We start from the raw sequence: 71,745 nt of genomic DNA, 5'->3' as shown, positions 1-71,745 counted from the left end.
GTGAACGTTCACGCTATTTTGCTTCCTGAGATCTTGGTGGGAGTTCCTGAAGACCAGCAGCTAGAAACCTGTGAAGACCAGGACAGTTGTGTACCCAAGAAGAACAGACCAAGGAGCTTGGAAACAAACCGCTATGGAAGGATGGAACAAAAAAGTGAGGTATGCACATGAGGAAAGGTTTCTAAGGTGGAAACCGTGAAGATTGTGTCCAATGACACACTGAGTCCAGGTGGGTGGATGGGGGAAGAAGGCGGGGAGGTGGATGGACGTGTTGAGTCACTTTATTGTGTACCTGAACATATTATAACACTGTATGGTAACTGGAAATTAAAATTTTTATATGGCGTCTTAAGTTCACGTGGCTGAGGAATGGGCTTGGCCTTGTGTGCCATGTGGAGGTCACTGGTGACCTCGAGAAATGTACGATAGAGATCCAAAGACGTCGTCATCAACCAGGTTTTTTCCAGAGTGTTTTACCCTCAGGAGAGAACAACTGGGGCAGTTCCTGGAAAAGGAAATGGGGACATTCCCAATCTTCCAAGAAGACTGTTTTTTCTGTTTCATTTGGTGAGCGCCAGGTTTGATGGCAGAGTGATCGCCTGCTGTTGGTCGGACGGGTCTAGTCCTGTGCGAGCACCCCATAATGACAGAGAAGGGAGGGAGGGCTGCGGAAGGCTCAGAGACGTCCACGCTGACAGGCCAGTGGAGGGGCGCCGTAGTGGACGGAGCTCATGGAGGGACGGCTGGATTGTGGGCATGACGGTGGGTCGGTGGGTAGACTCGAAGGCAGAGCCAGTGGAATCTCTCTGCTGATGGCTTCATACTTTTCCAGTGAAAGAGGAAGGTCATGAGCCACAAGCAAAGATGGGGAGAAGGTCCCGGACATCGGACGCATGCCGACATTGAGCTGGGAGAAGGTAGGATCCTGTTAGAACCCCGCCGTTGAGAGTGTGGTCTGCGGACCAGTGGCGTCGACATGACTTGGAGTTTATTGGCTTACCACCGACCTCTCCTGTGTTAAACGACTTAGAAGCCACGAGGTCTCTTGTGGGTTTTTTCTTCTTTAAAGATTTTATTTATTTACTTGAGACAGAGAAAGAGAAGGACCATGCATGGCGGGAGGTGGGGAGAGGGAGAGAAAGTCTCAAGTAGGCTTCATGCCCAGCATAGAGCCCAACATGGGGCCAGAGATCGTGCTCTGAGCCGAAATCAAGAATTAGATGCTTCACTCCCCCCCAACCAGGTGCCCCGATGAGTCGTTGATTTCTAAGACACTTGTTTTCACATTTGCACACTGGATGCAACTGGGACGATTTTAAAAATCCGGATGCCTAGGCTGTGCACAAGACGAATTCCGTCAGAATACAAACACAGCATTCTTTGAGACCACCCGGGGTTCTAGTAGGAAGTCCATTTTCCTGAGCGTGTTCTGGGTCTGGAGGTACGTGGATGAACTCAGGAAAGCCCCCTGGAGGTCCGTGGCCGTCCTGTGCTTGAGGAGCCCGTTCTGCTAGGTTGGACGTTTTTCTCCAGCTCTCGTCTGTGGCACAAGTGCAGATGTCGAATGCACCATGAGGTGCGTTTAAGGAGGACTGGGGCTTTGCCAAGCGATGAGAACGAGAGCTGAGTTCCCTGGACTCTCCTGCTTCCCTTCCCTGCGGTCGCCCTCTCGCTAACTACAGCAGCTGCATTCGTAGCTCTCCTGCATTTTCGCTTTCTGCACAGGATTGAAAAGAATGTTTTTGAGAGCGGAATGTGCTGATGTGTCCTATGCTTCCCCGGCCCCGTACTCTTGGCGTATTTGCTTCAGAACCATGAGAGTGTGTGATAATACAGTGCAGTCCCATCCTCTGTGTGTGTGTGTGTGAGCGAACGATATTATTTTGTTGTTTCAACTTGAATAGACTCATCAGTAAATCTATGATACCCCAGAATCTTTTTTTAAGGTTTTATTTATTTATTTGACAGAGAGACAGAGATCATGAGTAGGCAGAGAGGCAGGCAGAGAGAGATGGGGGGAAGCAGGCTCCCCACCAAGCAGAGACCCCGATGCGGGGCTCGATCCTGGGACCCTGAGATCATGACCTGAGATGAAGGCAGAGGCTTAACCCACTGAGCCACCCAGGTGCCCCAGTGACCCCAGAATCTTGACTATCATTTCCTGATTTTTGTTTTTCTTTTTTGCTTTTTCATTTCTTTTATTGATTTACACAGATTTCCATGTTCCTCTCAAGGGCTTGATTTAATTTGGGTAATTTATATTTTCCAAGGATTATTCCCAACTTCTCTGCAATTTTCCGGTGTATCTGCACAGATTCGCACAAGGCATTGCCTTACAAATCCTTAATTTACTTTCTGTGTCTCTTACATATTCTGTTTCTCATGTCCAGGTTTGTTGATTTCCTTCATCTGCCTTTTCCTTTCTTTTCTAACCCATGCTTTTTCACCATCTTTTACAGAGTTTTGTCTCTTTTCCTTATTAAATCAAAGACTAATTTTCTGGGGGTTTATTGGTATTCACTGTTTTCTTTTTATGAAATTATATAAGTGTGTATATACACGCACACATACGTCAGACAAACATACTTCTAGTGGAGAAATTAGACTGCCCGCATAGGAAAGGGGAGGAAGGAACAGCCGTTGGAGAGAAAGCCCCTGGGACATTGGATGGCTGTCTGCAAAGACGAGTCATGCGCTTTTGTGAGCAGACGCCCGCTGCCTACGTGGACTTCCGCTATTCTCGCAGTATCGTCCTAATCCCGTGCTCTGTTTGCGGCTGCTTTCCAGTTTGACAGTCACAAAGTTGGAGATGCAGTCATGGAGCCCGGAATTCAAATGTTCTCAGCTTTTCACTTTGTACCTACAAGCACATTTCTGTGCCGCCATGCGAGCCTTCCTCTTCCAGAACCTTCTGTGGGAGGCAGAGACCGTCACACCTGCCTCAGGCGATTGTGAACGTGAGCGGTTTCCCCCGCATGAAATATACACCAGGTCAGTGCCTGTTGTGTAAGCATCCCTTGTTCCATGTTCGCTGGTTTCAAGGTCTGTTTTATGATTGTAAACCAATTATTTCTGCATCTCCCAATTCGCATCTTTTTTTTTTTTAAACATTTTATTTATTTATTTGAGAGAAGAGAGAGACAGTGAGAGAGAGCATGGCAAGGAGAAGGTCAGAGGGAGAAGCAGACTCCCCATGTTGCTGGGAGCCTGATGTGGGACTCGATCCCGGGACTCCAGGATCATGACCTGAGCCGAAGGCAGTCGCTTAACCAACTGAGCCACCCAGGCGCCCCCCAATTCGCATCTTGTATGGTGATCTGACCGTGTCTACATTTTCCAGAAGCGCGACCGTTAGATAAAAGGACCGGAGAGGTTTGAGGTAAATAATCCTCCGGAAAATGCAATCACTGACAGCGACAAACAATGCTTCTCCATCGTGTCATACGGCATTTTCAGAGATGAAAAATTCGGTTGGTGTAATATGACTTCATTTGACTACAGTGGGGTTAAACACTCTATGCACAAAAAGTGAGTCCCTATAGCCCTTTTCAACCCAGATTCTTTGAGAGAATGAGGCCCTGAGGGTTATGATTTTTTATTTTTTTAAATTTTTTATTTTTAAGTAATCTCTGCACCCAACCTGGGGCTCAAACCAACAACCCCCAAATCAAGAGTCATACGCTCTATAGACTGAGCCAGCTGGGGACCCCAGGAATGACTTTTCTTCTGTGCGTCCGTTTCCGTACTAATTTAAGACAATGGTCACTAAAATCACTGTTTGTATTCTGTGGTTCAGATCAACAACCCTCATTGAGAAGGAATTAACAGGAAAAATGAATTCAAAATTCAAATTTGCATTCAAAAATGAATGCAAATTCATTTACTGTGCTTAAGATGAATTTTCCTTAAAACAGATTTTGGGAAATTTCATAAATTGGGTATGTTCCAAAGTTATCAATTGCCTTCGAAGAATTGGTTTTTAATAACTATGACATTGGATGAATTAAATTGCAAAAAATTGGCTATTTAATAAATAGACCTGGGGCCATATTGTTTGATATGTAGCAGTTAGTTCAGTCTTATTAATTATTCATTTTCCCTGTTTATTTTTTCCTTGTAATCTATCAAAAGCAGAAAAAAAAACAGATTATGTCTTTGACTGTCCTCTTTCTGTTAGTTTGCCCATTATTATTTTCTTTTGTAGAGTCACATTTTTCTGAACTCATTAGTTGCCATTTTCATCTATATTTGGTTTGCTGTGGTGTTTTAAGGGTTGTTCCCTCTCTTTTTCCCTTTTGTAACTAATTAAGTTGAATGACTCATGAATGTGTCGTTGGTTTTGCTCATTAGCTCACTGTGGGAAACTTTTATGAGTACTTGCCTCTAAGTACACCTTTGACCAATGCCTGTACGTTTCAGTATTCTGCTATTTCTGGTCACCAGCACCACCAGTGGCCATTGTCATGCCTCTCCGTCTTGTCCCTGTCATCTTATGCTTCTAAATGAGATGAATGAATGAATGTAGTTGACATTGTCTTCTTTAACCCAACTTGTCCAGTGTATGTATTTCAAAACATTTAATTATTGATGCACTGTTGAGTAAGACAGAAAACTGAGGAAGGAGCCAATATATAAGCCAGTAAGCTTGTGAATAAAAAGGTCGTTTGTCATTAGAACAGTGTGGCATGAGCAGAAGAGACAAACGGGCGAATGGAACAGATCAGGCAACTGAGAAATAGACCCACATAGAGACAAGTCATCTTTGACAAAGGAACAAAGGAAATACAATGGAGAAGAGATGATCTTTTCACCAAACGGCACTGGAACAACCGGCCCTCCACGTGCAAAGAATTAACCCTAGGGATGTTCAGCGGGCTTAGTTGGAGAGCTTAAGATGCTTGATCTCAGGGTTGTGAGTTCGAGCCCCATGTTGGGTGTAGAAATTACTTAAAAACCCCAAAGGAGCGCCAAGGTGACTCATTCTGTTAAGTGTCTGATTCTTGGTTTTGGCTCAGTCATGATCTCATGGGTTATGATATTGAGCCCCAAGTTGGGCTCTGTGCTCAGCTGGGAGTTTGCTTGAGGTTCTCCCTCTCCTTCTGCCCTTAACTGCACTCCCTTTCTAAAATAACTAAGTAATGTTTTAAAAAAAAAAAAAAATCTAGAATAAAGACCTTATACCCTTTATTTTTTTAAGATTTTATTTTTAAGTAATTTCCACACTTAACATGGGGCTCAAACTCACAACCCCTAGATCAAGAGTTGTATGCTCTACCATCTGAGAGAGATGGGCATCCCACTCCTTACACCCTTTAAAAAAATTACTCAACTCCATCATAGATGTAAAATGCAAAACCATAAACATCTAGAGGATAATACAGCAGAAAATCTAGATGATCTGGGGTTTGGCAATGACATTTAATTGCAACAACAATCCATGAAAGAAATAACTGATGGCCAGCATTTCATTAAAATGAAAAAGGTCTGCTCTACGAAAGATACCATCCCAGCAAAGGGATGACAGGCCACAGGCTACAAGAAATATTTGCCGAAGACACATCTGTCAAGGGACTGTTGTTATCCAAATGTAGTCTTAACAGTCAACAGTCTCAAAGAAGTCTTAACACTCAACAGTAAGAAAATAAACAACTCAATTTAAAAATAGGCAAAATAAGCAGACATCTCAGCTTAAAGATAAACAAATGGCAAATTCATGGATAAAGAGAAGCTCCACATCATATGTTACTAGGGAATTGCAAGTTTGAATAACAGTCAACTACACTGATGTTGAAATGATGAAAATGCAAAATGTTTATAACACTAATTGCTGGTGATGATGTGGAAAAACAGTACCTCTCATACACTGCTTATACCCTGATGTCAAGTATAGACTCTTGGGTACTAATGGTGGGTCGATGTTCGTTTGTGGATTTTAACACCTTGTGTGAGATGTTGATCGTGATAGTGCACAAATGGCAGCAGGAGGAGTATGGACGGTCTGATCTCTGCTCAGCTTTACTGTGAACCTAAAATTGTTCTAAAAAATAGAAGCTATTTTACTTATTTATTTGAGAGAGAGAGCGAGCAGGAGGAGGGGGCAGAGGGAGAGGGAGAAGCAGACTCCCCAGTGAGATGGGAGCCCAACGCTGGGCTCGATTTTAGGACCCTGGGATCATGACCTGAGCCAAAAGGCAGATGCTTAACCGACTGAGCCACCCAGATGCCCAGAACCTTTTTTTTTTTTTTAAGATATTTCATATGTTTTGAAGAAAACACCTGAACTTACTATGATAGGGAGATGTGGAGGGCGCAAATTTTGATGGGTTATGGGTGTTCTCTCTGAGAGAGTTTAAATTCTTTTTTCAGGTGAAGAAGGCTGTCTAGTTCCAGGCTTCGCTGCTGCTGTTCAGGTGAGAAGAATATCGTTACTACCATATTGTTGGCAAATTGTGTGTGTTCCAAACAATATTTTCAGAACTGTTTTTCTTCAGGCTAATATAATTTTCTTTATTACCTAACATATGATCCTTCTGGTGAATCAAAACAGAAAGAGCGTTCTCTACTTCTAGGACTCAAGGTTTCATTTATATCTATTAGCCAACATTATTGATCAGACTGTGCATATTCTCTACATTTTCATTAATTTATTTCTATCCACTTCTTCTGTCAAAGACTGGGAAAGTTTGTCAAAGTTTCCCCCAAATGATTTAGTATTTTTGCGTTTTAAAACACATTTTGTAATGTGTAAAACACATTTCAAATATATTTGGAAGCTTTGTCACTCACCTCATAAATATTCATGAGGATAATAGCTCCATTGACATTTTATCTTAATTGATGAGTGCTTTCAAATTTTGTCCTTGACATATTTTACCAAATCAAACTTTGTTCAGTCTTAGAGTTGCCTTTTAAAAAAAAAAACCAAAACTTTTTTTTGTGCAGATGCATTGGTTAAAGACTTGGAACATTAATTTTCTATATACATTTCTAAAAAAAGATGAACAGAATTACTTAAAATCAACTTCAGATTATGAGAAATAGGGAAAAGTACTTCTCAATAACCTTTCCTACGCTGATTAAAACAAGCACAACCACCAAAACACTAAATGAAGTCATCATTCGATATGTGCTGATTTTGAAAGGAAGTGGGTGCGACAATCCAGCCCACATTTTAAAATGAGAAAGAGAGAGAACTAAATAGTGGAACGCATCATTGGACATATTTATGTGGTTGAGACATTGGTAGTTAATTTTTATTCAGTGTGTTTCCGAGTGTCTCATCAAATCATGGTTTTCAGGGAAGCCTGGCTGGCTCCTTGTGAAGAACATGCAACTCTTGATCTTGGGGTCATGAGTTCAAGCCCCACGTTGGGTGTAGAGCTTACTTCAAATTATGGTTTTCATGTTACCACTCATGGGCTTCATCTTAGAGACTTTGTGCCATGACATGCCTTGTCTTGTATTTATGGATTTCACTTGGAAAATTAATAAGTGTTAATAGTTATAGGCTTAGAGGTTTAAAAATAAATGCATGAGATTTCGATGTTTTCACATTTTGGATGTTCCTCCAATAGGCAAAGAAGATTCCATTTAACAACATTATCGTTGGAAATATGTATCAGAATTAGATATACATTTACACAATAAGAGCATAGCTTTAAAATGGAATGATGTGGTTTTCAAAGTATAATCTAACTTTTATGCCTAAAATCTCAGTCTCGTTGGCTCTGTGTGCTTCAGTTTCAGATGTGTGACACAACAGGAAGTAGATGATCACTCTGCCAGGCAGAATAATGCCCCTTCCCACAAAGATGTCTGTCTCGTCCTTCCCAAAAGTGTGACCACATCACCTGGAAAGTCGAAGGAGAATTCAACCTGCAGACACAAATGAAGTCCGCTAATGAGCAGACCTTAAGATAGGAGGATTATCCTGAACTTGGTCCAAGTGGGCGCACATAATCGTAATCAATGTGTAAGTGGGAAGCAGAGTCAGTGTTTGAGGGAGGTGACATCGGAGTGGGGGAACTCAATGGGTCATGGTTGGCTTTGAAGAGGCGAGGTTCCCCAACCCAAAGAATGTGATCAACCTTCCTAAGTTGTAAAAGACAGGAAACCATGTTCTGCCCTGGAGCCTCCAGGTAGGACTACAGCCTTGCTGACATCTGTGAAGCCCGTTGTGGATTTGCGAATTCCAGAGCTCTACAAAGATCTGTGAATTTACAGTGTTTCCATCGTTTATTAATTTGCACTTTCTAGATTCACTCCCTTACAATTCAAGTATTTGCCTAAAAGCAAAAACTCCTCTTGGTTGTCTAGAATGATAAACCTTCTGTCCGCAGAGCAGCACAGTGATGGTTGGTTGGCCAAGTCAAAAATGGTCCACCGGGAGGGGGATCACCATGTGTATAATTCCGCTGTATCGTAACTTCCTTCACACCCGCCGTGCTGAGCTCAGAGAGTCCGTTTTGTAAATGGGGACGCTATTTCAATTTTGCAATCTCAAGGATTTAGAGCTTTGTTGGAAACAGTGTGAGGTCTGCCCATTCTTTATTGTCATGTCATGGTTGGCTCTCATCCATGCCATTGCTAGATTGAAACAGAAGGAGTAGAGCTTAATTAGCTTTTTATTTTATTATTTTATTATTTCCTTTCAGTTAGTTAGTGAGGCACACGCCTGAAGTTAGCAGAAAGCCTTCTTGGCGATGACCTCCTACAGCTATATTGAATTTCGTCATTTAATCAATAATTTCATTATTTTATGGGGAGCTCTGGCAAGCAACCCTTTCTGTGTACATATATACATAACTAGTTTTGTTGTTTCATAACATCCATTCCTATCCAAACTATTTATATAATTTTAAAATACTAAAAATGTCCATGTTTTGTTCCTATCAGCATGCTGTCTTGATTATATCCTGGAATATCGCTGTTGAGTTCTGAAATTTTGACCAGTGACCACCACAAATCTATCGATGTTTTCCATTTTACGTTACAGGAAACGTCTGTGTTGCTGACCGTGCTGCTGAGTTTCCAAAGCATGTTGTGTTTAGCTGATTGGAGTCCTAGTTTTCTCTCTGCTTCTGCTTCAGTGCATGGCTCTGACACACAACAGTGTAGCTGTACGGGCTACACCTGGAAAGTGAAAATCAAGGAGATTCTACAGGTATGTTTTCCTCACCACTTACTGCTAATCCTCACCTCACTGCAATGCAAGGAAACACACAGATAATGTCGTGTCTCCACTTGTGACATGGAAGAATTGTTTTTATTTTTTTTTTTTAAGGGGAAAAAAGTGCTTTTAGGTTCTCTGGCTTTTGTAAGAATCTTTCTACCTAAGTAAGGTTTACTCTCACTTTGAGTCCTAGAAATGTTCTGTATATTTATCCTGAGTGATTCTAACTAGTTTATGGGCAGTTTCTTATTCCTCCCAAAGTGATATTTGAAGATGATTCCTTTTTTACAAGAATGTAAGTGTGCTTTCTCTTTGTGACAATCCCTTGTACCTCCTGCGTACTCATGCATCTCTTTATTCTTATTTATTTTTTTAACTTTTAAAAACAAAGGCTTCAGAGTTTTGCAAGCCCACAAAAACCCCCTCTGTTACAAATCCTCTTGTATTAAAGGAATTTTAAACCACGTTTCCGGTTCCGTTAATCCCCTACCCTTCTTACCTAGAGATAAATATCTGATTTCTGCAGTAGAGGAGAAGCTGGTTAATATTTTGGCCCTCAGATGTCCAGGTGGCATTTTCCGTTGAAAACATCTGCAAAGGATTTTTGGGATCAGGGAGAAAGGAAACCAGGTCTGTTCTGGTCAGTGTTTCTGCTTTGAAAAGGCGGCTGTACACCTTGTTTTTACAGGAGAGGTAACAAGTATGTGTTGAGCTGCCATCGTCCCCCATGTCTATAATCCTCATAACAAGGTCAGAATGAGTCCTGTATTCATTTGTCGGATCCATTCTTGTTTAGGAGATGAAGGGACTTGCAAGACCTAGAGGAGAATTCTGTTTTGTCTGTGCACCAAGTCCAGGCTCCCGTGCCTGTCTTTCCCTGCATTTTCTGCCACAGAACAGGTATGGTTCTCCAGGCAACTCATGTCCCCAGGCTGTGCGGGAGTGCGCGTACATACCGCTGAAAGATTGCTCTCTGTCTGGGAAAGCCAGAGAGGATGGGGTTAAGCAGATAGAGAAAGAACAGTCATTTTAGGAATCTAGGTTTAAAAGAGGAAAAGAAGCAAAGCTAGATGATATTTGATTGTGATACATAATGGATTCCTCAAGTGCTTAAATGTCATCAAAGATAGCAAAAGTGTAGAGGGAAACGTAAAAATCTTATGAATACACAGCACTGTATTTAGTTGCTTTCTTAAGACGTACACTAGTTGAGACTCCTGTCTGTAAAAAACAAACAAACAAACAAACAAAAACACAAATCAACAACAACAAGAAACCCAAGAGACAAGGCCATTTGGGAAGACAAAGATGATGTAATGGAGCTGCTGCAGGTGGTCAGACTGGGGAAGGTGGGGCAAGGGACGGAGAATAGGGAGGTTCATCATAGTCAGGCTGGCCTTCAAGAAGAGCCTCTGAAGGATGGTGACGTTGTCCACGGTGCTGATTCCATCGGCAATGGAATAAAATTGGATTCAATTCCATTGCCATCAGATCCTTGAGATTTCGTACTTTTAATTCTATATTGCAGAGAGTAACGAAATCTGGAATTCATGTTCGACAGGACTGTCAAGGAAGTAACATTTCTCTTGATCTGCCTGCTCTGATTCTTGTCTCATGATGAGCCTGGAATCTTCCAAAACGTCCTCCTCCTTTCAAAGGCACAAACAATCATTAGATTTCTCCCTCAGATTCATATTTTTCCTAAAAAATGCAGTGTCTTAGCATGGGTCGATCTCCGCCAGGTGACGGTGCTGGTCAGTGCTGCGAGGTTGTGAAAGTTCCATTCCTTCCTTAAGAAGACATTTTGAGAAACGAAATTGCATTATTGTATATACTTAAGAAAAAAGTGCTGGAAGGTATATGCCTTTTCTTCCTAGAAACAAATAGTAATTTTTAATCTTAAAAAAACTATTGGAATTCCAAGGCACGTATGTGTATCCATGAGAGCACTGTGTCTGGACCTCGGGCCTGCCGACATTTGTGTCTGGATCCTTCCCTGTGGTGGTGTCCTCTGCTTCGAAGGACATATTTTTTATCATCGGAGGTCTTCCTACCCTCACATCGCCGAAAATGTAAGCTCTGTGAGAACAGGATTCTTGTCCATTTTTCCTTAGCATACTCAGAGCCCCGCGTTTTAATAAATACTTCTTGAATAAATGAAATATAATAAAAATAAATCTGCTCATGCTTTATTGAGTGGATAAAAGAAGATGTGATTTCATTAATAATATATTTTACTCTATTTGAGTTCTTAAGCTTTGTGTTAAATGGAATTTTACTGACCTTGGATTAGGGAGTTTTATAAGTAATATAAATCTTCTGCTCTTTCCCATGCTCCTCTCTGTTAATTGGGTTAGAAACTCAACGGATAGGCATTGTGTGCAAGGTTGTAGAGAGATAAATAAAAAATATATTAGATGCTCTGATTGCTTTGTCATTGATAAGTGGAAAAACCACAAACGGTGAGGACACCTTGTTGACTAAAACGGAAAAGGGCGTTCATATCATTTAACTGGTTGCTTGGCTTTGATTCGTTTCCAGCGGGATGTTCTGGGGTCAGGCAGCGTGTTCAGACTTTGAGGAAGGAACTGATGGCAGCCAAGCTCATCGACTTCAAGAGGAATTGAAGCCACCAGAGCAGCTTCACGACAGACAGGTTACCCAGCAACGCTGGAGAGTTGGGAAAGGAAGCAGATGAAGGACGTGCTGTCATTCCAGGGGCCGCACAGGCTGTGCGGAGGTGAGTGCTAGGCTCTGTCTGCAGCTCCACAGACACAAGACTCAAAGGCCAGAAGCCAGAATGTCAGCAGTATCCAAAATCTATTGTTTATTCACGGAACTGTGGGTGACAGGCCTGGCCAATCTGGAAACAGCAAGCAACCTGGGGAAGCCATAAAAAGTAGCAGCCGTTGTTGGGGTTTCCGAAGAGCAGATCAGGGGAAGTTGCCCATCACTGGGGTAGGTATTCAGCCCTGTCGGGGGCCAGATATAAACCTGCCGGTAGACCAGGGGGCTGACGGTCCTGTTGCCTTGAAGGGTTGTCAGGGCTGATAACTGTGTGTTTCCAGACTCACGGGTCTCTGGAGATGGCGGGGCATGCTTATTTCCTCTGAGGACTTCACCAACTGAGCTCGTAGTGGGGCCATCGAGTCAGAAATGCATGGATCTCCGGTGGCCACTAGGCACCCCCTCCAACCCCCACACGCGAGGCCACTGTCTCCCTTCCATCTCCCAGTGGGCGTCAGAGACTTGTGTCTTCTGCTGACACTGGGGACTCAAGGGTACCAGGGTTGTGCTACACTGGAAGGGGGGGAGGGAGTGAAGGGAAGGAGAGAGACAAGGGAAGGAGGGAGCGGGAGGAAGCATGGAGGAAGAATGCAAAGAAGGGAAAGATGGAAGGAGAAGGAGGAAAGAGTCAGAATGAACACAAAGTAGAAGGAAGGAGAAAGGGAAGGAGAGGGAGGAAGAGGGAAAGAACATATGCGGTGTTTTGGAAACATCTTAGATCTTTCATGGGTCTCGTGCTCCAATTACAAGGCTAGATTACACACTTGAATACCCAACCTAACTCGTGTCTTGTAATCTTCTGTGGGTTCAGTAATGCTGTGAGGGTAGACAGCCCTTCCCGGAATTCTTCAGACAGAATCCCCTGGAACGGGCCAGGCTTCCCCTGCCGGTGGCCTTCAGTGCGCGGTTCCCAGAACAGACCATGCACGGCGAGCTCCCGCTCTCACAGAATGCCGCTTCGTAAGAGTGATTTCCAGTCGGAGTGCGCGGTTAGGGAAGCTTTCCACAAATGTGACTTATTGTCCTTCTTTGACTATTAAGATATTCAGGTGCATTTTGTTAACGGCTCTTCCCAACATATCTCCTCAGGACAAACTTGCTGCCTCCATATTTTGCTGTTCAACAGCCCAACTGAGAGCTTCCCCTTGCTGTTCTCAATTTAACTCTGCCTCTTCCCTGCAGCCCCCACTTTTAAACCTCCCTCATTCCCCTGATCTCCTTGGGTGCTGGAGCCCGTGGCCCAGCTGCTGCTGGCTCCATTGAGAGATCCCCCCACCCCAGTACTTAACAGGAGGTACCGGTCCCTTTCCTTCCTGGTTTCCCTCCCTCCCAGAATGCTTTGTCCCAGGACACTACCATTCCCTTGCCTGTGAGTTGTGGGCCTGAGACTGGATATGGGAAAATTGGATATACCCTGCTCCTTTCCCTCCATCTCTAGCACGGCTTTGGGTCTTGTCTTCTCTTCCCGAGCTCCTTCCACCAGGCCTTTGGAATCTCCCCACCCCCAAAGCTCTACAACCACCAGGGCAGCAAACCCAGATACCGACCTGGGTCCCACAGCTCCCAGCCGGGCTATTTTGAAACACCATGTCTCCAGTTCCCGCACTGAGTTTGTGCCAGAGCAGACCCCTCTGGTCTAGACCATACTTCTGCAAGGTCATGTTGTTCACCATTTTCTTCCTCTTGTCCTCTCCTTGGGGCCAAGGCCACGTTCTCTGTGGCGCTAAGGCTGGGGTGGTTTCGTTCTGGTTTGCACTGAAGGGAGGCTCTTGCTTAAAGAGCGGCACTCGAGCCCGTGGACGGCTGCCCCCTGTGCAGAGCAAGGGCTCCACCCAAGTCCATGCCCAAGTGTGAGCCATGAGCCACTCCTCTTGGAGCCAGAGAGGCTGGAAAAGTCCAGCGTCCCCCTGATCTCTCTGGCTTTTGGCTCCTCCTAGAGACCAGAGGTCTGCAATTCTGTAGTCTTTGCAGCTCTTCAGCTCTTGGAACAAGTCTTTGAAAGCTTGATCCTCATTAATTCATAATTAGGGCCACTAATATTTACGATAAATTTCTAAGGAGTATATAATAACTCACTTGAGCAGAAAGAGTATTCCTAAAATATCCATTCCCAAAAATGTATGAAATAATAATGACAAATTTGTGGATGCTTAAAAAAAGAGAGAGAGAGAGTCATTAAAAGGTCATTTCATCCAGGTTTTGAAGAATTATTTTCAGTCAGAGTGGAGACATCCGAGGGACCCGAGTAGCATTAATGGAAGAGGAAACACCATGATTGCTCTTTTCTCTGCCATTCCTTTAATCCCGACCCCTGTCCTGCCTTCCTGGAATTGTAATTCTCTCTCATTCTGCTTACTTCAGTCTTTCCTGGTTCTCACTTAGGGACGTGTGGTTTCTGTTCATGAACTGAGGTGAGGCTGCCTTCCTGCTTTCACAGAGATCCTCCATGTCTCGGACCGCTGAAGCACTATGCACATGGTTCATGTGGGCCAGCACAGCTCTCCCTCCAGAATGGCTGCACTGTCATCTCCCACCACTTGCCGTCCTGCGTCTGGAGACGCTTCTGATGGACGAAGGTCACGTGAGCATGGCCCCTGCTTCCAGATATCTGTGTACACGCTCTTTGTCCTCCCAAAGCGATCTTCGGCATCTTCCCCAGCCGTGCTACTCCACGAAGGCTTCCGATAACCACCCCTCCCAATGCACGGACACCTTCCCCAGTCTCATTTCCTGGGCCTTAACACAAAACCTTCCAGTTGTTCCTGGCTGGCTCGGTTGGAGGAGCCTGGAACTCTTGATCTTGTGGTTTGAGCTCCAAGTTGTGTGTAGAGATTACTTCAATAAAAACTTTAAAAAAAAATCTTTCAGGGGTGCTCATGTAGCTCAGTTGGGTAAGCATCTGACCCTTGGTTTTGGCTGAGCTCATCATCTCAGGGTTGTGGGACTGAGCCCTGCATCGGCTCCTCACTTAGCCGGGAGTGTGCTTGAAAGAGTCTCTCCTCTGCCCCTCCACCGCCCTCCCCACTCCCAGGCTCCCACTCTCTCTCTCAAAATAAATCAATCTTTAAAAAGAAGTCTTCCTGTCTACTCTACATGTCAACACATGAGGACTCCTGTCAATGTCGTAGTCATCTTGGGTCCTGGAGCTGTGTGTCACCATTTGCGTTCCCCGTCCTCCTCCCACCATATGGTGCACACTGCATATATGACATAGAGTAATCCATCCTTAATCTTAGTTTTTTTTTCTTTTTAATCATTCTAGTATATAGGATTAATGCACGTATGTCTTTGTAGCAATGAGAATTGTGATCCAAATGAATGTCACCGTTACCAGGGTGAACTAGTCATTGACCTCATTAAGAGGCCACCAAACCAGATGCTGAGGAATCACAGAAAGGGCCATTAGGGATAAAAGAGAAGCCTGAGCAGAGGTAGGCTTTTACAGTAGGCCTCGGGTGAGGGACCCTAAGCTTAAAGAAAGTAAATCCAAGTGTTAGAACAGTCTTCCTCTCTGTTGGAAAGAAGGATTCTCAGACCCAAATAAGAGGAACCCAGAACGTGTGTTTCAGCGCAGAATCAGCACGGGCAGAGCTTAGCAAATTGGGACTGCTGGCCAAAACTTAAAAAAAAAAAAAAAGTCTACATTTGGTTGCTATCCTCTTAAAGCACCCACAGAACTCTGTTCTTCTGGGGTGGTCATGGGAACTCACACACAATGCTTAACATTTGCAAGTCATAAACTCTGAGACACAAGGAACATCTGGTTCCAGAAAAAAAAAAAAAAAAAATTATATCCCTCCCATCAAGCTTCATTCACCAAAAATGATGCTCACTTTTGAGCATTAACTTAAAGCTACGGGGAAGGAAAATCTTGAAACAGATTTCATGAGCACGAGACAGCAGCCAGTAACCCATTGTAGAATTCCCCTAACTTCGACGTTAGTGTCATTAACACGCTCCGAAGACAAGACGCGGGTTTGTTTTAATGAAAAATTGTACTTATCTGGAACTTCCATGATATTTACTTGTCACTGCCGTCCCTCTAGCCATTTTCACAGAAGGTCTTCAATCTTGCCTCTGAAAAGCACGTAGTTGGTTCGATGTTGTTCTTGGGGATGCGTTGCTGTGTTGTCTTTCCGCAGTGAACGGTGAATGAGCGAGTGCTTAACGGAATGCCACATGCACGTCTCTTGTTGGTGTTTCTTCCTCTTCAGATCCTACCTACCTTTACAGTGAGATTTAAATGAAAAGAGAAGGGCATTTACTGTCTTCCTGGCTGTAGCATTGCTTCCTAATTTCGTTCATCATATTTTCTGGGAATGGTTAATTTTAGAAGGACCCTAAGCAAATATCAAATTGTGAGGTTGACTGTAATGTTGATTAACACTTAAGCATGTATCGATTGTGTTTATGTGTGTTAATCTGTCATACAGAACTTGCGCTCATTCGGAATTATGTTTTAGGACTGGGCAGAAGGCACAGCAAACATTTTGTGAGGTGCTCCGTAAGAAACATCCGCTTACGTGAAAATTTAATGCACTTACCAAATGTTTATCTTCAAATTTTATAAAAACTTGGGAAATTTCAGATGATCCCTTTTTCCTTGTCATATAAAAATTATTCCTTACTCTCCGTTTTAGAAATCACAACTCAATTAGAAATATTAATTCAAACGTCACATTGGTCTTAGAATTTTAGTTTATTTAGACACAATCTGTGAAGGAATGTGCAAACTTCCCTCCAGCTGGACACCATTTGGTATGAGCAAAGAAATTCAATAAAGTAGAATTTCACAAATCCCATTAATCATGTACAAGCACGGGGCGCCTGGGTGGCTCATTGGGTTGAGGCCTCTGCCTTCGGCTCGGGTCGTGGTCCCGGGGTCCTGGGATCGAGCCCCGCGTCGGGCTCTCTGCTCGGCGGGGAGCCTGCTTCCCCCTCTCTCTGCCTGCCTCTCTGCCTACTTGTGATCTCTGTCTGTCAAGTAAATAAATAAAATCTTAAAAAGAAAGAAAGAAAGAAATACAAGAACGATAGTTGCTGTCTTGTAGGGCACGGACTGGTACCTTTGGCTGTACAATCCAGGGTATATAAGGCACATTGCTGTGTAGTTGCTCAAATCACATCTCCAGGTATGATCTAGCTTTAGAACAGGTTTTCTCCAGATGGTGAATAAGGTGGCTGCTCTCTGAGCAAAACCCATTATTTTACCATGTAAGTGGTCACAGGGCATAGGCAGGGATTTTTTTTTTTTTTAATAGGTCTAACAGAAAGTCCAAGAGAGAGAAAATTTTCACTGGGTCCCAGTGGGTCATGCACCATTGCTGCCCTCCTGTGGGCTTCAAGTTGGATTTTCTGTCAGTTCAGTCCTGGAGCCCAAAGGGAAGGGAGAAATATGGAAATATTTTTATCACTGGCTCTCAATAAAATTGATGTTTGCACAGTAATATGATTAAAAGAAGCTCTTCCTCCAAGGGAGCCAGAGTTGTACAGTTTAATTGCCTGAGTGGTGCTCTGTGTTGAGTTCAGCAGAGAAGACCTGTAAGATAGAGATGGCAAAGCCGTTGAACGTGACGCCACAGGTCTGTCGATCCAGTGAGAACCAGTGTTGTGGACGGATGGCCTCAAGAAATAAATATTGACTTGGACAGTTAAAGTAGTTGAAACGATGTAGATGAGAGTCTAGTGTTTAGTTCTCAAGTGGCAGCTTGCCAAGAAATGAATAAATCTTGGAGTGATGTTCCTTCAGGTTCCTGGATTTCAAACTGTGGTCCTTCAAGCAAGACTGGGGCATCATTTGGGAACTTGTTAGAAATGCAGAAGCTCAGGCTTCAGGCTCAACCTCATAAATAGAGTCTGCATTTTAAACTATATTACTAAGTGATTCATTGAGTTTTGAGAAACACTGGTCAGATGGTTGTTTCCACAGTAATGGGAAGAAGAGACTGTTCTGGGGGGGACAGTAATGGCAGATGGCAAAGACAATATTGCTATATTTTATAGACAGATTTTTCCCCAGGATGTTTGATATTAAAGGGATGGAGAGAAGACCGTAAATGTGGAAGTTAGGTGTGTGGATAGATACTACTTTTGGTTGGGGACAGCTGGGAGACAGGGAAGGAAGAGGAAGGCACATTTGTCACCAAGTGAGGGAATCCAGTGCCTGGGGAAAAGGAAGAGAGCAGAGAGGGGATCCAGCGGAAGGTGGTAGAAACCAAGTCAAAAGCACTAGTAGAAAACAGAGGAGGAACTCTCAGAAAAGCAGGATCTTCAGCAGACTCGCTGGCTATGCAGAACATCTCTGAGCGATCCAGAAAAACAAACAGGGTGTTGGCTTTCATCTTAGAACAAAAGGCAGACCATTCAAGTTTAGAACAGCTATGAAGGAAACGTGGGTCTGCCAAGCCAGCTTGGATCATTTATTCTACAATTCAGGAAACCACTCTGTGGCCTCCGTGGCTTTCTAGCACGATTAAATAGCAGACACTTGGAAACAGAGACTTAGGATCCTGATGGTGGGAAAGGGGCAAAAAGTGGAATTTTATGGAGAGGAGGCTTCTAGGATGGCAACAGAGAAAAACTCTACTGTCACAGCTGCTGTTGATTTCAGTGAGTAGGGTAATGGGTTGGAAGAAGTAAGGCGCTAGTGTCTGGGAGAGAAACAGGGGAATGCTACAGTTACAAGTTATTTTCCTTTGGATGCAAAATTCCATAAAACCTTCTGTACCTCGGACCGGACCATAGTGTTTGTTGGCGAGGAAGGTTTTAAGCTCATTAGAGAAAATCAGTTTACCTTTGGCATTCACAGAAAACAAACATCCAAATTCCATTACCATTTGAGGAATCTATTAATAAGGGATGGGAGGTTCTGTAGTAACTTATTTTAATGGTGGGTAATGCTATTTGTCTTTCTCCCTCCAATGGTAGAACGACCTTAGCAGTTCACTTAATAATTTCAAGTTTAAGACTTTGCATACGTTTATGTGTTATCATTTTTCTATACCCAAACTGCAAAAATCTGTTTTCGAGTTCTATCACATGACTTCTAAGGTTTGAAAGGTGTCAATGCCAAATGTTTGCAAGTAAATTCACTCTTTGGCTACCCTACTGTGATCAAAGTTTTGTTCCTTGTCTCTTGTGCTCAACCATCACCCCTCCCCTGTTCGTCTCAGAATCAGCCAGGAACTTCATCTTCCACGCCATGGAAATCGAGTGCCTCCCGTGGGAATCCCACTAGCTTCTCAGAACCAATCCAGCAAATCTGGTAGTCACTCTCACCTTCCCCTCCTTCCTCCGTGCTCAAATGAAGAGAAAGTCTCTCCCCTCTTATGAGAGGATTTGCGCATTGACCTTGTAACCCTTCACCTCTTTTCAAAGAGCCCTGTGCCAGCATTTTCTTCTGCACACATCTCGCCGGGGGCAGGGGGAGACGTCACAAAACCTTGCAAGCTCCCACTTTTCCCACCTCTTCCCAGTGGTTAGTGAGCCTTCACGTGCAGCCCATCAGACATGGTGCCCAAGACCTAGCCATGGCCCAGATGCCCATCATCTGACCTCCAGATCCATCCATCCAAGTGCCTACTGAATGCCTCTACTGGGTAGTCTCAGAAATGCCTTCAAACTTGACAAGACTTTCACTGAACTCCCAGTCTCACCCCTCCCATCCTGCAGTCATGAGTGGCCCTCCGTTATGCTCTTCCTTCTCAAGTGGTTTCCACAGGGTTAACTATAGACAGTCTTCAATTTTACCTGTTATCCTTTGACTTTGAGTTCTTCCCTCTTATGCTTTTAACTGCTGAGTTCTATCACATCCTTCCCCTTCAATGGTGGACACCTCTATTAAGAATTAATTCCATGGGCACCCGGCTGGCTCAGTTGCCTCAGCATGGAACTCTTGATCTTGGGGTCAGGAGTATGAGCCCCATGAGGGGCACAGGGATTATTTGAAAAAAAAAAAAAAAAAAAAGAAAGAAAGAAAGAAAGAAAGAAAGAGAAAGAATTAATTCTATGAATATCCAACAAATATTTCCATGGAGTGGTCTTCTCCGCTTCCTATTACTTGATTTAAATATTCTAAAATCACATATTTTCAAATAGTGATTATAGCGCTCATATTTTTAGGAGCTTATTTACCATATTCCAGATGGAATTCTTTCCTTAGTTTTATCTCTCCTTTCCAGCAGTTATTTCTAGAACTTAAATTCAATCTCCATTTCTACTAGCTATGAACAAGGTGAGATACCGATGCATCTGCCCTTTTAAATGTTGCTAGATTCCTCACATCTAAAAGTTTATGTGCGTGAAGAATACCACTATTTTTACTTTGATACCCAATTTATTTCTGTGGCATTCTTCGAAAGACCCATATTTTATTTATGGAACCAATAAAGCAAAAAGTTATTAAACAAAAAGATTAGGTTTCTATAGACATTTAAACATTGACTACACAACTAATGACATTATCTAATCATTTAATCCAAATCACAGTCTGATGTGTCTTTCTTAAATGCTTTACTGTCCTATAGAGCAGACACAATAAGGACACGTTAATATTGAACATGCGGAAAATTGGATTGATTCACTCAGGATAATCAGATCAAAAGTACTAATAAGTTAAATATAATGGGCATTTCTTTATTATCTATATTTTTATTCTCTTATTCATTATTAGGATTGTGTTTCTTGCATTTCATTGATTTTAGCAAATGTATATACATTGAATATTTCCATATTTCTAACCCTAAAGATAAAAAGTGTTCAGATAGTTGCACATGGCTGCCCGTGGTTGAACGATCTGGTTTATCAGCTGGACTAGGTCATGGAAATTTCTGTGCATTCCCAGATGATTTTCCTTGAGTCGATTCCTCAACTGGAGTGGTCCTACTTTTAATCTTATCTTTAGGCCTTTACAGAAGGAATTGCCCAAGTCATTGCTTCCAACAGTTGGTTGATTTTATTGGGGATTTTTGGCCCCATGGCACTTGATTTGAACATCTCATCTTCTTAGTACAGTTCATCATAAACATATTCATACCGTGCCCTTTCTGCCTTCATTACGCAGACTGGTATATAGAGAAGGGCCGTTCTCAACCACTGCTGGTTCTGAAAAGGACCTGGTCATCAAGGGCAGCGAATCTGACAGTTGAGGTCAATGTTGTCTTGGAAACGACAATGATTCTTGCTTACCTGCATTTAGTCCTGGGTACTGACTTCTCTTAGCATTATTTCTATGACATGAACCTTCTCTGTGTTTGGTCCCTTCGACGTTCCCATGCTTATGGCGATCCCTTGTGCATACCAGCTGAACACATGCCCTGCACTTTTCAAGCTCAAGTCCTGTCATTCTGTCCACATGAGTTTGTCCAAATCTGGGGATAGTCATAAAAAATAAAACTATGAAGTTGCTTTTGATAGCCATCTGCCTTGCTCAAGAAATAGTATCTAAACACCCTCACAGACTATCACCAGCTGCGACTTTAGAACCAGATTGGTCCCTTGGAAATAAAAACAGGTGTTTTACATACTATAAATATAGTCAGACAGATGGAATGTTTAGAATAAAGAAAAATACTCCTTACCTACTGATTTTAGTTGCCATTATCTTAGTCTTCCTAAATAATCCACAACTATTAGTAGAATGTTATTTATGGGAGAAAACAGCCAAGAAAAAAGGAAACAAACTTTTGTTTACAGCAAATAACAAAATACAGAAAGTCAGATACAAGGCAGAACCCGTGCAAAGTAGTGAAATACTATTCGTAGTTGTTACCATTTATCCTTAGTCTTGTGCTTGCTAATGTATTTTGATTCTGACGCATTTCTGTAAAAGACCTATCTTCGTACTCTTTTTTTTTTTTTAAGATTTTATTTATTTTACTTGAGAGAGAGAGGGTGTGTGCACAAGCAGGGGGAGGGCACAGGAAGAGGGAGCGAGAGAATCTCAACCAGATTCCACACTGAGCGTGAAGCCTGACCACATCCACCTTGAGGTCATGACCTGAGTGGAAACCAGTGGAAACCAAAATTACAATCCTGAAATTTTGTAGGGGAAAAATTCACTTAGGTTTACAGATGCTTTCGACATGCAAAGCATTGGGGCTGAATAACCCTTGTGGTTAATTTGAAGAGGGAGGTATGTGATGGACAAGATGTGACACATTAGCTTTGGGGTGTGGGGTCTACCTCATCAATATGATTCAGATGACTTATTATATATATATGTATATGTATATATTTTAATTTAATTTTTTTTGAGATTTTACTTATTTATCTGACAGAGAGAGAGAATGTAAGCAGGGGTAGGTGCAGAGGGAGACAAAGAGAGACAACAAAAGCAAGCAGAGGAACACAGGGATAGGAAGAGAATCCCAAGCAGACTCCCTGCCCAACGTAGAGCCTGTCTTAGTGCTCGATCCTAAGACCCAGAGACCACAAGCCTAAACCAACTGTCAGACGCCCAACTGATTGAGCCACTCAGGTGTTCCCATATATATTTTAAATAGAATATACAGAAAGAATTCTTGGGCTATCAAGCCATGAGAGCTGCAGCCAAACACCCAGCTACCTCCTACTGCACAAATTCTGAGTGTTTTTCGAAAGTTTGCCAATGGTGGCTAATCTTACTTTGAAAGCTGTCTATCTGTTTTTATTTTAAGGTTGTGCGTGTTTGAATTCAAAATGAGAACGTTCTCTACATTAAAAAAAGTCTTCAATTCTTTCCTCAGATCCTTATATTAGGAATATTACTTGTTATATTTTTGGTATATATTTGGTTTTTGTGGGATACACACACAGAAATACATTTTTTGAGATAAAGAATAGATTTGGTTTATAGTTTCTACACAGTATATATTCTTCTTCAACTTTCTTTTGTTTTTTTCAACATCCAGTAGCATATCACAGAAATCATTCCCCTGAATTCACTCATTACTTTTAAATTGCCTTGTCTTAGGGCCCTGAAACTCAACTAACCATTTCCTACGTGTGGTCACTTAGCTTTCAATCTTTATGCATTAATCGTTGCACAACACACATATTTACATCAGGAAAAACTCCTACAGGTACAATTGCTAAAGGGAACACAGTTAACATTCCAAAAGCTCCTGGGCCAACTGACGTCCAAAAAAGGTTGTAACAAAATAAGCTTTCTCAACAGATTCTGGAACGTTTTTCTCCCCACCATCACCAACAATGGATAGTATCAGTCTTTTCAAAGGTCACTGACCACGTAGACAAAAATAAACAAATGGGAAGTAGGCCTTGTTTTAACCTAGAGATCATAATACTTTTCATTTGGGTTGATTTTATCCCAGTAAAGATCAATTTTGTCCATATCCAGAAAATCATGCCTTATGCTGTTTGAATTCCTTGTTAATATGTTCCTTTGCTTCTTAGTACTGGTGGGTACGATGGTGGCAGTGGCAAGGTCGCGTCTTGCTAGACTTCTTTGTATCTCCAGGGAGGGGTAAAGCTCTTCTCCGTGGTTTAGAGGGGAGGGATAATGGGGGGACACTTGCAGTATCTTTTTCTTATTCCTTCAGTTACATCTATCCAAGAGACAAGTGTCCCTAAAAGTCATCTGCAGGCAGATTGCCTCGTTTTCCAATGCTTCTCCAGGAACCTTTCTCGGCCTTGAAACAAGGCTTTCCCTCAACTCCTACTTCCAAATTCAGGCATGGAGACCACGTCTGGTTTTCTTTTCTTTCATGAGAGATGCCAAGAAGCCCATGATTTGTAACCCATCCAGCTTGGTAAGTCTGTTTAGAATTTTCTCTGCCAGCCTTGATGTTTCCAAAGCTGGACTCTACAGTTTGCAGAGTGAGAAGTTTCCTCAGATGTCATTCTCAAATACACATGACATGGAACGGTTTGGAGATATGGGTCTTTCTGTAGATCTGCACATGAGTTCTGTCTGAGCTCAAGTAATTAAGAGAATAGGAGATACATATGGACTAAAATCCGTGCTCCTCAGACTATGTGAGCCAAATACTTGCTGTGCTTGTACATGATTTTTTTTTATATATATTTTTTAAGATTTTATTTATTTACTTGACAGACAGAGATCACAAGTAGGCAGAGAGGCAGGCAGAGGGGGGGGGGATTCAGGCTCCCCGTTGAGCAGAGAGCTCAATGCAGGACTTGATTCCAGGACCCTGGGATCGTGAACTGAGCCGAAGGCAGAGGCTTTAACCTATTGAGCCCCCCAGGCGCGCCTCTTTCTTATATTTCTCTTTGAATTAAGGTCTTTTGAATTGGGTTTCCTTCACATGCAACCACAGCTTTCAACAATTAACTGCCCTGAAAATGACCTTTATTTGGCTTTCCTTAAATAAAAAACATCTCTAATGCCTCCTTGGAAAAGTGGACAAAAGATATTAAAGAAAAAAAATGAAGAAGCTTAAGGTCACAAAATTACTTAACCTTTCTTGGCTGTCATGGAGCGTTTCTTCTGCCAGCTGAACTTTCACATGCATTTGTCACATTTTGAAAACATAAACATTGCGGGTGTGAAAGAAATGTGCAACATTTGTCACTTAGTAGGAAGAGACTAGACACCATCCAGAATTTGAGGTTCCTATTGCAAAACATTATTTTGTATGATCCCATAAGTAGGTAAATCTGTAGTGATTGTGTTTCTTTCCCATTTAAAAATTTTTTTAAAAAATTTAATTATTTGAAAGAAAGAGCAGCAGGGCAGAGGGGGAGGGGCAGAGAGAGAGGGACAAGCAGACTCCTCGCTGAACATGGAGCCTGGCAGCTGAGCTCCATGTCTCCAAGAGATCACGACCTGAGACAAAATGAGGCTTCAGCGACTGAGCCACCCTTGCACCTTTTTTTAGGTGATGGGCATTGTTTTGTTATTGTCAATGCACTGTTCCATCTCTTAAGTTCTGGTAGAATAAAAGCACCATTTTCATATATTTCTGTCGACTTTTTAATGAATACTTCTTGCAGTATTTTTTAGTTGATCATCTTGTTTTTCGAGGCATGGAGTCCTTCACTCCTTAACCGTTGAGGATTTTGGTGTCCTGGACCCATCTCCAAAGGAAAATGTTTTTGCTGTGTTTTTCCAGCATAAATAGAAATGTCATTTTCTGGCATAAGGAATTCAAACAGTTGCAGAAATGACAGATTCCAGAGCAGAGGGAGAGGAAGTAGAAGACAAGCCTAGAGAATCTTGTTCCAGAAAGCAAGGAATTACTCAACGGATGAGGAGGATCTGACAAGGGATGGTGACAGGGGAATCGGCCAAACTAGGTTCCCGCTGAGCAAACAGGCAACTCTGGGCATCAGAATAAATCATGACAGTAGCTGATTATAATCCATTGAATAAAATAGGAAACCACGAGTCCACACGGAGATAAACTGACAGATTGATGTAGCAGGAGATATTTATATGCTTTTGACAACGCTTCCCCACATACAGATATGTGTTGATTATAAAGGGGCATAGAATAACTGTATGGGGGAAAAGCCTGGTGAACACCCCTTTCACCAAGGTCAGGTCACATGCCAACCGCTAAGATTCCCTGAGAAAGAGGCAGCATTACATCTGTGATTTCCTTGCCGATCATGAGGATACACGAGATAAACCGAAACTGAGGGAAATCGTTTAAAATCACTCACGGGACGAACAGTGACTCCCCAAACTCCTGTCCATCCAGAACCCCAGAATGTGACCTCACTTGGAAATAGGTCTTTGCAGATATAATTCATTAAGAAGGTCAAGATGAGGTCATCCTGGATTTAGGGTGGTCCCTGGATGCACAGACGGGCATCCTTATGAGAATGTAAGCAGACACAGACACATGCACAGGGAAGAGACCCACGGGAAGAGAAGCAGATGTTGGAACGATGCTGCCATAGCTAGGAAATGCCAGTGATGGCCAGCGGGCCCCAGAAGTTGGGAGAGAGTCAGGAAGCAGAGTTTTCTTCAAGCCTCCAGGAGAAACCAACCTGGCCAACCCCTTGATTTTTGGATTCTGGCCTCCTGAGTCTGTGAAAGAATAAGGTTTTATTGTTTTAAGCCAACCAGTTTGTGGTCCTAGTGATGGCCATCCCAGGAAACGAATGAAGAAAAGGACCCATCACCTTCCAACCTCCCACTGATACTGCCAGTGCCGTGAGGTCAAAGAAAGACTGGATAACGTGGCCCGAATGGAAAGCAACTGAAGAGACATGGTCCAGACCGAGGAGACCCCAAGGTGCTCCCTCATCCCTTACGCCTTGTGACAACACACGGAGAACATGGCCGTCTGCGAACCTGGAAGCTGGTGGCTCAGTACCTTCAACTCGGACTTCAGCCTCCAGAAGCGTGAAGAGTACTTTCCTGTCATCTGTATGGCACCCCCCGTGCCTGGAGTTCTGTTCTCGCCGCCCAAAGGACTAGCACAGCTTGATACGGACCATAACACTAATCAGGAACGGCCAAGGCAAGCGCATCCCTTCCTTCTTCACGAGGGATCAGCCCTGCTAATTGCCTTGGATTTGAAACCGCCACCGGCTACGTCTGCTTCAGGCTGGTCAGTGCGCCTTCGTCTCCCAGCTCCACAGCCTTGCCAGGAGCGAGGGTTTGGGGGCACTGGGAAGGGTGCCCATTGCCGATGTCTCCTCCATGTGAGTAAACCCAGGGAGCAATCCCTTTCTGGGCAAATATGCCCCTTCCTCAAGCAACTTCTGCATTTGAACAGCCTCTCTACTAGCATTGCTGCCCCCCGCCCAGGTGAGTGACAGGTTGGGGGAGATGGCAGAGCTCTGATCTTGGCTAGCAGTGGACACCAGTATGTCTGTGTGGTCAGCAGTGGACACCACTATGTCTCTGTGGTCTCTACTTGCTTTGAGACCAAAGGAAAGGCAGCAACCCTGCCCCCTCCTCCATTTCTTGCATCTCCAGTTCCTCATTGATCACATGAGCGGCATGAAGGCAGGAGCCCTCCCGTACATCCTATAGAACCGTTGTACGGCTCAGTCCCGGTTCGGACATAGAACATGTCATCTGACCTCCACTCTTCAGGATGGGGTCACGTGCATGTCTAAATGCAGGAGGCTTCTCAGCCTACGGACCACAGCCCTTGAGCCGGGGGTAGGGTGGTTGCTGGGGGGCGGGGCACAGCTGCAGAATCCTATGGCAACGCTGGGGGACCCATCAGGGGAGGGCTACGTTCCTGCACTGGCTGGAACTTTGTGGCTTTCTACATGTGGATGGTACACCGATTCGCTCACTCTTTGGTCTGTCAAAGTGTCATCCGGAAGTGAAGCGGACGGTGTACTGCTCGAAGGACACTTGTAAACGCGGAGGAGAAATGGAAAATTCACAGGAAGTACGTGAAAGAGCTCAGTAAGTGCGTGCTTCATGTCTGCCCCGTTGAGAGGCACCCGCCCCGTGCTTCCCGTCTCTGCGTGCCCGCGCACCGAGGCACGTGTGAGGATGCTGGTCCACATTCGTGGTGGCTTTAGTTCCAGATGACGCTGGATGTGCAGTTATGTAAGGAGGGCAGAATGTCCATTCAGAAATCCTGTCTACAGTGCGGCAAAGACTGAGTCCTCTGCTTGCCTCTCTGTAACTCAGGCACGTGCCTGAGGAATTACACTGAAGGGACAGATGTCAGGAGTGCGTCAAGACACATATTAGTGCTGAGCAAGCCAAGGTTTTGGTTATGCCACCAGAGGCAAAACTGGGGGCAGAGCTGAGTGATTACGCGGCGAATTCAGCCCAACTGAATGGTCGATCTGCAAATAATAATGATAATCACGATTAATAATAATTACTAGTGATTATCAGTAATTGCTACTGATCATTAGTAATTATTATCGTTGTTTTTTAAAAACGGGTCCACTTCTGGTGGCCCGCAGAGACTGCTTTTCCAATCCTGTTTTGGGTTATGTGGATAATCAACGGCAGCTTTCAGGTTTACTTTGCCAGAGTGCAGATACAGCTTAGGCAAGAAAAACCTCAAAACCGTGAACCTCCTTCATGATTGGTTCCTCCGCTATAAAATTAATAGACTGGATCCGAAAACTTTCTGGGACTCATATTTACAAATATCAAGAGGGAAAGGGAGTCTGTTTATCTGTGTTAACTATCGGGGAAAAAATGAAGAGCAGAAAAACTAAAACCGGCCACAGATAAGGGCCCTGGTCTGTTCAGACTCCCCGTTCCATGCCCAGAGCCGAACGGCTGTTCTCTGCGAGCTGCTGGTGTGCTCACAATGCACCCGATATTGTGAAACCAGAACGTAACGGAGGTTGTATTTTTGTTTGTTTGTTTGTTTGAATACACTGCTTGCTCCTTTAGAGCATTATATAACTTCAAAACCAAACCTAGTTTCTCTAATTGCCAGTGGAAACAGGGGGTTACCATAGTTACACAGTAAAGAGGGTTCCTGAAAAGAAGAATAGAAAGACTACTGAAATTTTAAAGGACAGATTCAAAAGCATTAGAAAACTGCCCCGATCGGGGACCTATTAGGCTGACAATCACAGTAATTACCCAGCAAACCTATCGGGATCTGGGTCTGTTGGGAGTGCCTGGTTTCCGCAGTCCGGACGCGTGAGGACGCGCTGTGAGCGGCACAGAGCCCGAGTCGGGTCCTGCCCCGCCGGAGAACTCGGTCCAGCACCCGTGGCTCAGAGAAAGCAGCATTGCAGTACACTGCTACTATTCCCGCATGGCAGAACACGGCCGCCCTGCACACACCTGTCCATGAGCTAACGACGGTTTTCGGGGGGAGGAGTGTCCACCAGGACGGTCAGAGACATAAGCAGTGCGTAAAGTCGCTTCGATGTCTAACATGCTAACATTTGTTTGTGCTCACGGGGGCACCCATAAAAATGGGTTGAAATATGTTACAAATAGGAGAGTCACCTAAAATGATAAAAAGGGGGGCAATTGAGCAGACAGACGGGTGTGGAACTAAATGGAAGATGTTCATGTCACGTCTGAAACATGTTAAGATTCAGCCACCTGTGTTCTAGGGGAGCAGGAAATAGGCACCCCAAGGAGGATCCCTACCGAGGCCTGTGTCTCTGCATAACTCATAAGGAAAGAGGCAATCGGTGGTGGTTATGTGCTAAAAATTGTGTATTTGGAGCTTTTAGGAGCCCTAAAAGTGATTTAAAGGATGGTTTCAAATGTTAAAAGAGAAATGCATAACAATTAAACAGAGGCAATGAAACCAGTTTGTTTCTTTTTTTTTTTTTTTTTTTCCTAACTGCCTCTTAGTAATTAAGAGTTGATGCTTGGCAAAGCCCCCCACACACAGATTTAAGACTTGAGACAGTGTCCAGGAATTAGTATAAACCCACATCCAAGTCCTCAAAGTGATAGGATTGCTACTTAGAAAGTGGAAGAGCTAAATCAGTGTAATAGGACTTAAAATAATGGATGAATGATTATTTTCGATTGAATTCTTCTTTACTGGGCTACTGGATGGACCTGGTTCTTCATATGTAGACGTGTATCTTCTAGGTTCCTTGAGTCGATTTACCCACTACCTAGAGTGATGGGTCAACATCTGATGGTATGTGGCCTGGCCGGAGACAGAGAGAGGAAGCAAGACATCAGCTGTAAGAGACAGAGATACGGGTAAAGAGACAGAGGTATTAAGGAGAGCTGAGGGTTTACGAGAGGGAACCATGAAAGCAGCCTGACAATCACCTTAGCGGGTTTGCGCGGGTTGGGCTGGGCTTTAAAAAGAGGAAAGTGGGCAGGGAATGCACTTCTGCTGAAGAGACAGGCAAACCCCTCCCCCTAGTGCCCGAATCTGCTGGGCTTCCGGGCTGCCATGTCGCATTGTCTGTAGGAAGAACGGCGGCCCTCCAGTTTCAACACCCCATGGTGCACCCAAATTGCTTACCCTCTAAATTTCCCAAAGGACCTGCCTGCTCTCTGGAAAGGACGCCTCAGGACCCGCGTACGTCCTGCCTAATAAAATACCTCTCATTTCCTTGCACAGAAGAAATAACCAGAAATATTACAAAAACTAGTAACAGAGAATCCCAATAGTTTTTTTTTTTTTTTTAATGATTTCATTAGAAACTTCCATCCACAACGATGTGGACAAAAATTTAAAAAACAAAAAACAAGTATGAAGTCTTCTCTGCATTATAAACTCGTAAGCATTCTATTCAAACCAGTTTTCTTTGAGGAGAAACCTAATGGCGTCATCAAAGCCAAGTTGATACAGAGATTCCATTTTCCTCTTGCTTGGTGGGAAAAGGGCTTGGTTAAGCCTCACGAGGTTTGCCACGGACAGCTAGAAGAGAACAGACTGAAGGTAGAAGACAGTACACGTTAACGGCACTGACGATTTCTTACTGTAGATACAAATCGTGGCTTTACAAAATCAGCTGGAGAAAATGGAACTTTAAAGGTCTAACTTCAGCCTGAGACGAGCTGAGGGTTTCTCAGCCTCGTAGCGCTCACCCCTACGTACTGGATGCTAGCAGCACCCCCAGAGGGGACAACCACCCACGTCCCCTACCTGTAACATCGCCTCCTGTTCTGGACCACAGGGACTGGAGGGAAGGGAGCCCATATTTTACCTAAGTTATTCAGTTGAGCCCCAAAGCTTTTGTCCTGTATTTTGCCATACTTAACGGTCGTTTTTAAACAAATGATCTGATTTAAAATTGCACTGAAAACCTGCTGTATGTTCTCTGTCCTGAAGAAGAGGGAAAAAAGAGAACTTTCCCCAAACAGATAGTACAGAGTGAAAGGCTTGTGCACTCACAGTGTGTAGGTTCCCCAGGCCCATGTGCATGCGTGACGTGACATGTGTTGTCGACTAGTAAGAAACCCTATGGCCGAGAAGATGCCATTTGCATATAAAATTATCAATGAGCTTCCAAAGTTTCGGAAGCATGTGGTAGTTTTTAGGCGATTATCTGCAAATGTATTGGTGCCTCTGGCTCACCATTACGTCCTGATTGGTGAGATTAACGTAGAGGTCCAGCTTTCCTTTGTCCTGCGGGGAGATGTCCAGGCGTCCGCTGAAGGGTGAGATGGTCACCGTTCGGCCTACAGGAAGGATGGGTAGGCTGTTCGTGAGGCCTCCATCCACCCACTTCTGTGGAAAGAAAGACCCCCTTGTCAGCACACGTCAACGTCACGCCTGCTACGAAGATGAGCACAGACTTTCCAACAGGGCTCTCTCCTTCTCGTTGAATCCATGCCCTGGAAATGCTCTTAAATGACGACCAATCACCACCCATCAGATGGGTGATTTCTGTACAAGTCCTTGCATACATATCATTTACCTACATAATGAGAACCTCACAGAATCGGGAAGCCTCTCCAGCTGCTTATTTATTTTTTAAAAGATGTCATTTATTCATGAGAGACAGAGAGAAAGATGGAAGCAGGGGCAGTGCGTGAGGCCGACTCCCCAGTGACCAGGGAGCCCGATGTGGGACTTTATCCCAGGACCCAGGGATCAGGACCTGAGCCGAAGGCAGACACGTTACGACTGAGCCCCCCCAGGCACTCCCTCTCTAGTTGTTTAAAACCTTTAACTGGATTATTGTACATAAGAAGTACCTAAATGTTTATAACAGTGCATACACAAGAAGCCATGGAATACGCTTGGGGTGCATAATTATGTCAAAGGGGAAAGCCACCGTCACAGTTGGTACTGCGTAGACCATCCACCATCACCTTCTGTGTTTATTACAAGCAGTAGAAACTGGCATTTCCCGTCGCAAACTTAAAAGTAAGCTGAGCAACCAGAAATCCTTCTATTTCTAAAGTGGCACCTGTCTTCCAGACATGAGGTTTTAAAGCCAGAAAAAATGGGAAGTACGATATTTAGAACAAAACAAAACAAAACAAAAAACGCTATTGAACTCCGAAGAGGTTCTGTGTTTTCCAAAGGGGACAGATGGACAGAGCAGATAAGAAAAGCTTCCAGAAGCGCCTGGATAACTATGTTAGGAAAAAGGACAAAGAAACAGAAATCCTTACGCTACCCATTTCAAAGCAAGTGAATGGACAGTACTGACATCATCGGGTCTAACAACAGACGTGCAGACACACACGACAGAAGTACAAATTCTCCACGTTGTCTCTGTGATGGAAATAACCTTCACTTGACAGGGAAAAAACAGTGTGATAAGGGTTGAGAACCCCTCGCCGAAGAACCTTTAGTGGAGAATTCTGCTATGCTGTTTCCCCTGAACATTTGGAACGCGACGTAGGAAAACCCAAGCTGTTCTGTTCAGCACAAAGGCAGAGCGAGAGAAACGAGTTAATACAAAATGCCCTGAACTTGGTTAAAACATACATTTGTTTTGTTCTAAGGTGTCTGTGTGTGTGTGTGTGTGTGTGTGTGTGTGTCTGTTTTACTCCTTTTTATTGGTAAAGCTAGTGACGGAATGATCAGTCCCTGCACAGTTCACAATGGCTTCGCCCAGCCACTAACTCCCCCCGCCGCCCCGCCAGAGGGAATAAAAGTAGATACATGAAAAGGGAAAGCGTGCTGAAAATGTGAGGGGCGTGCATTTTGGTGTCGGAGAAAACAGAAGTAGAGTGGATTATAATACACCAACCTGCATAACTTACGTGTTGTCGTTCTTTCTAACAGAACATAACAGACATCACCATGTAATTACGTTCTATGTCTCATATAGACACATTCATGTGTGTGTGTGTGCTCAACACACCCGTGTTCCCATGTGTTTGTGTCTACATATGCTTATAAACACAGTTCAAAATAAGGGAGATTTGCAGTGAGAAGCTCCTCAAATTCTGCTTCCATACCTCCTGGTCCCAGAGCTCCCATTTGTTTTTCTGATTGCTTTGGGCATGGATACGGATTTCTGGCATATGTTCATCGCTAGAGAAGGGGAGGGAAAAAAAAACAAAAAAAACTTCCAAAATCATCGTTCGTATTCTCAATAGACTCTATCACCAATGACAGAAAAGTCTGGGTAGTTTTCATCAAGCGAAATTAGAAATATGTACCGTGTGTCATATGAGCTCATCTGACTCGCTCAACTTAAGGGAAGGAAGGAAGGGCCGTCTGGCTCATCACGGTGCAGAATGCTCTCATTTACCACAGGGCTAATGACTGCTGTCTCCCGGAACTGAAAATTAGTTCTCCGAATTTTCCTCCCTCTCGTTAGCTTATTCTGATTGGATAAATGATGGTGGCAAACATATAGCTTATCCAATGTCTTGATTAGATTTGCAGCACTACCAGCTCTGCTAGAACCGCACTCGGTACCAGCTCAGACTCTCCAAGAGCTCTGGACTGGGTTCCCGATTTACACTCTCAGGAGCTGTATTGTTCCCCAAACCACGCATTCCTGCAGGCATGCAGATTCTAGCAATATCTCTAGAAACAACGGTTACAGCAGGAAACGTTCCTCACCCACAAATTAAAAGTGGGGATCTTCTATATTTAGCGTGCTCTACTTTACAAGCCTGCATTTAAATGCTGCTGTCCTTGGGGCGCCTGGGTGGCTCAGTGGGTTAAGCCTCTGCCTTCGGCTCAGGTCATGATCTCGGGGTCTTGGGATCGAGCCCCGCATTCGGGCTCTCTGCTCAGCGGGGAGCCTGCTTCCTCCTCTCTCTGCCTGCCTCTCTGCCTACTTGTGATCTCTGTCTGTCAAATAAAGAAATAAAATCTTTTTAAAAAAAAATAAATGCTGCTGTCTTCGAATTTGCGGGTGGTTTGCCACATGTTTCTACAAGTCATCTCATCCTTCCCACCTTGTGGGCAGCATTCTGTAAGGTGGTAACTACCGCCATGAACTTCTGTGATTCCGGAATCTTCTTTGGGGAGAGAAGCAAACTGTGCTAGTGCCTCCCGTGATGGTTTCGTACCAATTCTAAAGGCACAGTGGTAATTGTCCCACCCAAACAGGGCAGGTTATGATGTGTCAGGACGTGCCCAGGTTTGCCTTACACACGGATGTGCTCCGGAACAGATGAGGAACATGTCCCGAGATTCATACATTCAGACAATTCTTGGTCCATAACTAAAGGGGAGAAGCTAAGGAAGTCATCTCTCTTCTAAGGGCCTATGGATTCATTCTGCAAGGACTTCAGGACATCTGATGTGGACACCAAGATACGGATGTTCCTGAGCAAGACGGGATGCAGGGCTGAACTGTCTTCAGGGGTTTTGTTCAGAAAGCAAGTGACTGCAGAATTCTTTGTCAGGAGAACGAACGCGATGTCGAAAGCTAGAATTACCGTATGTGCCATGGCACAGGGCCTCCTGATTTATGAAACCACCCCCCTGTATGACCTCGTTCATCTTTGAGCATGCCGGCAGATGGGTAGGTCATGCTCGTCTCATCCGTTTGCCCGTCTTACAGGAGAGGAAACTGAGGCTTGAAGGGTTCGTCACGCTAGGTTGCAGGCTGGCGAACTGCGGCCTGCCGCCTGCTTTGGTGAATAAAGTTTTATTGGCATGCAGACGTGCCCTCCAGTTTATGTTTTGCTGTTGCTGCTTTCCCACGGCCACAGCAGAGCTGAGCGGCCGGGTCAGCGGAGCCCGCACGCCCCACCAGGCCGCCGGCCTCTCCTAGCGGGCGCCTTCCGGGAGTTCTGTGCCCGTCCCCCTGCGGAGCGGGCGCGCAGACGGTGTGCGGCGGCCCCGCACTTGCACTCTTCCTTCTCCCACACCGTGCCACGGCCACCGGGATCAGAACCGTTTCCTGCGGGGGCAGGGGGCGTGGCCGGGGCAGCAACTAAGTCCTGACGAATTACTCAGCATTCGCGGGCCTGTCTTATCTTGTATGATATAGAGGAACAATCGTTATGGCCAACAGAACATTCTCGGTCCTTGAGTCTCAGAATGGAGGCCGGGAGGAGAGACAGAAAGACAAGGAGATGCCTGTTCTCCACGACGTAGGTCAGAATCTCCCATCTCAAGTGCAGAAACATGAGTGGGAAGGAGAGATCGACGAACTTTCCTCAAGAAAAGGGAGACGGCTGAAAATACATAAGAAATTTAGGAAGAGGCTGAACAACCCTGCTACTATTGGACTAAAGATCATTGGTACATTGTCTTAATTTTGGAACTTCTCATTTTTTATTTAAAAAATGGTGATACTCAATTTTGAGAAAACACGGAGTGTTACATCAAAAATATTCCGTGAAAGACTAATAATGTGTTTTTTCAAAAAGACCATGCAAAAAATTGTAGCATGTTGCTGAAAAATAAGGTCTTCTCTTTCAGATGAACTGGGAATTGATGCGCGGATTTCCATCCCGCCTGGTGGCTGGTGACCAAGCCTTTGAGGGGACTGAGCCACGTATCTGTGTGAAATGTCTAAATCATAAAGAAGTAGAAGCCTAAGGTCTGTAGTAACGATTTTATACAAGTACATAGTGACGTAGACTATGCCACAGCTCTCCCTCCCTCAAATTTGTCAATAATGAGAGTTAATAATCTATAACCCATGAAAAATGCTCAATAGACCCGAAGAAGTCAATGTTAAATTTTCTCTATATAAGTCAACATATTACCCAAATTTTATTTCAGACAACAGACAACAAAAACCCGCAAATTCTGAAGCTTTTCTTGAGATGTGCATCTGTCAGCTCTAAAGATGCTCTTATTCTGTTATTCTGACATTTTAGTCCCTTGCCAATCATAGTGCCATCTCTTAGAAACAAAACAACTTGTTAGTCAAGAGCTCCTCTTGAAAATGCTCATTTTTGTTCCAAACTGATGGCAAGAACCTGTGAAAACGTGGCCTGATGTAATGCATGTCCGGAGGCCATACATACAGATGGAAAGGTCATTAGTAAAAAATACAAGTCTGGCCTTCAGTGTGTTTGCATTCTCATTCATGTATTCCGCTGTCAATGACTCCCTACCATAAATAAGGTTTTAAACATGCTCTTAAAAGATGAAGCCAGGAAAAGCTACGAGAACTTTTTTTTTTTTTCTATTTTGTTTATTTATTTGAAAGAGAGAGAGAGAGAGAGAGCGCTCAAACCGGGAGAATGGCAGGCAGAGCGAGAAGCAGACTCCCTGCGGAGTAGGGACCCTGAACTGGGGCTCTATCCCAGGAGGCTGGGATCATGGCCTGAGCCAAAGACAGATGCTTAACCGACTGAGCCACCCAGGCGTTCCTATGAGGAATTATTTTTTTAAAAATTAGGTTAAAGGAAATAGAGGTCATTCCACTTCAAACAGCTGGTAGACAGGTTAGGAAAGAAATATACTGTTTGTCAAGTTAATCCTCAGTGTTACAAAAGTATGACACTTTTAAGTGATTAATAATTGATTTTAAAAATAAAAACATTAGGTCCACAAATATATATTAATGAAATCCACTATGTTCAACACGTAGTTTCTACCAGATGTGGAACAAGGAGGTCTGTGCATTGCTCGGGGCCGGAAGGAGCGGAGTCCGCATGTGGCCCTTCTTGGTCTCTGCCACACGGGCACTGCTCTGTGTCCCAAGGCTTGACGGCCCCAGTGCAAGTCGTCCTCCGTTCCCTTTGCCCCCACTGTGGGCACAACCTCCCTTACTTCCGAGAAACCACCACAGCAAACACCCCAGTCAAGACCCGAGTTCCACGAAAACTTTAAAACCTAGAAATCGAGAGATGTTTTCAGCATGATGGAAATTTTTCTGTAATTTAAATCCTAGGAAAAGCTCACACCCACAGCAGGACACTGTGTTTCAAGCACAAGAACCATTTCCCTGAAAATGGAACAGTTCTGGAAAATAACTTGGCCTAGAAACCCTCTAACACCGTGGGAGGCTATCAGGCTGATGGAGAGTCTGCGATGAGCACAGAGCAAGCCTGCCCTGTTTTTGGGGTCTGCGTCAATGGACAAGGTCTCTGAGGGCACCGTCCGTCCTTGGCTACATGCCGTCTCCTCTTGGTGGACATCACTAAACCACCAAGGAATACCGAATGCTTTCAAAAGGCATCAAAATTAAGTACTTATCATGTGTCTACTATGGACACACGTGGGTCATCAGCAAGACCTTGTCTTCCTGCCCAAGGTCAGGGGCCTCAGTGGTGGTCTCCATCCTTCTCCCGGCCTGGGGGCCGCCTCCCCTGCTGCAGAGCTATGGCTGGGCTTCCACAGTCATGTCCAAGTGCTCAGTCACGTAAAGGGAAACGCAGCTGAGAACAGCTGACCCTTTTAACCACTACTAGTCATCAGATCACAAACCGAAGAAGCAGGAACAGGGATGGAGGGAGATAAGCCGAGGGATATGAAGGGACACACTACGCAAACTGGGGCAAGAGGCACGGACGGCAGAGACACAGTGGTTGGGGATCCTCCTGGGAAGGCTGCCCCCTTAGTAGCTAGCTGTTCTCGGGGAAGTAACCAAACATCTCTGCATCTGCATACCTCATCTTTAGATACCAGGGAGTAATCCCTTCTGTTGCCGCTGACAGCAACCAGTCACAGCACAAGTTTTACTTCCTTTTCTGGGAAAAAGAAAATGCACTGTGGTGTGCTATAGGTGTCCTCCCCAAATCATTTAGGGTCTTTCTAGCTCACTCTGTGGACATCTCCAGGCGGTGATTTTTCCGACCTCATGATCCATAACAGCTGCTATGGTTCCAGTCATCACATCAACATTCCAGGCAGCAGGAAGTAAACAAAGGTAGGTCCCTCTGTAATTCAGCTTCTCTGTCTGGCCAGCACTTAGATGTGTAGCCACAGCTGGTGACAAAGGAAGCCGGGAAATGTGGCCTTTTAAGCATACTCCTCCACGTCCAGCGAGCAGCTCTGACTCCGTTGTAAGGAAGGAAAGAAAAGTTGATGGTGCAAAAAAACTAGAAGCCTCTCCCACCCGCACCTGCTTCGTGATACTCTTACCAATACTTCAACAGGAAAGTGTTTAGCCTCGTCTCAGGGACAATGTCTGGGACTCGGCTCTGCTGTTGCCTTGACTCCATCTCGCTTTCTGAAGTTCCCACCTGGTTATCATCACATGCTGTATGGACATCCTCCCTGCCCAGTCACCACCTCTTAGTCATTGATCACACTGGCACTTCTCATGACTGGACTCCTGCACCCCCCTTTCATAATACATAATCTCTAAAACACCTTACCATTGTTTCCCGGGGAGCCATTTCTATCATTGTTATTATAAATTGAAGCTCTGAAGTAAAACAATGACATTTCAGATCATTATAAAATTAACGTTCCTAAGATAGAGTTGATTTTGATAGTATCTGTGTTCAAAATTTACAGCTAAAATTAAATATGAATTTTTACTCTTATAGTAAGAAAGAAAAGGTTAACTTACTTCAACTAATTATGTAATGTACGATACCTTCCAAACAAAATTTTAGATGACAACATAGCTCACGCTCCCTGGGAACTGAATCTCCAGCTTTCATGTGCTGAAGTTTAAATCATTTTATGTTGCTCTTAAAAAATGTGTATTTTGTTTCTAACCAGTCACAGAGAGGGCTTGAGCCTTCTGTACCTACCGTACGCATACCACTAATCAATAGAGCTCGAGTCAGAGTAACGGTCACGCTTAGGCTCTGCCTCTTAGTACCTCCATGGCCTTCCCAGTCACTTAACGTCTCTGTCCCTCGTTCTCCTCACCCGTCCCTTTAGACAGCCATCCTGGGGCAGAGCAACTGGGGCCCACGATTGAACAGGGAGCAAAGGACTGGAAAGGCCAGGAGAGCTCCAAGAAAGAAAACCATGAGGACTCGCGAGATCAGAACTCACACAGGTTCCCAGTCACGCGAGGTGAGAGATTCGTACAAGTGCCTTCCTTCCGTGTGGCTACCGTGCTGGGCCCTCAGAGTGAGTGAGTGAACGTACGAATGAATGAATGACAGATAATCAAACGTTTTTCATGACCCACTAGAGATTAAATACATATTGTGTATATCATGAAACCAATAAAACACGTGGCCTTTATTCTTCCACAAGTATGTGCCTGATTTTGGGTGTTAAATTGGTAACTGTATTTGAGGGCACCTGGGGGTCTCAGTGGGTTAAGCCTCTGCCTTTGGCTCAGGTCACGATCTCAGGGTCCTGGGACGGAGCCCCGCATCGGGCTGTCTGCTCCGTGCGGAGCCTGCTGCCCCCTCTTTCTTCCCTTGCTCGTACGGGCTCTCTCTTTCTCAAAAATGAATAAAATCTTAGGAAAGATACATATTTGATTCTACAATATGTGTCTTTGGTATGTGTTAAACGGATGCTGTATTGGATTAGAAATACAGATCTCTGTTATGTGTTAACTCGATAGTGCATTTGATTATAAAATGCATACTTCTGGTATGTGTCAGATAGTGTATGTGATTATAAACACTTATCCCTTATATGTGTTAAAATGATTCTGTGTTTGATTACAAACATGTATCTCTGGCACGTGGTAAGTAGATAGTATATTTCATCGTAAGTAGATAGTGTATTTCATTGTAAAATGTGTATCTCTGGCATGTGTTACATGATATCGTGTCTGATTATAGGGGTGTGTACCTGTGCAGGACCCGGGGAGGTAGGACTGTAAAGGAGCTGCTAAAATACCTTCCTTTGAGGTGCCTGGGGGCTCAGTCGAGGGTGTGGCTGCCTTGGGCTTGGGTCATGATCCCAGGGACCTGGGACAGAGCCCCGCATCACATGGGGCCCCTCCTCTACAGGGACTCTGCTTCTCCCTCTACCCCTCTCCCCAACTCCTGTTTGTGCGCGCTCTCTCTCTCTCTCTCCTTCTGTCCTTCTCTCTCAAATAAATAACTGAAATCTTTTTAAACAATGAAAAGAAACCCCCTCCCCATAGTGCTGACCAGGAGCAGACTGCAGGGGGGTGAGCGATCGGTGCTCACCTCTCACCTCCCCTCCCCGGACCCGCCCCCGGCCCTCAGGGGCAGCCCCACGCGAGGACAGCTCTCCTGCAGCGCAGACCGTCTGACAAGCACCTGAGTAAGTGACGGGCCTGACGGTGGAGGGGGTTGCTCCCCAGTGTGGGGCTTCTGTGTGGCACACAGAGGGGACAGGGCTCCAGCTTTGGTCGGGCGGGGAGGGTATGTGGGGCCCTGATGCCTTTTCCCACCTGACAGCGCAGTTCTGCTAACAGAAGGAGCGCTGAATAGAACTTAATTTTTTTTTTGAAGTCTGTCTTTTTTTTTAAAACAAGGAATGAAGTTTTTAATCAAACGAAAAAAGAAGCTCCCTGATCATTCTGAATCTCGACATCCTGACTATAAAGTCCCAAGGCCCCTGTACTTAATTTTTTTTTTCTGTTGCAAATAAAAGTATTATGAAAAAAAAATCATATAAGCTGATCTGGAACTACCAGAATCATGATGAAATCGGATCCCTCAAAGGAAACCTGTGACTACAGGAGTCACAGGTAATTCATCGGTTACGAGAAACCGTTACCTGCCCTCTGTACTCCACCGGTTTCAGTCCCGCGTAAATGGGCACGAAACTGCTGGCCAACAGCACCTACGTGAACAAAATGAAGAAACAGCTCATAAACATGGGCATTCGCATGCGTGCAACAGATTTGATATATTGACTATAAAATGTGAAATTTTTAAAAAAAATAACATCATACTGTAAGACATGACATGAGTTCCGTTATCTCCAAAGAACACAGGACACTGAACTGGAAGACAGCACTTTCCATATCTGAGACGACCTCGGAGGGACACGTACAGTTCAATGTTCTGCGGCTCCGTGGGCTTCACGTGAGGGAGATCGGGATTTTAATTACAGACAACGGAGTCCCTCCCACAGTAAAGTCCGGGTAAGTCCCCATTCTCGAGTACGTCCTCCTGAGCTAGTCACAGCGCTCGAGCATAGACTAAAAATCATTCTAACATCGCACCCATGGGGTGCCCGGCTGGCTCAGTCCGTACAGCCTGACTCTTTGTCTTGGGCTCGTGAGTTTGGGGCCCACAGTAGCAGCAGAGTTTACTTTAAAATAAAAAAGCAAGAAAGTCAGGGGCACTCGTATTTTCCCGAGGAGCGGACGGCTCTGGTTTTCACAGCAGAGACCAGCCTGCAGCTTGGTGGTGTTCTACTGTGTCACAGGATGTTGCCAAGGGGAGCGAGACAGTTCGTGGGCTAGCAACACGGTCTAGAGACGTAATGAGGCCGTGGCAGGTACAGACCCAATTATCCTTTATCTTCCTTTGGGAAAGTCAAAAAAGGTTGCCCTTTAAAATATTACCATTTCTTCCAACGGAAGAAGCTGGGCATTGGGAACCTTTGACGTGTACGTGTTTTGTTTTCCAGATCCGTACTGTTCAGTTTGGAAAGACAAAGCAGTAGACACCGAACATTTAAGCTACAGTCTTCCAGCCTGTAAGTGAAGATGTTCTGGCTGTTCGTTGTGAGGGATTTCATGAGATTTGGGGGCGGGGCATATAGTATTCAGAAACGGGTTACGGCCCCAAAACGGATTTGTAAATCCAGTATGTAGAATTGTTGAGAACTCAGAGGTCATTGCCCCCAGTGAAACGGTATTGTCGGTATGTTTTCTGAGCTTAACTCCCAAAGGTCCATTCATTCTGAACTGTGAGTAAATAAGAGATCTGGTCACCAGCAACACGCGCTCTCTATAGGAAATGTCGTCGGGGTTGTCACCTGCCACAGCTGAAACCCACTCGGGTCTCCATCCTGTCCTGCAAGCCGGCCTCGGACTCCCTAGCTACGCAATGGCTCGTGCTGGCTCCTCGCTGCCTACAGCTGCTGAACGGTAAGGCTGTGTGTCTCCTGCACGGTCGGTCAGTCCTTCCCAGGGCTGAATCTCAACAGATGGCCATTGTCATCTCCCCTCCCCCTCTGGTGCTTCCCCGCCACTCTGACCTGCGGCAGAAACGAGGATTCTCCCATGTTGTTGGGGGCACGTCGAGGACAGACAGGGCCTCACAGCACCGGGCTCCTGCCAGGGGGCCCAGAAGCATGTAGGGCGTCAGATCTGTGTGGTCACAAATTCACTGGTACCCTCGCACAACGCAAGGACTGCAGCGGGAATGAGGGGAGGGAATGACACGTGTCACGCACCTCCGTGGTCTCAGGCTGCTGCTTGGTGCCAGAAGAGCTACCTAGTTAGTGCAGAAAGAAAAGCCAGGTACTAAGGACTGCGGGATGTGGAAGGCAGCGCATCAAACCAAAGCACAAGGGCAGCCTTGCGTGAGATGGGTGCACGGTCTACAGAGAAGAGTGAGTATAGACAGGCCCGTCGTGAGGCATTCCTCTCGGCACAAGTGGCTTGACAGAATGCCATGCTTTGATGCGGGGCGCACCCAGCGTACAAAGCAGAAAAGCACGAGTGGGTGCGCTCTCTGGATTGGCGGGACACTGCCTCCCCAGCCCACGGGGGACGACAGGGCAGAGGCCAACCTCCTGAGTCCCAAAGCATCAGCAGTTGGGTGCTTTTCAGACAAAGGCAGTTCTGCGTACGGGCCCTGCGTTCGCCCTGACTAAATCTGGCTCTGTCAGCAATTGGCTACTCCTTTCAAAAAACAATTACAGACCCTAGGTATGTTTTGCGGGCACACTGTGGTCACTTCATGACGTAATTTGGCAAAACGCCCCATCGCACTGTGGCAATAACGGACACGGTTTGTGGAGAGCACGTGTATTGGGAAATTGCACTACTTAACGCTCTTTAAAGAACCGAAGGTGCTCTGTAAACATAGCAATTTATTTCATTATGCTGCATAATTATATCTGCCCTGCAAAAAAAAAAAAAAAAATCACTACCATTAGAATCAGAATTATGTGTATTTTTCCCGCCTGTGTCAGAGTATAATGTGAAGTTCACACGTTAATGCCTGGAACTCTTTTGTGGTGTTTGGTTGAAAAATACTATTCCATTACTTTCCCACAGATAAGAACAGTTCGCGTCCTCCTCGCTGATAGGAAGAGCTCACCCAATGGGAAAATGCCTGCCGCTCCTCTAAATCAATGTATTTACTCTGCCATCCCTCACTTTCCTTTATATTCGCTGCTGGTTTGTAGGTCAAACTAAGTTTGGTGGGAAAATTAGCTCCCACAGTTAAGAACAAAGTGGCTTTTGTTATTCCTGTGCGGTCTGCTTCCGGCCATTTTATGGCAAGCAGAGGATTTTCTAAAGAAAGAGACAAGCGATATTCTCAGGCCGTTTGGTAAGATGGGAGGCATAAACGTGTCCTTCGGCTGTGTCTTAGCGTTGTTTTTCCAGGGAGAGTTTTCTCAGTCTCAGTCCCTGGAGAGCAGAGATTCTTAGCAAAGGGAGGGAGTGTCTTCGTTTAGTGCTGGGTGGAGACAGTACTGTATGTCACAATTCTGTGTGTGTGTGTGTGTGTGTGTGTGTGTGTGTGTGTGTGTTGGGGGGCGTGGGTACTACTGGCGTCTAGTGGGGAGGGCCCGCAGATCCTTCTACACATGCTGTAGTGCACAGGACACCCACCACAGAGAAACAGAGGACCCCAATATCAGGGGTACCATAGCTAACAACCCTGAGGCAGAAATTGGAGTCTTGCCATTCATGGCCCATCCCACGGCCCAGCGGCTTAAGCGATGCAGGTAGGTTCCAACATTGATTTGCTTTCTCTCCTTCTTACTAAATACACAATGATGAAAATACGTCAGTCACTTCCTGTAGCAACTGTGTAAACGTTGCCAAGTGCATATGCAATCCACGTTCTGACGAGCTCTTTTCATTTCACATTTTATAGAAAAGGGGTGTTTAGAAAATTATGTGGCCTGGCTTCCTCGGAGAATAAATTCCCAACAAGTTCCGGTCGTGCCTGAAGTTTGCTGTGGAGTTTAATGAGGACCTGGCTGTTTATTCAGAACCTGCTAGCATAGTTGAAATTCAAAGACAGATTCAAATTTATCTTCCCTAGTCTTCTCAAGATAAGGACCATCTTAAATTCAGGCCTTACTTCACCTTCAGAGGGCTCGATGGGAGAAGATCTTGCTCTCAGAGCATTCTCGCTATGTGCGCAGAAATCTAGAACATCCTAGCAATGGAAACAGAGTTGTTCTTCTTAAGGGGGACACAGGAAAAAGCCTTTCTGGGAATACAGATCAATGAGCTTTCACTTGGGTGAAAAGACCAGCTCAGACCACTCATGTCCATAAGCTTGAAACCTGAAGAATTCAGTGACTGATCCGAATCCAGACAAGTGGCCAGCACCACCGCTCCACGGCACGGTTAATTTCAAAATCATTTCTGCTCAGCTGTGCAAGTGACTTACGAGTTTCTTATAAACAAAGGATTTACCTCCCTCATCACACTTGGCTGAAGGCTAATATTAAAATGTGCTTGGATTTCCTGATCGCATCTTTCCTTGTGAAGACAAATAGCACAGACATCAGTGGATAATGTGTAAAGGGGCTCGCAAGGAAAGGACTTGACACAGACCCATGGCACACAGGAAAAGAGTCAGACGTGCCAGGGTCCCTGAGCTGGTAGGTACTCAAAGGACCTGAGGAAGCACTTCCATGGATGTGATCTCTGCCTCGGACTGTGGGATAGGTGGCACAGCGTGGATTCCAACTTACAAAGAAACCAAGGGATGGAGAATTTGTGCCAACAATCCCCAAGAGACCAAGGGATGGAGAAGCTCTGGCAACGATCCCCAAGAGACCAAGGGATGGAGAAGCTCTGGCAACGATCCCCAAGAGACCAAGGGACGAAGACGTTGTGCCAAAGATCCCAATCACGCTCCACCCAACACAAGGGCTAAGCTCTTCCATCACCAAAGCACCATTGCCTTTGCAAAATGGGGGTCTCAATTTGGTACTCATCTGTTGAAAACAACCAACCCACAGCCATAAATGATCAGTGGACTTCATCCTCCAAGGGAACACTATTTTCATCCGCCCCTCAACTCACCCCCCTCCCCCGAAAAAAGTGTGGCAGCCAATATGAGTCTCTCTGGTTGGGGAGAACAAAAAGTGAGGCATTTGCAGGAGGGGGGCCTCTTGGGGCTCCGGTCTAAGTGTATAAAGGGATCCTCGGCGGGGGTCATCTCCTCCTTGTGTGGTAGCACAGATCACATGTGTCTCCCTTTCTTGGCTCAGTCACTACAGGGGAGCAGGGGCGGACTTGACAGAAGTAAATTCTGGACAAAGTAATATGTGGAAACCACATGCCTGCCTTGTAGTGGTAGAGAATGGGGCGGAAACACCACCAGACTACCAGCCCCAACGATCTCAGTCTTATCCAGGCTGCTCTAACCAAATACTATAAACTGCTGGACTTATAAACAACATCAAAGTTCTGGGGACTGTGGAGCCCAAGAACCCGGCCTCAGCAGGTCTGGTGTCTGGTGAGAGCCCACTTCCCATCTTCTCACTGTGTCCTCCTGTGACCGAAGGGGCAAGAGTGCTCTCTGGGGTTGCCTTATAAGGTAAGGGCGCTCCTCCCGTTCGTGAGCGTTCTGCCCTCATAACCTAGTCACCTCCCAAAGGCCCACACCTGCTAATACCATCTCGTGGGGGTTAGGTTCAACCCACATTTTGGTGACAGAAACATTCAAAACATAGCATTCCACTCCTGGCTCCCCCACATTCATGTCCTCCTTTTGTGCAAAATCCATTCAATCCCTCCCAACAGCCCAAAAAGTCTTCATTTGTTCTAGCAGCAACTCAAAGTTTAAAGTTCCAAGTCTCCCCGAAATGCCATCTCAGTGAACCCCGGTGAGCCCCGAGGTACCCTCCATGCGGAGGCAGTCTGCTCTCGCGCTGTGAGCCTGTGAGATCCCGGTGTTCTGTGCTTTTAAAATAAGCGGTGAGAAGGCACAGGATAGACATTCCCATTCCAAAAGGGAGAACTAGGGAAGCAGAAGGAGGTGACACGTTCAGAGCAGATCTGAAGTGCACGGGGGCAAATGCCATTCGACCTTAAGACTAGACGATAATCCTCCTTGGTGTGCCGTGCGGCCCTGCAAGGCCCATGGTGACGGGTCCTGGCCCGGATGCTCTGCTGGGCGGGGGAGGAGCCCCACCTCTGAGTGTCCTGCCAAAAGCTCCCCAAACTTTCCTCGTGTCTGGGGTCTCCACTCCCATGGCTCCGAGCGGAGCAGGGTTGTCCAGTGAGAGGAGAGCCTGTATCTACAGTCGCCCTTGAACTCTGGGCTTCTCCGGAGAGGGGCAGCCCTGAGGACGTCTGCAGCGGCTCATGGGTCATACTTCCATCGTCTTGGACAGTCGCTGTGGCTTCTCCCTGGGTGGCCGGCAACCTCATCACGTGGCTGTGGGCCGCACCTTCCAGCTCCGTTCTGAAGACGCAGTCCCTGTTCAGGAAGGACAGGCTGAGAAAGGGCCAAGTCTTCAGCTCGACCTTGCTTTTGATAAGCGATTCCACCTCTAAGGCCTTTATCTCTTCTTGCATTTCACACAAGCGGGCAAGAGACGCCAGGCAGCGTCTTCAACACCCTGCTTCGAGCGCGGCCTCGTCAAATACCCATTTTTCTCTCTCGCAGGTTGCATCTTCCAGAAAACACTGGAAGCCTTCACGGATCCCCCACAGGAGGGAGGGCCTTTATAGTCCAGTGTCCAGGACCATATCGTTGTTTCTGTCGGAGACCTCCTGACCCACAGTCCTACCACCATTCGGAGGTCTCTGAGAAGACGAGGCTGTCTCTGCAGCTCACGTCTCTCTTGTGCAAGTCCTCTGTACACGCGCCTCTCAAGGTCCCCTCACGGTAACGTGGGCTCTCTCCAGCACGCGCCTCTCCCAGCCTCTGTGCGTTACCCGCTTCCCAGCGCCCCCACGTTGCAGAACTGCTTTTCTGTCTCCGTCCATCTGGGATTCTGCAGCAAAACACCGCAGATGTGTGGCTTCTAAACAACAGGAACTGATTCTTCACGTCTCTAGAAGCTGGGACGTCCAAGGTCATGGTGCCAGCAGACTCCACACCTGGTGAGAGCCTGCTTCTCGCCATGTCCTCCCAAGGCAGAAAGACGACGCTAGGGGTCAGGGGTCCCTTTTATCAGAGCATTAATCCCATTGGACAGGGGTTTACCTTCAAGACCTCTTCCTCTCCCACAGGCCCTCATCCTGATCCTATCCCATCCGGCATTCAGAATTCACTATATGAATTGGGGGTGGGGTGGGGGCTAAGACATTCAGACCATGGCACTGAGTTTCATCACTGTGCACGTGAGGTTCAGAACACTATGGAAATTCAATCCTAAAGAAAGGGAATGTTTGGGAGCCCCTGGGCTGCTCAGTCGGTGAAGCGTCTGCTTTCGGCTCAGGTCATGATCCCAGGGTCCCGGGATCGAGCCCCACGTCTGGCTCCCTGCTCACTGGGGAGCCTGCTTTTCTGTGTCCTCCCCCCTTCTATTCTCTCTTGCTATCTCTGTCTCTCTTAAATAAGTAAAATCTTAAAAAAAAAAAAAAGAAAGAAAGAAAAGGGAATCTTTGGACCACATAATTGGTCAACACAAGTTCTTAGAGAATATTCAGCTATCGTTGCAGATATCAGAGGAAAGACTAACCTTTTATGCAAATATAAGCAAAGTTGATACAATTTAAGTAGGAGTCCTCACACAAGAGCACATTTATAAAAGAAAGCCAGTGGTCAAGGGATGCAAAATCCTATGCCAAAAGGTGGTAAAACTAGGTAATGATCCATTTCCCGAGATATTGCCAAGGTAGGTCAGCACACTAGTCATGAACACAAAAGATAAGGAAGGGGAAGGAGAACTACTTGTGCAAGAAAGGCTGACTCCCACTCCACAGAGGGCAGCTGGGACACTTGACATGGCATGACGGGCTCACACCGGCATGCCGACCAGTCACGTGTGTGGCTTCGTACCTGACTTCTTTACTATTTGCTGAGTACGGGCTGTGACCAACAGCCGGAAACACACTTTTACTTGCTTTACTCATTGTTCTCCCTGGTAACACAGGTTGAGTTATTACGTCCATTTCACAGCTGGAAAAACTGAGGCTTGAACATCATTCGCGCTGGAGGGCACTGTCAGGAAACGACAGACCTAGATACGATACTGAGAGACGCACATGAAACACGCAGTAGTGCAGGAGAGCACCCACGCGCACCCGTGCATGCACAAAGGACTGGACACACGTACACATATACAGATGTGCACACACGCTTTAACATACAGAGACTCCCTGTTTGGAATTAAACGTGGCAGTCACCCGGTGGGTAATAAAGAGCCCAGCATTTAGAAAAAATTAAAAACACTAGTTAGAAAGAGAATAAACCAGTTAATGATAAAACGGGTAGAAAATGCAATGCGGTGGTTGAAATCCCTAGTACTCAGTACTCCCAGACTCCTTCACCAGTGGCCAACTGACACCTGACATCCTCTACCTCTGGTTTTCGTCTTATTCTCTTGGCCCGTGTCGGCGTTTCTCTCTCTCACCTCCAGAATTTCCGAACACTGGGAAGGAAACCCAGGGCTGTGTGCTGAGGGCCAGGGGTGCAAAGCTGCCAGGAGACCCAAGTGTGCACCGTGGTGCTGCTTCCCTGCTTGGCTCCGGGGCCTCCCGTCTCCCCGGGAGGGAGGGAGCGGAAGGGCCAGCAGGCGGCTTGCTCCTGTCCCTCCCCACTGCCCGAGGCGGTCAGAATGGCCAGCCTGCCGCGTGGCTCCTCACTGGGCAATCTGCCACTGGCCTCCTCGTTACTCAGAGCACAGAAGATCAGGATGTCCCCCCTGCGAGGGAGTCTGCTCTCTTTCCTCTCCATGCCTTCTCCTCTGCCCTCAGTCCCTACCCGGTCTTACTGTTGAACTAACTGCTTCTTAGTATTCCAGGCATGGGTTTCAGACATTTCCTAGCCACTGTCTGCCATCCAGGATCCATCCATCCTTCCAATTTGTAGTTCTGAAAAAGGTTAGAGCATTCTGCTCAATGTTTAAAATGCTTCTTGTATAACCTAGGATAAATGTTAATTATTCAATTATTCTCCTTACAAGATATTACACATTTGTGTCAACCATTTCTCTTCTGTTCAGTGAACTCAAGTAATCACACCAATTCTCTGAATAGTTATCATCCAAAACAAAGGAAATTGAAAAAAAAAATCATGTTTACTTACTGCAGTAGTTTGCTATTGCTGCTGTAACAAATTACTACAAACTTAGAGGCTCAAAATAACAAACAAATCTCTTACTACATAGTCTAGAGATCAGAATGTCTTGTGCAGCTACAACCCAGGTATCGGCAGGCCTGCATTCCCTCTGGGAGGCTGTAGGGGACAATGCTTCCTGCTGGGGCACTTAAGTCCCCTTTGCCTTGCTGGCCGTCAGAGGGGAGCGGCCCACAGCGCCCACTACCTCTGTGCTCTACCAGCGTGAGAGCTGGGAACTGCAAACGTGCGTGGCATCCAGGGACGATCTCCATTTTCAAGCACTTATGGATTTATTGGGACCCACCCAGATAATCCAGGGTCATCTCACCATTTCAGGATCTTTACCTTGATCATATCTACAAAATGCTTTTTGCCGTGGGAGGTGGCATGTCCCCGGGTGCCAGAGATTACAGAGTGGACATCTTTGGAGACCACGATTCAGCCAAGCACATTGTCACATCAAAGGAACTGAGAGGGGGATAATATATCCAGCATGGGATGTCATCAAGCAGAACGTTGGACATCTGGTCGGTGGTCCCAGCCAGGCCCCTGACCAGCTCAGTCATTTTGTAAAGATCACTCAACATGTAGGATCCGGATGCTTTCTTCTTTTTCTTTCTTTCTTTCTTCTCTTTTTTTAAGTAGGTTGCACCCCCATTGTGGATCCCACTGCGGGGCCTGAACTCACAGCCCTGACATCAAGACCCAAGCCATGATCAAGAGTTGGATGCTCTGGGCTCCTGGATGGCTTAGTTGGTTAAGGGACTGCCTTTGGCTCAGGTCATGGTCTCAGGGTCGTGGGATCGAGCCCTGCGTCGGGCTTCCTGCTCAGTGGGGAGACTGCTTCTCCCCATCTCTGCTCATGCTCTCTGCTGTCTCTTTCAGGTTAAAAACATAAAATCTTACAAAAAAAGAGTTGGACGCTCTATCCACCAAGCCACCCAGGCACCCCTTTGTTTGTTCCCAGTGAGGCCACTGTCACAGATGCCAGCTCAGTTCATCTACCTACCCATTCCCATCGTCAGGCACGGGGACTGTCACAGCGGACAAAACAGAGCAAACCCTGCCCGCTGGGAGCTTACACTCGCACGAGGAAAGATCGGCGATAAACACGGAGTAAGTAAGGCAGTAAGCGACGTAGCACATGTAAGTCGGGAGGGTTACGGGAACCCCAGGGGCTCTGCCACGGTCGAGAGAGAAGCCAAGGACGGACACAAGGAGCAGGTAACAAGTGCACGCAATGCCTCCCGCTTTCCGACACGGCGACCGCAGCCCTGCCCAGCGCACTGACAGCTCCCCGGGTCTGCTGACACTGGCAGGTGGGGACAACCCAGGTGTGGACTGAGCAGCTCCTCCCTGTACAGCTGGCGCGTCTGCACCGGAGTACAGCAAAATGTCTTTTTTCTACGATGGAGAGACTGTTAATTTGTAAGTGCAAGAGGAGCACAGTCAGCACACCGAGTAAAAATATTCTAATCTATTAAGTCACAAAGTAATTTTACTCGTCATTTCAGCATTTCATTAGGTATTTCAGATTATATCATTCACACAGTAGGACTCTAACACTTAGACTCGATAGTAAAAATCAATGCGTCCATCACGTAATTCCGGCAGAGGTTTCCCCACTTACCCTCAATCCATCGCCCACCGCTGTGTCCAAACACGCATTCTTCACATTGTGTGAAGCTGGCCGTGACTCCCTCCAAAGGGAAAACAGAGAAAAAACTGCCCGGCTTTTGTAAGAAAAGTGCACTCCTTCCAATTTACAAATATTTGATGTATTACCTTAGCAAGCATGCTGTATTTGCAACTCTAGGCAAACTATTTCCCAGAGATAATAAATTCGCAACTGAGCAACTTTTAAATGTGTAGAAAAAGCATGAAAACAGAATGGGAGGATGAAATGGAACGTTAGATGGGGACGTCGAGAGACCCAGGGTGCAGAATGCCTCCCCGCAGCCGGTCGGTATGACCCTGGTGCACGTCACGTAAAATCTCTCCACCCGTTTCCTCTCTTTAAAAGAAGAAAGCAGTAAAAGGGCAGGAGTCACACCTGCCCTCCCTGATGTATAGAAGGCCTGCGTAGGACTGAATAAGATCGCACAGGAACGAAGTCTTCCGGGAACGGGGAGATACCAGCGACGTCATGCCAGGCACTCAGTACCACTGTGCTCCCCAGTCGCATGAGCGACCCGCCTCCCAGCGACTCGTGGGTGAGCCGGCAATCATGGGGAAAGCACAGACCCAGTACAGGAGGTGCTGGGGCCCCCGAGGTGGCCTCTGAGGGACACCGGTTAAGCCACTCACCACCCACATCACTGATCGAGCCCTCATCATGTCCCAGGCATGACAGGAAACCTTGGTTCTAAAGAACACGGTGATGCCCATGGCCTGGGGGAAGGAATTAAGTCCTCGCTGAATCTCTCCGCCGTGAGATGTGGCTGTGTTACCTTAATGAGGTCCTCCCTGGAGGGAAAGTTGGACACCAGGTAATTTTCTCTGGTTTTGGTGTTCGTGATGGATACGTGCAGGCGGCTGTGGGCCAGCTCATGAGCGTTGGGAGGGAGAATCAACTCCATTCCGCTTCTAAAGAAGAAAAAGTGGCCTGCGTTATTCACCTTGAATTATTGAACGCCTTGTAAATATTTTAGAAGGGAGAACGCTGCCCCGAGCGTGCCCCAGTTTACACAGAGCGTCCTCAGCTGTCTGTCTGCACGTGCTTTGAGGGAAATGTTCTATATTCATGTATGTACCTCAGTCGGGCCATGAAATCATAGCCGGGTGTCACCGCCCCAAAAGACTGCCTTCGGATTTCTTCGGCAAACTTGTAGGTAAATTCATTACATTCCTGAAAAAGAAAAAAAATGGGTGAACCTATGATTTATAGATAAAGAGAAAATTCCTTCTTTTTCCAGAATTCTCTGGCCATCCCACAAGGTACCTGGACCCGACATCTTATAAACCCAACACTCAGCCTTCGGTGCCCCTTTCCTTCCCAGCTGCGTGAGTCCCCCCACCCGACCCGTCCTCACCCCACTATGCTTAGTCCCCCGGCGAGCTATGCGGCTCCCAAATCCAGTTTTTTTTCCCCCTTTCTTTTTAAACCACCTCTAAGGGCTTTGCCCACATCTGGGAAATCCTTGACGGCTCAATTCTGATTCTCATTTAGCACATGTCTTCAGCACAACTGACCTCCTCTCCCATTCCAATTTTGTGACCTCTGATATAGTCTGATTGCAACAGTTCTGATTACTAAGGACGATAGCAATGACCAAGAGAGGAGTCATGATGATGATCGGTCTTGGCCATTGGGAGCCTCCAAGTGGTGAGGAGGGTGGGCATGTACTGTGCTGGGACTCCCTGATGCAGATTCTGGAAGCTCATGCTCTCGTAACCCTGGGAGGTGGATATAATAACCCACTTGACAAGTCAGAAGACAAAGGCCTGGAAAGATTAAACATCTTTCCCAATAGCTCATCAAAACTCGTCCAGAGTCAGGGTCTGAATCCAGGTCTCTCTTTATTAACTCACACACGACACAACCTGTACTGGGTCCTAGGCACTGGGACTCGGGTGCAATGAAGTACCAAGAGGCCTTGCCCTCCTGAGACCGAGGACTGCTTCTGCGTAGATCCCAGAACACGACGAGAGCGCTGTGAAAGTGCATAAGTAGAATCAAGTCCCCCCTCCCCCAAAGATGGCTACATTCTAGTCTCTGGATTCTGTGACGGTTTCCTTACAGGACCAAAGGGATTTTGCAGAAGTGACTAAGTGAAAGATTTTGAGATGGGGAGGTTATCCTGGCTTATCCAGGTGAGGCCTGTGTCATCGCAAGGATCCCTATAAGTGAAAGAGGGAGGCTCGAGTGTCACAGCCAGAGACAGAGACTGGAACAGGGTGCGCTTAAGGCTTAAAGATGGAAGGAAGGGCCATGAGCGTAGGCATGCACGCTGCCTGCAGAAACCGTAAAGGGCAAGGAAACAGATTCTCCTCCAGAGCCCCCAAAGGGAGCCCTGCCTGGCTGAGAATTTGGTTTTAGCCCAGGGAGACCCTTCCAGAACTATGACCTCCAGAAATCTAAGACGATAATTGTGTGTTGTTTTAAGCCACTGAGTTTGTGGTCATTTAGTGTAAGGAGCAACAGAGATATTACACAGCGGGCATCAACCAAGGCTTGCCTCCAGGGAGACAGCTAGGGTAAGATCTAACATGTGAGGAGGAGCGGGACAGGAGATGGGGGCAGATGAGGAAGACTGGCAGGGACAGCTGGGAGCACAAGCCAGCAAGGGCCACTGGCCTGAAAGTCATCATCAGCAAGCCACTGGAGAACCAAGTCACAGGGGCGCACGGGAGGCAGCCCAAGAAGTCTGGATCCTGTCCTAAGTCCAAACAGAGCCCTGTGGGTGGCAGGGGAGGGGAGGGGGAGTAAGACAACCAGATTTGTGTTTGTGAGGTGGTGGTTTCTGGTCGTGAGTGGACACAGGGCTGCTGTTGGGAAGCTGCCCCCAAGATGTGTGCTCCTTCTACCAGGGCAGATTGCCCACTTAACCTACTTTCTTGTATTAATTTTACTTACATACACACACACACACACACACACACAGACACACACACACACACACACTCCCCTGACCGCACCGGAACCTGATTAAGCAACGGACTTACTCATCTTTGTGCTGTCCACTGTACCTCACACCGTGCCTTGCAAATTATGGGCTGAGAAAAGGCCTGCAGCACTGAGCTGTTCCATACGGACGTCTAAATTTGCCTGCCACCTAAAATATATCCAGCATCAGGTGCTCCTCTTAATTATACATGCATAAACTCAGAACTAGATTAATTACTCACGTATTTGTCACAACACCGCAAAGCTCGAGGAACCATCCGCAAGAGCTGAGCTAACACGCATGTGAGTAAGTAGAAAATAGTTTGCTAAAAAACTCAAAGCAATGGTGTATTTCCAATGCTAAAAACAAAAGAAATAAAATAACCTTAAGTCAATGGGCTGAAAATTTATTTTGACAAAGGAGAAATGAGGATGGTCCAGGTAAAGACAGAGAATCATTTCATACCTTCCAGTGTGAGCACCCCGTACGTCCTGCTCCTTTACGCACCCACAGCCCACCCAATCTCACCCACACAGCTAGACAATACAGCAGGGTCTCGGATTCACTGAAGAAAGATACAAGAACAGGTAATCTGGCTTGAGATATGACCTCAAGTCTCAGATCCAAAGGAACCGTCTCTGTCCGAACACCACAGAATTTCAGTTAAGTGGCTATATTATGGCAGTATTTCTGAGTCACATTACTCGTAAAGCACACTTAATACAGTCCTAAATCTGAAGATTCAGAACTAAATCCGTTCAATTGCAAAGCTGAGGATTTGCGCCACGTCACGGAAAGATGGCACTGAGGAGGCGAAAACAACCGCTTCGGTGTCCCTGGCCTCAAGAGTTCTGGAAAGGAACTAGCTTGCAAATCCAGCTCCTATGGTCCTGCTAGCTTTGGGGGGGGTGGGGGTTGTGTTCACACCTTACGTCTACGTTCGCTGCCTTCAGGTTCTCATTCTGTGCAGTGTGTACAGCACCGCATCCGTTCCCTGGTTTCCCAGAACGCAACCGTGCAGAGACAGGAAGAAAACCTAAGTGGGTTCTCGTAGGACTGGCTTCAAATCCAGTATTTCCTACATAAGCAGCTCATCCTAGGTGATGAGAACAAGAGTCTGGATGTTTCAAGTTTTGTAGTTTTGACATTTTAAATGGGACTTAAATTTATTCTCGGGCACGAACGTGTTCGTTATTGAGTGGTTGTTCAAAGCCACTAGAGTGTGTAAGTTATGAGTGAATAGGATTTTCGGCACCTATAGAAGAAGACAGTTCTCCCAGTCAGCAAATGCAGCATTGCTGTCTAGAAGCAGAAAGCATTTTTACAACATAGATGGCCTCCAGTGTAATACCTAATGAAGGTTAATTTTCATTACTTCTGGACAGACTGCTTAGAATTCAGAGTTTTTTAATCGGGAGAATGAAAAATAAAATCTCTACATCATTCTGATGAATAGGAATTCTTGGTCCACCTTTTCCTTTAGACACCTGTTTGTAAACAGGAGGGAACAAAGCATTATCGGCCCTGTGTTCCGGGTCTTGAAAACAGGGCTGGTTGTTCTCATGATCAGATAAAGAAGAAATACCCTTTGCTCGAAAGAAACAGAGAGCTGGGACCTTAAGACTAAATAGACATTTAAGGGTGGGAAGGGGGGGGGGAAGGCATTTTATTTCCTTGTCTCACTGTGATCCGAAATAATCTTTCCCAAATCCAGAAGACAGGTGCATAATGATTAATTTTGAAAGAAAACTCTTAACCTTTTGTGTTAGCCAGGCAAAGGATTATTTCTCTGTAGTTCACTTGGTGGGGGTAGCCTTCACGTCGGTGGCCGGGTGTTAGTTTGCTGGCGAGAAATGCAGCCCAGTTACAAGTTCATTACCTCTATTTTTTCTGGTGCGGTCAGCAGGACGGTTGCCACCAAGGATCCCGCAGAAGCCCCTGCAAAGGCCTTGACAGCCTTCAGGAGCTTCTGGCCGTGTCTACAAAGTGCAGATGCTGCCCCCAAGTGGTAAGTGCCCAGGAACCCGCATGCTGCAAAGGACAAGTTGATGTGCTTCATTCTAGCTACAAAAAAAAAAAAATTAAATTAAATAAAAATAAAAATCCCCAAAACAAAAAAGGCCGTCAGTCGGTACAGTTTATTGCACATGCTGTGTTGTCTCATGCCTCATCCTTCCAAGGTTTTGTTTTAATACAAATGTTATGTGCTCAACACGGTATCGTCCATGAAAATCTCATTCAATATCAACATTTTCAAGGAAACTTTTTTTAAAAAAAACCCTCATCTTGGCCCAATACAGCTGTATTAATTTTAAAAAAGGGAAGTGCCCTATGTCTTCATCACCTAGAGTGTGCAAATCTGCTCTTTGATGTGCCCGGCAAGAAACAGATCACTACGTCACATGTGGCAAGGACTCTGGTCTTTTTTTGTTGTTGTTGTTGATCTTTTTTGAACTTCTTGGGGGACGGCTACTCTTGGGAAGGTGGATTCGCTACACAGTAGCGAGTTCCAAACAAAGTAGCGAGTTCCAAACAAAGGACACGCGAGCTCGCGGCGAGTGCATCACCGCATCTCAAAAGCCCCTGCCTCCCTGGCCCCACGCTCGCGTTGCAGGCACCCGTGTAGATACTGAAGGACCCCAAACCCCAACCCAAAGGAACACACGAAAGGGATGCCCACGAAGCAGTGTATGGACGGGCTCGCCCAGGTTCTCGAGACAGAGGTCACGGCGGGCAAGGGCATTTGAAGGCCCCGAGGCAGGTTATTCGCGGCACTCGCCCACTCGTGATCAGTTAAACGATGCAAGTGTTTTCCCGGAGGCTCCGTGGGCCCGAGGGGCACAGGTGCACGCCTTTGCGCAGCCGCAGAGCGGCTCACCTGGGGGCCCCCCGGGGTCTCGTCCCCGCCCCTCCCCCACGCCGGGGCGTTCAGCCGGGGCCGCGAGTACAGGGGCCTAAGACCTTCCTTGGGCTCGGAAGCGGGCTCGGCCCGCGTAGCCGAGCCCCGGTTTGGGTTTCGTTTGGGCAGAGTGGACTGGAGTGGGGGCGCTCAGCGTCCAGGCGGCAGTACGCGCAGGCCCAGCATCACTGCGGGGCCTGGGGACCTGGTAGGTGGGCGGGAGTCGCCGGCGCTCCAGCCGGGGGGCTGCGGAACGGCTCCGACCCGCCCACCTCGGGGAGAGACCTCTGCGGACCAGAGCCCGCCCCGCGCCCGCCCAGCGCTCGCCCCGCGCCCGCCCAGCGCTCCGCCCTACCAATGCAGCTCTGAGGCACCTCCATGTTGAGCGGCCCCCTAACCCGGAAGGCGGGGCCGCGCCGTCACTCAACAAGGCCCCGCCAATCAGAGCTGCCCCACGCTCGCGGAGGGCCTGCCCAGGAAGGTCTCGCGGAACAGGGTCGAGGAGGGCCTAGCGGCGCGGGGCTGCGACGTCATCAAGCCGACGCCCACTGCATTTAAGCCACCGGGCTCAAGATGGCGGCGCACAATCGGACGGTTGATCCCGGTGTCTGGGGCGCGGGTAGGGCACCAGTGTCATCTCGAGTCCTGCTGTGTTGGATACGCAGCGGTGCGCGTTTCGTGCGCCCGCGCGTCTTAGCGGCACCTGCGGGCGGGCCCGTCACTTGCGAGTTTGCTCGCCCCGAACGACCCTCGTTGGCGGCGCCCCGGATGTGCTTGCCCCCGCCCGCGTCTGTGCCCCGGAAGTGGTTCTCCCCTTGTTTTCCTCACTCTGGGGGCGGTCCAGCCGGCCGCGAGGGCGGCGTCCACGTGCCTGGACGCGGGCAGACGGCCTCCTGCCGTTTTCAGCGCCAGGGGCTGGTTTTTACCTAAGCCTTTCGGGAGAGCTCGCACGTGGGCTTCGGGCGGCGTCCGCCCTGGACTCCTGAGGCTGGGTGACCCCGGGCAGCTTGCCTGACCTCTCTGAGTTTCTCGGGGGACCTGTCAGTCCCGTGGGATGCGGGCATCGGTGCTGGTGCTCAGTCCGGGAGCTCGATGCGCACAGCAGGCCCGCAGCCCACGGCCTGTTTCGCCGGGCGGCACGCGGGGCTCGGGGTAGACTCAGGACAGCTGGACGCGGTGGCCCGGCCCGCCGACCTGCCCCGTCGGCCAGCTTCCCTGCCTGGTCCTAATACGCGCGCCCGAGGAGCCACAGACTCCTGCCTGGAGGTTGCCCGCGGCCCTTTGCTGCACGACAGGCTTCCTCTGCGGCTGCGGAGCAGAAACAGCCCTGCGCCCGGGGCCTGCGTTCCAAGAGCCAGAGGGGAGCAGGCCCCGCACAGCCTGCACGAGGGGCTTTTTCTGCCCCCGTTTGGGGTGCCGGGACGGGGACTCGGGCCCACCGCACCGGCGCTTGGGCCCACCTGCACGTGAGGACTCAGGGAGACCTTGTGTCCTGCGCTGAGACCCTTGATGCTGGCGACCCCGTAATGCCTCAGCATGGCCCAACCCCTGTGCGAGTTCTTGACCGCCCTGAGAATGGAGGGGAGGCTGGGCAAGTGTCCTTGGGGGAAATGCAGAAGGACAAGCGCTTGGTTCTGGCACTCCGGAGCAGACAGTGGTCCTCGCCTGAGACCGTCCTCCAGGAAACTTCCCAGAAAGGACGAAACTGAGGTCTCCTAGCCGAGCTCCTGATGCAGAACCTGCATGTCAGCAGAGTTCCCCAGGGCTGGCCATGCTTGTTAAGTCTGGGAAGGCCCCTGTCTAGCGGGTGGGGTGCTGGGGCTCACGGAGATGCGATGACATCAGAAGTTTAGGGAGAGACAGAGCCCGCCCGGCCAGACGCTGGCGGGGGCATAGCCCGACAGCTGTGTCTTGCAGTTGGACGCTGCCACCAGGCCGATTCCCGAGATGAAACCGTTGTCACCGGGCAGCTTGGATGATCATGGGACTGCGAGAGCCTTGGCGGAAAGGGAAGGGCACATCTCCCGTTAGGAGCACAACTGCCGGTGAGTCACATTCCACTACATCTGAGTGTCACGGGACAAGCGTTCCCAAAGTGCCAAAAGTTCATTCTTACCTTGTTAAACTTTCTTTTAAAAATTAGTCTCCTTTCCCCCCGCCCCACCCCCTGGCCGTCTGTCTCTTCCCCTAATCATATTCAGATGTAGCTGATTAACACGCTCAGCTCTCTAAGGTAAGGAAGGATTTCCAATGCATTCACATTTCGTTTTTGCAATTTAAGGGCCAGCCATAACATTTAAGGTGTCGTCAATAAATATCTTTTGCGTGTTGGATTTAACTAAATTACTCTTCTGAATATAGAGTAATTTAATTGCCCTTTAAGACCTCTTTTTTTTTAATTTTTTTAATTTGCTGGTTTTGCTTCTCGGTGTTGCTTAGTAGTTTAGTTTCGAACTGGTTTATTTATTTAACCATTTATCACACGTTTCTTAAGCTGCTGGTCCGGGGCTTACAAAGTTGGGGGGTATTCAGTTCTTCCTCATCAGAGATGCAGACTCTAGTGGGCAGGGAGTCGGTTGGTGGATTGATTGTTAGACCTGATCCTGTGTGGGTCCTGGGCACGCAGGTGCTCTGGATGGGAGCACTGAGCTGGGGAGTAGGAAACTCTTAACTCGGAGAGACACCTGGAGAGAAAACAGACTGAACCTGACTCTCCTTTCCCTGCGCCTGACGTCATCCCACAAGATTTTATCGTGTGTTCCACAAAGAGGGACAAGGGTACAGAAGAAGGGTTATTTGCCACACTTTGGCCCCCAGGACAGGACCGTCTCTCAGCGTTTCTGAGTCTAATCTCTTCTTCCAGTCTGCTCTGCTCCTAGTGTTATTTTCCCATGTTACCACCTTAACACATACTAGTGCCTCTGGGGGGGGGCATTCATTGCCCCCTGCAACACCCTTGTCCTCCCTCCTTTTCGGGGAGTCCTCACCCTGTCACCTCCTCCTCGAATCTTGGATGCTGATCCTGATTTCAGGAGGATGCGGCCACACTGTTGGAGTGCACAGCGGTGCCCTTTTCGGGGGGCAGGAGCATCGTGTAGTACCAATCCGTGTTGGCCTGCACTTTGTGCCTACTTGAAGCATTCCCTTGTTTTAAAAGCACCGTGGAATTCGGAGGGAGGCGAGTTTGCAGTCATGGAGGAGAACTTCCCCGCTAAACATAGGGAGACAGGCCGCGTCCCTTCCTAGGGGTGGCTGTCTCTAAAGAAGGACACGCAGTCACCAGTGAATGCCGCCACCCAGAGTAAAATTTACCCCAAGTAAAAGCAGCGTAGGGGGAGTTAGGGCTGGGAAACAGAGAAGCAGGGGTAAGGTGTGAGCGCATTTCTTGAGCCTGTGGCTACAGCTATGATTGTCCCAGAGTTACTCCCCAACGGCTCCCACCCTTTTCTGTTTGCTTTCTGAAGATAAGAACCGCGTTTCTAAATCTCGCAAGACAGTTCTCACTAAGAGATGCACTTCTCCCACTGCGTCTGACCATTTTCTCTCTCTACCAGTTTGCTAGAAGAACCAGTTACTCTAAAGGAACAGTAAGAGAAACACACACACACACACACACACACACACACAGTGGGGAGGGGCAGAAGGTGGGGGAGAAGCCGACTTCCTACAGAGCAGGAGCCTGTCTTGGGGCCAGATCCTGGGAAGTCAGGATCTTGTCCTGAGCAGAAGGCAGACGGTTAACCAACTGAGCCACCCAAGCGCCCCTAAGTGAATCCTTTCTAAATGGGAAAATATTTTTTCAAGAGATACGTGAATTACGTGTTTTATGTATTTCTGTTACATATGTGTATATGCATGCATAACAGAGGAGTTCTATAACATCTGAAAACATTTCCAAGTAGACATTCTACTTTAGAAAAGTGTGGTTTATTTCTGGTTGGACGCATCTAGGAGTATAGAGTCACCTATAGGTCTCTACATGGCAGAGAAATGGAATACCAAGTCATTTCTATGAAACAGACATCTTTAAAACTTGACATTGATTTATAAGCTCGTTTTATTTCTAACCGTTTAAGCTTCATTCTGATTGAACACATTCCCAACGTGCTACGGGTTTGCACTGGACAGCAGAGACGGTGAAGATGTTCCGAGCGTTTCCACTGTCCTATAGGAACGAATTACGGCACTTGCAGGTGATGTTGTACATAAGCATAAGATAGAGCATCTTTTAAAATGGGCGTTCTTAATCTATTTTATGGGAAAGAGGTGTAGGTCTTTGATACGCACGTGGTGGGGTTGGGCTACCAAATGCATTAGAGTGTCCAAAATATCTCAGAAAAGCACAGTAGAGGAAAATCCGTGTCCTCTGCTCTGTATGCTATGTTGCCCCACAGCTGTACTCCGTGACCTGGCCACACTCGTGGTCCACGGTTTGTACAGGTAGATGGAAATTGTCTTTCGTGCTATCCTTACGTGATGTTCTTACAGCGGAAGCGATCATTAGGGAGATAATGTAAATGTCAGGTAAGTTAAATTGTTGAGTGGCAAACGGAATGTCAGCTTTGGTGCCTTCAGCTTTATTAAATTTACCAAAATACTCTCTTTTAATGTGGAGGACTGTATTTAAACATCGCTGCTGCTTTTATCCAGAGAAACACCCTAATTGCTAAAACATCCAATTACCTAATCACCTCATTTCAAGGAGACAAAGATTTTAGTCTGTTTCCTATTTGCAAAACGCCTTCCTTTCCTGAGCTCCTGCTTCTGTTTACTGCCATCTCGTTATTAATAACGACTTCACCATTGACCTTCCTCGACCTGCCAGTCCTTCATTCGCGTTGTCTTGTGTAACTTTTGCAACGGGGACGAAAGGAAGAAATACACGCAATAGGTGAAAATGGGGAATGAAAACAATTTTCCCACATCCGCACAGATGATCCGCCCAGGTCCCCCGCATCCCCAGGCACGCCCTGGGCAGAGACCCGGCTCTCCTACACGGTTTCGGCAGTGAATTAATACAGAATTGAGCTCTCATTCTGTGCTGACTTGGGCTGCGGCGCCACCATAGGCTGCGGAACCTTGAACCGGTTCTTTCTCTGGTCAGAGTTTGTAATCACTGTTCATTCCTATTTAGATATATATGATTTTACTGAAAAATGGTACAAGTCCTTAGTCCTTATGACCTATACATTTGTTTATGTACTTAAAGCATTCAGAGAACTCGTTCATAGCTGGGAAAGAAAAAAATACAAGCAACCCAGAAATTAATGAAAGCTTGCCTTTCTGCACTTACCCATCTCAGCAGTAACTCATTTCCATGATGACTTTTCCTGGAAGCTGCGACGTAGAGTAGGTTATTGTAAAAGGAGGCTCATTTCCTGTAGGAGCAATGTCGTAAAAGGCCATCATGTCACGGACCAAGGCCTTAACTCCAAAGAAACTGTTTATCCAGTCACTTATCTTTATGCCTTTGCTCACTCCATAAACTGTGTTTGGTGCCTAATACATGACAAGGACTGGACTAGGCATTAGGGGAAAAAGAAAGTCCTGAAGATAAACGTCTTGCCTTCAGCTCACTGTGTTTTCTTACTGGAATGTCCTTGCACATTTTTCTGTTCGGCTCGGTCCTACTTATTCTTCAAGGCCGAGAGCCGGCTCTGCTGCCTCATTATATCCTCTTGGATGGTGTTCAGCCGCCTTCTGTCAGTATTTGCCTTACCTTCCTCTCTGCTGGTGCATGAGGCATTGCCATAGCATCTAGGACTCTATTTTGGCAGACTTGTGTTGCCTCCACACTCTGTGCTCGGTTCATTTGGAGCAGGGACTGTCTTGTACTTTTTGGTTTTTGCCAGGTTCTGGAAGAGAACTGCAGATTCGTAAATATTCGTAAGTGTGGGGGCACCTTTAGTTGGCATGTTTCAGATAGCTAACTGGATTAAGCAGGAAGTGAATTGCCAGTTGAAATAATCTCAAAGTTTAGACGCCGGGCGAACTGCAGGTATGGCTGGATCAAGCGCTTGGGTTTCATTTAGTTTCGTTCTGCAGGTAGGGCATCTCCAAGAGGTCGCTGGCTCCACATCCTCTTCGCCTATCACTGCCCACCTCCCAGACTTAGGAATCAAGACTCCTGCTGGTTCTGTTTTTATCACAGGACTATCCCTGAATGAGTCATTTATTGGGGCGCCTGGGTGGCTCAGTCAGTGAAGCGTCTGCCTTTGGCTCAGGTCATGATCCTGGAGTCCTGGGATTGAGTCCCACGTCAGGCTTCTTGCTCAGCAGGGAGTCTGCTTCTCCCTCTCCCTCTGTGCTCGTCCGTGTTCTTTCTCTCTCTGTCAAGTAAATAAATAAAATCTTTAAATAAATAAATCAACATTTCTGCTATAGTATGCAATAAATATTTGTTGAATTAAACACAAGGAAAAATGCAGGTATAATCTCTCTATGAAACAGCAAAAATGTATTTACTCCTTAGGTCTATAAAACTGTACAATACATAATCATCTGACGAGTATTCCCCCAGAGAAAGAACACGCTTGTGGTGTTTGCTGCCTTGAGAAGTTAGCTGCGATGTCAGTTCTGTTCATTACAGTACGTATAGTAAGAATGAGCATAAATGGTGCGTAGCCTTCTATTAGCAATAGTGTTGTTTGGCCTTTGTTTTTGAATTACTTGGGATACTTGGTATATTGCTCATCAAGTCCGTGTAAATGGATGGGAATGCTTCACCGTGATAAATTTTCTACAGGAAGGTGTGGTACACTTGAAGCTGTAGCAAGCATCTTATCTTAGACCTAGGGTCACAAAAACAGATGCTAGCAAATGTTTGTTTTTGACACAGTGACCATAATGGCAATGCTGTTCTACCAACAATATTTCACAGAATGGAACGTGCTCTCAAATGTCTTTTCATCTCTAATTTTTAACCGTTTTGAAAAAAAGTGTGGTCACCATTTAGTAAGCGTCCACTACTATATCTCTTACTTTCTTTTAGAACTGTAAAGAAGTATATAATTGACGCAAACTCTTAAAAACAATCCTTTTTTTCCTCTAAGATTCTTTTATTAGAGTGCACGCACACACATGAGCAGTGGGGGGAAAGGCAGGGGGAGAGGGAGAAGCAGGCTTCCCGCTGAGCAGGGACCCTGACGTGGGACTCGATCCCAGGACCCTGGGAGCATGACCTGGGCTGAAGGCAGACGCTTCACCGGCTGAGCCACCCTGGTGCCCCTCAAGAGCATTCGTTACAGTATCTTCACTGAATTTCTAAGGTAAAAATGGCATCCCCAGCTACACAGGTGTGTTCCCTATTTGAAACACTACAGAATGAACAGTGACGATGGATCCAAAGTCTGCGATTGGAAAGGACCCAGCCTGACATGTAACAGACTGCCATAATTTCAAGATCTGTGATGGCTTGAACATTCAGGACGCAGGCTGCAGAGTAGGAACGAATGACATGTGACGGTACTACGTGGTAGTGTTTGTTGAATTAGACGGCCTGGTGTGCTTTTGCCGGAGGGGAAAACAATTCCCGAGTTCTGATGAACTGTCCTAGATCCCTGTAGGCGCATATATTTAAAATAATGAACATAGAATTCGTTCTCTGGCTAGAGAAGCTGGCAAGTTCAAAGTCATTCCAACCACATCCATTGCCTCGGGAAGCCTACCTCCAGGTGTGGGCCCGCCTAACAGTAGCTTCGCGTTTGTGGATTTCTCGTGGACAGCCGCTAGCTCTACTGAGGTTGTGATTACAAGCACCAGGCTTGCTTTCCCGTATGTTACTCTCGCTCGCTCTCTCTGCCGTGGGGCGCGCGATCCCACTGTTAACATAGTTTTAGAGTGCCATATTAAGAAAGTTGGCTTTTCATACATTGTATAAGCCTTGGACTAGCCATAGCTTCACATCTCACTTAAAAAGCAATGGTAGAGGCACCTGGGGGGCTCAGTCAGTTAAGCATCTGCCTTTGGCTTGGGTCATGATCCCTGGGTCCTGGGGTGGAGTCCCGCATCGGGCTCCCTGCTCAGCAGAAAGTCTGCTTCTCTGTCTGACCCTTCTTTGTCTCACGGTCTCTCTCTCAAATAAAGTCTTTTTAAAAAACCGTAATAGCTAATAATAAGCAATTTATGGTTACTGAGTGTGTAGCGTGTACCAGGGTCTTTGTTAATCATACATGCGTCACCTCAGTCTTGAGAATAGATGCTCAGGATGACGTTAAGAAAGTGTCCTCACTGACATGCTAAGACAGTTTTGCCAGATGATCTGGACAATGGGGAGCAAGGGAAAGAAACCCAGGTTCATCAGAGCTCAGAACTGTACTCTTTGTATTGCCGGAACCTAATAAACAAAGGCTGGGTTTTTTGTTTTGTTTTATTTATTTTTTAATTTTATTTATTTGACAGAGATCACAAGTAGGCGGAGAGGCAGGCAGAGAGAGAGAGAGAGAGGAGGAAGCAGGCTCCCTGCTGAGCAGAGAGCCTGATGCGGGGCTCAATCCCAGGACTGTGGGATCATGACCTGAGCTGAAGGCAGCGGCTTAACCCACTGAGCCACCCAGGCGCCCTAGAGTTTAGCTTTTTAAGAAATAAAATCTTATTTTTGTTTCCAAGGAAGCACACATTCGTTGTAGAAGATCTAGAGAATACCAATACAGATTTAGAGAAATATCGACTATGCTTGTAATATTTCTATGTGTGGTTATCTATCACACACCCGTCTAGGTAAGCGTAGTGTATAATTTACTTTCTATCTCAAATTTTCTATCTCAAATTTTAATACAAAGCATTATACAAAAGGCCATAAATATGAGATAACCAGATAACTGACAATAACTTGATTATCTAGTGGATGGGCTGATACTGTTAAATATATGTAAGACTCCTTTTTGCTTGTTGGCTTCCAGACATCTTATCTGTAACGCAGACTGGTGAGTATCATTTTCACACATGGTAATGCCCACTAGTGAATGAGACCAGAACAAAGATTAGATTTGATATTAATGTTTGGTAACCTACTAGGCTTTGTTCCCACCTCGGTGACCTCTTACCACCGATTTTAATAACCAAGCTGTTTCAAGTTTAGGTCTTCATGAATTTATAAATTCTGATACACCACGGGCCTTAGCGCCAGAAGTTTAAATGCCGACGACAAGGATGTCTACGGTGTTAATGGAGCAGGTTTTTAAAAACCCATCTGTTAGAGCTCGTCCTTTCCGGGACGTGTTTCGGTGAACATGGCCGCCTACGAGGTTACGCACCGTCTCCACAGTCTGGGACTGTCATTCGTGAATGTATTGATTCAGCAACACTGGGTGCTGTGTGTGCTGGCATTTTCACGGGCCCTGTGAATGCAATAATGGATGCGACACGTAGGCTGCCGTGGCATGAGGGAGAGTGGTGACAGCCAGCCATTGTGAGACAGGAGTTCAAGCTGTGAACGGAAGGCGGCAAAGGGGGGTAGGGGCCCCCCCCCCCCCCCCCCCAGTCCCTGGAGTCCGGTGGCTTGTAAAAGCCACGGGAGTTCTACACTAAATACTGCGGGTGGGAATTCCAGGGTGTTGGGGGAGGCGGTGAGAGAGAAAACAGTGTCCTAAAGAGAAGAATGAAGAAGCAGACCTGAGCTCCGGTTGTCTTCCCTTACCCCAGACGTTAAAGACATTCGCAAAACGACAGCACTCTTCTCATCGTATTTCTTGTTGGGGAAAATACAGTTTTCATAAAAATATATGAGATCTGTACATGTATATGTAAAAAGAAAGTGCATGAATCATGATGGCTGTATTTAGGGCCAAGAATGCTTGCTGCTTCGGGAGACCGTTGGAGTCACATTGACCTTGGAAAAGCCCCAGGATTTGGAAGAGGGTATGGCATGCAGTAGGTACTCCGCGAATGCTTCCTGATAATTGACTGGCAAAATGATGGTTGTGCAGCTGCAAAATCCTTGTTGAGGTCTAACCCCAGATAGGTCCAAGCCTCGGACTGCTCCCTAATTTGTTATCTCACACCCAGGAGTGCCCGAGTCATCCGAACGAGAAATTCCAGGCGGCCGAGGCACGCGGAACCGGCCTCCGCCTCTTGGGGTGAGTACTACTTGGATTCTAAACTTGGGATACGTTGGTTTACATCAGATTCGTTTGACTTAAAATCACCCAGTTGGCACGTGCGTGGATACGTTGACCTACGTACACACACTCACAGACTAAAAGTCTAATTGACGCGGCTTGAGGTACGTCAGCCTGTGTTTTTCCTGCGTTGTGCTGACTGGTTCCAAGCCAGGCTCTGCCCCTTGTAAGTGTGTGACCTTGGGAAGGTTACTTGACCTCTCTGTTCCCCGGTTCCTGATCTTGACGTTATGGGTGATGATTACATCTCAGTTGCAGAATGTGTATGAGGCTCTGAAAGGTAATACGTGTAAGGAGCGTAGATACTGTTTGTGACATAGAACTGTGTAACTATTATACTGTCACTATCCTCAACTAGAAAATGTTAACATTAAGAACGTGTAACTTCCACATCCAGGTGTCTGTGCAATAGTTCTCAGTATATACCCGGTAAAGTTTATACTTGAAATTTTGAATGATTTCGGGGGCACCTGGTGGTCTCCGTTGGAAGAACATGCGACTCTTGATCTTGGGGTCATGAGTTTGAGACCCACATTGGGTGCAGAGATTGCTTAAATAAATACACTTTAAAATTTTTTTTAAATGTTTTTGAAGCCAAATCAGTCAATATATGCAAAGAGCAGAGAATACTGTGTTGTGGTAATAGTCTATTGTTACTGTTTTAACTGTGATAATAATAGAAACATTGAGATTGGGGCACCTGGGTGGCTCAGCGGGTTAAAGCCTCTGCCTTCGGCTCAAGTCATGATCTCAGGGTCCTGGGATCGAGCCCCACATTGGGCTCTCTGCTCAGCGGGAAACCTGCTTCCTCCTCTCTCGCTGCCTGCCTCTCTGCTTACTTGTGATCTCTGTCTGTCAAATGGATAAATAAAATCTTAAAAAAAAAAAAAAAAAGAAAGAAACACTGAGATTCCTAGATCAAACTAATACTTCAGTTTACCGTCTGTCATGAAGGTTTTGGTTATTTTCAATGTTTTAAATATGTTGAAAGGCATGAACTACGAAAAGCAGGAATGAAATTAAGTGGAGAAAATGGAAATGGAGTCATTAGAATACCTTTTCTGTCTTCAGATGAAAAATATATCCTCAAGGAACCCCGTTCCTTGGAACTGAATACATTTTAAAACCTAATTCATTTTTCTTGCAATTTATGGATCTGAAATTATTAAAATGTTCCTATCTTTGAGTTAATGTGGCATAACAAATTTAATTTGCAAAACAAAGATGACATGACTAGAACATGATCCATAATCACTTTTTTTTTCCCTTCAGCTTCTCACTGTAGGCACTCTGTTAGGAAGATAGACAAGTCAAGCGTATTTTATAACTTCATAGAACTTTCCCAATAAATACGCTCTTAGAAAATCATTAAGGAGTAGAATTTTGGAACAAAACGATTCCTCAGAATTTATCTTTTACAGTGTTTCTCAGTTATATAGGGCACGACCCTGCGGCGCTCTGCAGGGGTGTTTGGAATGTATGGGGGTGCTCTGGACTCGGTGTACCTGGGTACTTGTCACGAGGTGGGGGAGTCGTGGGAGGACTGGGTGGAGAGGACAGGCTGACCAGAAGCTTGCCACAGAGCGGCAGTCCTGGGACAGCCATGGCCGGGCTCATACCGACGACCGAGTGCGAGCCTCGGCTGGAGCTTCCCCGAGAAGAGTGGGCCCTTCCTTCCCATGCGGCAGCACGTCTGGAGGGGCTGCGTTTGGAGACAGCCAGCCCAGCGCCTTCCTTGCGCGGGTGGTCTCTGAGCTCCTTCCGCAAGGCGGACTGGCTTGGAGCAGCACGGCTCCAGAGCTGCTGGTCACGGACGTGTCTAAACCCAGCTTCGCGCCTGCCCGCGGTCTGATCGTCCCGTGTCTGACAAAGATGACCGCGTTCAATGTTGGTATGCTTCTGGGGTGTCTCATTTCATAGTATCATCTTTGAAGGTCATTCATGTGTCACGCTGGTGTTTTGGAAGAGTCTGTGGGAAGAGAGCAGAGATGGTAAGGAATCTCATCTCTCGGAAGGGCCATTTACTCTGCCCGTAACGGGGGTGGTGATTAGTGCTGGTAGTGGTAGTAATTACAGTAGTGAAAGGAGCGGAGGGAGTGAGAGGAGGACTAGGGTAGCAGGACTAATAACGTTCGTGTTGACTGGCCACAGGACTAGGGACTGCTGTGTAAACGCTCGTGTACTGCTTCCAGCGACATGGCAAGGAACGGATCAGTACGATTCGCGTGTTGGAGGTAACGTACAGAGCAGTGCAGTAGCTTGTCCCAGCTCGTCAAGCTTGTAAGTGATGGAAGTGGAATTCAGACCTGTCAGGCCGATCCCTCCCACTGGCTCCCATTGTCTGTCCTTAGAATCAGGCCGCGGGCTCAGTTATCCCGGGGGCTGGTTGTGTAATCTGATCACAGCTGATCTTTCACGCCTGGATTTCCCCATGCACAGAAAGTCTGTAATAATCGTCACCATCTGGCTTTGTCACGAGGTAATGTGGGGGAGAAGAAGAAGATGGTGTGGAGAGCATGTTTTGTAAACTGCAAACCCTTCATCAGTAAATGCTGGTTCTTACCTTGCTGGTATTAACCATTCCGCGTTCTAGAAATGAGAGTTGCACGTGGTTCTAAAACGTTGACAGCAGCAAAGTGCCGTAGTTTCCTTCTCAGGAATGATCCCAGATCTTAGGAGCTGGAGGTCCTCCGGTTCACAGGCTCTCAGCCCTGCTGCATATTTCTGTCCTTGGCGGGGAGGTTTTAAAATGACTGTTGCCCAACATTACATTCACTTTCGGACACTGTATTTAATTCACCTGCTGTAGGGCTTAGGCATCTACGTATATGTGCTTGTGTCCATATTTGTACTGGACATGGCTGGCTTGAGCAACAGGCTTCCTTCTGACGTGTGGGGCAACCGTATGTTTACAAGGGACAGTCCCCCTTGGTGCGTGTTGCCCACTGTCCCACCTGGTAGCCACCCCTTTCGCTCTCCAGTGTCTTTGAGATGGTAAATTATATATATTATATAAATCATGTCCCCTACTGATGAGGAACCGAGGCGTGAGGAGGCTGTTTTCCTCCTCAAAGGAATTGAATATGGGATTGCTTTAGAGTTACGTTTCTTCAGATTCTCAAGCTGAGAGCATTTCTTGATTTTTCTATATGATAAGAACTGTTTCAAGTAGAAATAGGCTCTGTTTCCATGTAAGCCAACAGAATTTTGCAGTACTGAGGTCTCCCATCCCACCAGATTCATTTATGTAGAAAACAACTGATCATCCTCTATGATTTCTGAAAGCACTTTCTTGTGAATATTGCCCTTTGTTATTTCAAAAATTGAACTGAGGAAACAAATCAGTGGTTTTATTAACTGTCCCGGTACCAGTTTTCTGAACATCCCACACGGCCCTGCTGCGTATGACATGCCTAATGGCAATGTTGATGAAACCTGGAACCAAAAGAAAATTTGACTCTGACCGAAAGATCTGACCTGTCGTTTCTCTGACGGGCTATGATGCAGTCTTCTTAGCTGTGTCTTTCTCAGCCAATGTCAGACTTGGTTTCGACATCAAGGTCAGGACTACCAGAGGAGCCATGCCTCAGAATAGCTACAGTACTTTCCAGCCAGTAGCCTGGTTTTCAAGGGCACACGGGACGTCTGCATTCAGTACTCATACCAGTCGGTGCCTGTGGGCATCTCGCGATGGTAACAGTAATAGTATCGTCTCGTCTTCGGACACATTGTTGCAGGATGGCCCAGTCGGACGTGCAGGTCTCAGGAAATAACACGTCGTAGTTGACGCCCATCAGAATGAAACCAAATGGTGGAAGTTCCTGTCACCCGGCATTAATGACTTGATCTGCCTCTGGAATCCGGGGCCTGTAGGACGCCCTGGAGATTCCGTACAATGCAGCCTGCGAGACGGCAGTGTTCACAGCTTTGTTGGTGGATGATCACGGAGGAAAGTCAGAGGTTGGTTTAATTTTTTTAATTCCAGCGTAGGTAACGTACAGTGTCATGTTAGAATCAGGGGTATAATACGGTGGTTCAGCAATTCTCTGCATGACTCCATGCTCATCAGGATAAGTGTCCTCTTCACCCCATCACCTGGTTCCCCATCCCCCATCTCCCTACACTTGAGTCTGTCCCTTGGTGAGCCTCCTTTTCCCCCATGTTCCCTTCTTTCTTAAATTCCACCTATGAGTGAAGTCATACGACGTTTGTCTCTCTCTGACGGATTTAGTTTGCTTAGAATAATTTCTCCGGCTCCATTCACACTGTTGCAAATGGCTAGATTTCATTCTCATAACTACCTAATTTAAGAAAGAAAGGTCAGCAAATTTCCGCAGACATTTTCTGAGAAAAGGGGATGATTAAAAGAGTTGTTTAATCCAAGTGTCTTTCTGATTCTTCCAAGACATGCTGGGTGTCCGTCCTCTGCATGGTTAGGGCACCGTGCACACATCCTTTCTCAGGATTCGAGCTGCAGTGTACTGTAATTACTATTTTGCAAGCCCTTCTCTGGTCTAGAGCAGAAACCATGTCCTATTTAGCTTTGCATTCCCAGCACTTCGCAAAGAAATCAGCCCATACTGGATATTTAAAAAACTGAGTGAATTAATAACTTACCATGAAATGCAGAGGAGCTTGAGTATCCAATCAAGAAGTGCATCCTGGGGCACCTGGGTGGCTCAGTGGGTTAAGCCACTGCCTTGGGTTTAGGTCGTGATCCTGGAGTCCTGGGATCGAGTCCTGCATCGGGTTCCCAGCTCCGCGGGGAGTCTGCTTCTCCCGCTGACCTCCCCTCTCATGCTCTCTCTCTCACTCTCTCTCTCAAATAAAATCTTTAAAAAAAAAAAAAAGTGTGTTCTTGGAGAGACCACGTAGTCAGGGAGCTATGATATTTAGGCTGACGTGGAAATATACAGTGACACATCATGGAGACCAGGCGTTTCCTATGACGAGAGCACTTAACCTCATTCAGGATTCCGAGAGAACCGAGCACCTTACTCTCGGAGCTCGAGGGAATGAGGGAGGTTGGAAGAGCTTATCAAAATCCACTTGTGCTCAAATTGATCAATATGTTTTAATGACCCTCCCGTGAATGCTGAAACAGTTGCATTCATCAAAGTGCATTTCGACTTAATCCGATCAGTGGGGAGTCTCTCTCA

The 71,745-nt window shown here is 46.4% G+C and overlaps 1 protein-coding gene across 2 annotated transcripts; it reads right to left on the bottom strand.

Moving 5' to 3' along the window:
- Positions 1-30,038: 30,038 nt before the first annotated feature.
- LOC111157194 (patatin like phospholipase domain containing 4) lies at positions 30,039-56,860 on the bottom strand. 2 transcript variants are annotated; one of them, XM_022518483.1, is made up of 7 exons: positions 56,824-56,860; positions 55,449-55,633; positions 51,716-51,810; positions 51,413-51,548; positions 40,294-40,359; positions 30,874-31,026; positions 30,039-30,213 (listed from the first exon to the last, which is right to left on the bottom strand). In XM_022518483.1, exons 1-7 carry the CDS (start codon positions 56,846-56,848, stop codon positions 30,082-30,084), a joined length of 792 nt encoding a protein of 263 aa, XP_022374191.1. In that variant the 5' UTR covers positions 56,849-56,860; the 3' UTR covers positions 30,039-30,081. The 2 variants fall into 2 exon arrangements, with proteins under 2 accessions (XP_022374191.1, XP_022374193.1); XM_022518485.1 differs by having other exon boundaries at positions 30,183-30,228.
- Between the last annotated feature and the right edge of the window lie 14,885 nt (positions 56,861-71,745).

This window comes from Enhydra lutris, unplaced genomic scaffold (genome assembly GCF_002288905.1).
Source record: "Enhydra lutris kenyoni isolate GAN:26980312 unplaced genomic scaffold, ASM228890v2 scaffoldscaffold52, whole genome shotgun sequence".
Lineage (NCBI taxonomy): Eukaryota > Metazoa > Chordata > Mammalia > Carnivora > Mustelidae > Enhydra > Enhydra lutris.
The sequence above is the reverse complement of the archived record's forward strand: the minus strand, read 5'-3'. Positions and strand labels throughout refer to the sequence as shown.

Bases quoted from the DNA above. Each gene is read 5' to 3' on its own strand.
- LOC111157194 (XM_022518483.1), bottom strand. From the start codon at position 56,848: ATGGAGGTGCCTCAGAGCTGCATTG. The intron at 51,549-51,715 runs GTACATACATGA...TTTCTTCTTTAG, and splicing joins GATTTCATGGCCCGACTGAG to AAGCGGAATGGAGTTGATTC. The intron at 31,027-40,293 runs GTAACGGTTTCT...TTCTTTCCACAG, and splicing joins CGGTGGAGTACAGAGGGCAG to AAGTGGGTGGATGGAGGCCT.